This window comes from Lepidothrix coronata, unplaced genomic scaffold (assembly GCF_001604755.1).
Source record: "Lepidothrix coronata isolate B3197 unplaced genomic scaffold, Lepidothrix_coronata-1.0 Scaffold16, whole genome shotgun sequence".
Classification (NCBI taxonomy): domain Eukaryota; kingdom Metazoa; phylum Chordata; class Aves; order Passeriformes; family Pipridae; genus Lepidothrix; species Lepidothrix coronata.
This window is the reverse complement of record NW_016690196.1, coordinates 6181192-6252769: the sequence shown is the minus strand read 5'-3', so window position 1 is coordinate 6252769 and position 71578 is coordinate 6181192. Positions and strand designations below refer to the sequence as shown.

The 71578-nt window shown below is 47.7% G+C and overlaps 1 protein-coding gene across 13 annotated transcripts; it reads right to left on the bottom strand.

Moving 5' to 3' along the window:
• Positions 1-45661: 45661 nt before the first annotated feature.
• On the bottom strand, positions 45662-68579 carry VEGFA (vascular endothelial growth factor A). 13 transcript variants are annotated; one of them, XM_017806695.1, is made up of 9 exons: positions 67818-67932; positions 61931-61982; positions 56652-56848; positions 54839-54915; positions 54392-54424; positions 54101-54232; positions 51612-51683; positions 50359-50490; positions 45662-48296 (listed from the first exon to the last, which is right to left on the bottom strand). In XM_017806695.1, exons 1-9 carry the CDS (start codon positions 67881-67883, stop codon positions 48275-48277), a joined length of 783 nt encoding a protein of 260 aa, XP_017662184.1. In that variant the 5' UTR covers positions 67884-67932; the 3' UTR covers positions 45662-48274. The 13 variants fall into 13 exon arrangements, with proteins under 13 accessions (XP_017662184.1, XP_017662188.1, XP_017662189.1 ...); XM_017806699.1 differs by lacking the exon at positions 54101-54232 and having other exon boundaries at positions 67818-68579; XM_017806700.1 differs by lacking the exon at positions 50359-50490.
• Between the last annotated feature and the right edge of the window lie 2999 nt (positions 68580-71578).

The following is a 71578-nucleotide window of genomic DNA, read 5'->3' as shown; positions in this document are numbered from 1 at the left end:
AAGACTCTCTATAGCCACAAGTACACTGCAACATAAAGCATCTAGGGTCCTGTGCTGCAGCATCTTATATTCCTCCAGCACAGCAGGCTCACAACATTTACCCTTATACCAAACTCCACTCCCAGAGCCCAATCTCACCACATTTACCCTTATACCAACTCCACTCCCAGAGCCCAATCTCACCACATTCCTGCTTAGGCTACTGAATGCTGACAATGAAACAGGTATTTATCACAGTCACCATAGGACGATTCCCTTTCATGGGATAAATTCTGCACCAGTGCTACCTATGCCTTGCACTGTGAAGCAGAGATCTTGGTCTTGTAAGTTTTGCAGGCATTAACCACTGCCACATCAGGCACTGCCTCTACTATTTCCTGTGTTATCTATGTGATCTGTCAGGGAGCAGAAGCCATATGAGGACATACTTGAGCGTGAGCACCAGGTTCCCCTAGGACAAGAGATAAAATATTCACTATGGCATATTAAAATAAACCAACCTTCCTTCTTTGGAGACAGATTGTGAACATGTAGGGTGTGTGTAGTCAGATCAATGCCATTGCCAGATAACAACATCTCACACAACAATACGGTGTCGAGAGCCCAAGTGAATGCCAGTTACTGATCGCTGTCACGTCAGTATATTGCAAAATAGCAACTGCTCTCTTTTCTGTTGCCACACTGTGATTTTTCAGAACCTCAACAGTCATCCCTGAGCAGTCTCTGAGACTGTCCACAGGGAATGTCTCTCTGCTTTCCCTTTGTCCATGGCCATACCTTTATACCTGCTAACTGCAAATATAAACATCTGGAGTGAAACTAAAGCCATTCAATATGACAAGTCTGGCTTAGAAAATGCTATATGAGGCATACGAAGAGAAAGTCTGTGACTGAAACCTTTATAAAGTGTAACTAAACAGAACAAAGAGTGATACTATGGGGGTTTCTTCCCTGTGATAAAGTGGGCGCAGTGAGAACCTTCCGAGCTCTTCAGTTTTCCCAGCATTTTCCCTTTTGTACTCTGTACAACCTAACTCAGGTAGACTCAGATCAACACAGAAATGACCGCAAAGTTAAAACTGTCAAAGCAAACTGAATTATGTCTGACGTAAAGCTCTATTTCCCATCCTCCTTTGAACCCTCATTTTTAGGTAGGGGAAAATACTTTTCCTTTCATACAAGTGTAAATAAGTGTCCAGTGCCAGACACAGCCACTGTGACTGAGCAACAGGGGAGGAGATTCAGTCCTTTCAAATCATAGAAGCAGACATAGGAAAAGAGCCAGTTTGTCAACATATGGGAGGCTGTCAGGTGCCCTCTCATACTGGGAAAGATATAGCCTTTCAAGTGTAGATTTAAATCCAAGAGAAGTATTTATTTTAAAAGATAACAAAGGATTCACAGTTGCACTGTCAATAATAAGATGGTAAAAAGCAAGAGGAATGTCTCACCCATTACCCATGTCAGGTCAGGGAGTGTCTCATCCTGATCCAACATCTGCCCAGGTATTTAAGCAATGACTTCAACAGAGATCAGCACTTGGTAAACATCTCCTACCTGAGCTGGGGCACTACAGCCGGATCTAGGAATGGCATAGAAAGTATAGACTTCAGTTGCACTACAGTAATAGTGGAGGTCTGAGAGCAGCAGCCTGCAGCCAGCTTTAGCCCAGCCAGTGGTATGAAGACCAGAGCTAGCATGGCAGCAAGGACCCCCAGCAGAAATTGCCTTCCCCCATAGGAGCCTGGCCTTCAAAGAGCACTTGCTGCCTGAAAGTTATGGCTTTGTGTCTGCCACTGAGCAAACAAGCACTCTCAGACAGTCTGCTATGGCCATTTGTGCTGCAGACTAACAAGTGTCCTTAACATCTAAAATGAAGCAGGAACCTCATTTGGTATCACATAAAAGACTTTCTTAAGTGGTTTCTTTAGCAGTATTAAATTCTGCTAGGACTCTTTGCTTTTTCTTCTTCCACAGTTGAAGACACAGAATATTGGTGCATCAAGCAGTGAGGGAAGAAAGGCAGGAAAGCAGGAGAGATGTGTCATGGTCCAGGCAGGGGCTGGAGGAGTGTCTTCAGGAGAAGTCAGCAGACTGCTGCTGGGAAGATAGGTTCTTAATTCCCATTGCAGAGGCTCTATATGACACTGAGACACACATTTCCTCTGTGACACATAGGAAACACTTTCAGCTGCCTGTGCTCCAATTCCCTCTCTGGAAATGGGATCATCTGGTGCTNTCTACTCATCTCCCATAAGGACCAGTCCCACTGGCACTCAGGTGCTTTCCCAGGTCCTCTCAACATGAGGACCAGCTAATCAAACCCTCAGGAGAGGGACATCCCAGAATACTGTGGCAGCTGGTGCCTAATGAGAAAGCAGGCTGTGTTGAAGAAGCCTCAACTCTATGAAAAGAGAGCCTTCATTGTGCTCAGCACTGCTGGGGCTGGCCTGAGGAAAGCAATGGGTACAGCAGGGAAGCAATGGGTGGGCTGGTGCCTGCAACTTCTCTAGTGGCAACTGAGAGAGATCCTGTTACAGTTGTTACCCTGGCAGTCGGAGGTGTTATCTGATGAGGTGGAACTCTCTCATCCCCCTTGTCACTTCTGATGGTGAACGTGAGCAGCCTGCCAACTCTAGACTTCTCTTTCCTGCTAGGCTCAAAATGCTGGGTTGTGCCTCCCTGTGTGCCAGATCAAAAACACTTCAGAATGATTTTTTCCATGTACCTATAATATTGTTCACTATGAAGCTCCAATTTCTCAGAGATTCCTCAAAGAATGCCTCTCTCATCAAGAGCACCAAATGATGATGTCCCTGAGACATCCTAGTTTTCTGATGCCGATATGGTTAAACATCCATTCACCTGCCAATCCATTCAAACTGTCCATCATAAATCAGAAAATGAGTCCTCTGCCTTCAGCTGAGCACTGTCTGGCCCTGAGCACCTCCCTTCCAGCACTCAGAAAAAAACATGGGCACTCATGAGGGAGGGGGTGAGAGCTTTTGCTGGGTACAGGGTGAAGTGGGAACATGAAGGGAGGACCCTGGGGGAATTGTCAGAGAAGGTACTCTACTGGTGCAAATCAATTGACTGTCTTTCCATGGCTCAGTTACGCCTCCTGTACCTTGTTTCCTGAAATAGGGATGTGCATATCTGGCTCGATGAGTGCAGGCTGCCCTAGCAGTGCTTAGAAGGTATGTAATTGAAAACCATTTTTACACAGGCCAATTCGACATATTTCAGGAACTTACAATTTATTCCATTCACATTTCCAGCCAGAGACAGCATCTTTATTCTTATAGTTTGTTAAAAAAAAAAAAGGAAAAAAAGCCCAACAGGAAAAAAAATAAGAGTAAAAAAAAAAAAGAACGTTGAGCAAATAATAACATGTGTGGGTGGGTTGGTATGTAATACCCCAACCACAGGGCTACAGCAACATTTGGTCCCATTGACCTTTTCACTTAAATTAAGGTAATTACTCAACTACTGACAATAGTCCGCTGTATTACATCAGTGGATTAACACATAGAGGGGGACATGGCAAATAGTTTATAGTTTGACACATGCCAGTGACTTCAGACTTGATCCAAAATCTAAGGACAGACTGCTCTTATGAGCAAAATTATTAAACCTTGATTAAACTCCAAGATATACAAAGACAGAAAGATGGAAAGGTGGATAGATAGATAGATAGATAGATAGATAGATAGATAGATAGATAGATAGATAGATAGATAGATAGATAGATAGATAATAAATAAACTCTATGTACCTTAAAATAGATCTAGCCAGGTAATTTCTGCTGTAATCTATTTCTGAGGGCAATGGGCTTTCTGCAAATATCAGCAGGGTTTTTTTGCAAACTTTTTTTTCTTAAAGCTTTCTACTAGGAAAATCAAAACTGTATATTTGAAATCAGATCATTCACTGTGATTGACTATATCTTATGTTGTTGACCTGGCCCAAAATACTCCCAAGTGCATTTGCATACTGTGTTGCAATGTCTCCTAAGTGTTTGCATTTCTTTCCCATAATATAACAATCTTCTGGTTCACATGAGGAAATGGGGCTGCCATTCAACCTGGGTCGTGTGCCCCTGTACAAATATTCTTTGTAATACCGAATGGACTCAAAAGAAAGTATTTTCTGCTAAAATGAATGAACTGACTCAGAACAGCACCACCTTGAAAAGTCAAATAGTTAATTTCCCTCAAAAACATAAATAAAAGCAATTTACAGATGTAAATATTTTAGACTTTTTCATTCAAAACCCCCTCTGTATTTCAAATGTACATTCAATGTTTGCCATAAAACAAATACTGAAGTATCTATTTAATTAAATAGAATTTCTCATTTTTATTCTATTTTCCTGCTGCATAACAGCAAAGACACGCACACACAAAAAAGGTAATCTTTTCCTAGCTGAATTACCAAGTTATAGAGCAGATTTGCTATTATGTAAAATAAATTATGCCTCTGACCTCCAAGTCATAACTTACATACTTACACAGGGTCAGATGCCTTTAAATGAGGCTTAGGAACTTTTGCTGCTTTATGTTGAATATTGCATCTGTGCACTGCTACTGCAGAAGTGCTCACTAAATGCTGCCAAAGCAAATTTTCTCTTTACAATGAATGAAACACCTGGGATGAGACAGAGAAGATTTCAGGTCATAAGATTTGCAGCATGACAGAATGATATTAAACTTTGGAGTTTGGTACTGTTGAGAGCAAGCCCTGGGAGCTCACTTGCCAAGCAGCAAGGTTCATCCCTGAGGCCATGCTGACTGTGAACCCTTCTGGTGCTGAGCCATCTGGTCCCAAGGCTCAGTTCATGTTTTCAGTTTCCCACTGTAATTTGCAAGCCCACAATTTGACATCTCTTGGGAAAACAAGACTAGTATTTTTGTAAAGATTTGAGAGTTCATGTTTTCACAACTGACTCTTCTTCTTAAGGATTAAGAGCACCTTCAAATTCAAAACAAGTATTTGGAAATATTCACCAACTAGCTCTGGTGTAGTTTAGACTGCAGGATGGAGGATTAACTAAACCACTAATTTTGATCCATGTATGGAATAGGCCTGGTGTCATTTGTTGTCCTCCAGGGAACAACAAATAACACCAGGGAGCTGGAAAGAGACCTACAGATCTGAGGGTGAGAAAATGAAGAAAACATTGATGCCGAAGGAGACAGGTGAAATACTGGATGTAGATGAGGCAAGGAGCTAACATTTATGTCTTGTTCATGGTGTTTTCATATCAGTCTTGTCATCAGGATCCTCAGCAGCTCCATCTCCCAAGCCCTAATGTAGCAACAGAAGGGTCATAGTAACCAGAAAATGAGTCCTTCCCTGCAGATTGCTTCATTGTGAAGCAATGAGCCAGATTTTCTCTAACCTCTTTCTTAAGGTTCATTGCCTTTTTGTCAATCTAAGGCAAGATAGGAGACAAAATACATGGTCTAAATTGGTAAATCCATGAATTAGCACTGCAATAGCACCAGTTGATTGTGTGATCTTTGAAAACACATCCCAGAAATAACTATGGAGCTCTCATTTCCCTGGTGGTTTTGAAGGTCTCACCTAAAATCCCAAAAGGCAAAGAGTCCCTGATGCCACAAAACTGCCTCCAGCTTTCCCTCTCAGTACCACCAGACTGAGCACAGCAAGCAGAAGAATCCAACAAAACAAAGCCAAACAGCTTCCCACTGTTATTTTAAGCCAGGAGAGGGGAGAGAGGGAGGGAGTGGGGGGAATGAACCACTTGGCAAACTCTGGGAAAGCATTTAGTTTGGCTGATGGCCTCTTGTGGCTGTGGTTTCCACAACGTCTCTGTGTTCTATCTGTGTCAAGATGGAACCAGCCTCCCGAAATAGTCTGAACAAGCTAGACGGGAGCTATTTTAATACCTGGAGCTTGTTCCCTTTAGATTTTGTTGAGTGAGGGGATAGAGTGGAAGAGGAGAGACAACAAGCAAGGGTGATGTTATTTTAACACATGCAAAGGAGCTGTCAGAGCATAGCAGTTTGGCTGTCTCAGCACACACCCCCACTTGCCCCATCGTTACTACGTGCAAGGATGCACAGCCTTAGACAGCAACTGCGTAGACCAGAATTAGCCTGGTTTGTGTGTGCGCACGCACACATCTTATTGGAAAAGTGTCATGGTTTCCTTCGTGTCGCACTGAAAGGGAAAAGTGAGTTCATGTCTTCAGAGGGGTGTGCACAAAGCATGATATATGAGCTGACAAAAAGCGCGATGAACCTTTGTTAGCCAAGATACACACAAATCACTCCCCCATCATGCCACTATAATAGGTTGGTTACCACAGTTCTGCTCCTTCCCAGCACCAAATGTTGGAAAGCTGGGAAGGGTGATAGGATAGTGGGCAAAGCAAAGTCTGAAGAACACCAGGTGGTTTTTTGCATTTGCAGCTAGTTTTGATGCTATCTCTTGATGTGTGATAAGAGGGTAGGCTTTCAGAGACTTCAACAGAAGCAATAAAATCCACTCCTTTCCTCAGGCCTGCCTGGATCCTGGTTTCATGACAGCTCAGAACACAGTTTTCCCTCAGTTCTTCATTGATTTTGCAGCAATAAACTGTATGTCTTGAAAATGTTCTCAGAGGTTTCCAGGTTGTCCTTTCAAACCTCAGTGCAGGAGACTTTTACATCTGCATCTGGAGTGTTTTCCAACATTTCTGTACAGCAGGTTGACATTAAATTGACAACTGATACTGCAGCATAGCAGTTGTACCCCTGACACACGACAGCTCCACCTTCTTTAACAGAAAAGGGAAAAGCTATATAGCACCTCATATAACCTCTAGGTTGGTCAGAGAACAACTTGCTCCAAGGAGGACATTCCTCAGGAGCAGATCAGACCCCTTTGGCAGCTTCTTCCTATTGCTAAAGTCCTACGGGGAAAATCTTTTCCTTCCACAGTATCTGAATTGCTCTTTGTCTTTGCACACCCTCTGTATTGAACTAATGCCTGAATCCCTGGGACCCTGAATCCCTGATACCTTCACGTTACAGAAAAACAGCATAAAAACATATGTGAGGCATGCTGTTGCTTCTTTCAAGGTTAACTTCAATTTTTTTGCCCTTGCAACCAGACCTCCTCAACACAGTCAGCCAATGAGGTAATTCTCTATCAGATGGAAGGAGCTAAAAATGCAACACGGGAGATGTCAGCTCCATTGGCTGCTCATCTCAGTACCTGCAGCCAAAACAGACAGCTTACTCAGGCTGCCAAATAAAAATACCTCTTGTGGGCACATTCCTTGCAGAGTAAATGAGAGAGCAAGCTGAGAAGACAGCAAGGGAGGACAACAAGCAGCAGTCAGACAGAAACATAAGAAAGGATAGATAAGGAGATAGATAGATAGATAGATACAAGAGAGTAGGTGAAGGGGAAAACCACAGGTGAACTATAGAGACAGGAGCCAAGTGAGACAGGGGACATGCTAGTTTACTAGCAGTAAATGTCCTGGCAAACAACACAACTGTGTAACACAGTGCTTTCTTAGGCATGCGCAGTGAAATTCTAGCCCAGTTGAAGACTATGGCCAAAATCCCATTGACTTCAGTAACACCAAGACAAGTGGAGCTGCCCTGTGCCTCTCAGCAGGCAGCTCTGGCCATGGTCAAAATCCCTCCTGCAACTGGATCCTGCTTCTCCAGTTTCACCCATCACACTGCCAGAACCAGACTCAAAGGGTCAATCAGAGGATAGCGATGCACAAATGACCAATTTGTATTTTTCCCATTTTCCATATGTGGCAACAAGCAAAGCAGGCAGCTTAACGGCAGTATTTAGCCCATGGCCCATTGCCTTTCAGAGTGGTCTTCAGTCCCTGCAGGGTTTCCTTCTCAATGTCACTGTACCTTGTCTCTGCCTAGGGAAAAGGAGCAACTCCTAACTACTACAAAGGGTAGCTATAAGGTTTCACTTAGCTCAGATCTTTATCAAAAAATTACTGAAAATATTTCCACTATCTTTGGAGAGCAAAGTGTGCAGTGACACTGGGCTAGGCAGAGTTGCAAACACAGCTCAGCCAGCAGAACCAGCTCTTACAACAGGGTGTACTGCAAGACCTTGCACTGTCTTCTTTGTCACTGTGATTTGATTATGCAGTGATCAAACCTATGCGGTGTGGCAATGCATAACACCTTCAAAGCATTAAGAGTTCCTTGCAGTGTAGAGCCACCACAGCACAGGCTGTCCCCGGGACAGCTGAGACCTCTGCCTTTCTTTCCTGGACTCCCACACTATACCCAGATAAGTTAAAGGTCAGGGTCATTGACTTCCAGGTGTCCCACTGCAAATGCCAGGATAACTGAAGGACCAGCTACCACTTGAGATGAACATTATGGCTGACAGCTTGACTTCTCCATCATTTGGGAAATCTCAACTGCAAGATGAATTTTCCTCCAGCTGGCTGGAACAGATGTAGGCTTGTACGTCAAATGAGCTTCTCCAAGAAGATACCACACGTCTTTCAACTCCAAGTATGAGGAAATTTCTACAAAGGACCTCTTTAATCCTTCAAAGATACTAACTAAAAGTGAAAGGAAAAATAATCCACCTCAAAAGCATTCCACCTTTCCTCTGACAACAACTATACATGTCCTCATGCTGCTCAGGTGTTTAGAAACAGGGTGATGAAGGGGTTGTAAGGATCCCTCCAAAGAACTAGCTCAAATCTTCTCAGCATGGTAGGGAAATAAAAATTTTGTTTCCCTTCAACAAACTGCAGGGACAAATGGGTGAGAGGAACCCACCTTGCTGCTCTTTCTGCATCTGGAATGTTGGGAAAACATACTTCCCGGCTGTTCTCAATAGCTGTCCACTCCAGCATCCTGAATCTAGCCTCAGCAACAGTGAACATCAGCAACAGTTTTTTGTTCTGTGGCATGAACAAGGTATGCAATAGCTTATGGCAATTTTGCTGCCTCTGCAAACCAGTTGCTCCAAGTGTTTGTCTGCTTTGTCAATGTCTAGTGTGAGTCCTATCTTCTATTAGGAGGAAGGGAAGGGAAGGGAAGGGAAGAGGTTATATCACCAATGCAAGGTGAAGCACTGTTTTACTCCCCTGTGGCTCTGGCACTTTTGTTCCAGTGGATATACATGTGTTCACACCAAGTAATCTGTTGACTCAAATGCTGTCATAGACATAAATGGCGAAAACTTTGCCTAAGCACAAGCAGCTGTTACCTTGTGAGACTCATGTGCTCAGAACCAGGTGCGTGTCACTTCAGTAACGTTGGAGGATATGACTTTGACTTGGCCATAAAAGGGGGGGAGGGGGGGGGCACGGATCCAGGGAAGATATGGACACTGCAGCAAGTACTGGAAATTGTTCTTGGCTCCTAGCAGCATTGTTTGATCTGTTCAGTGGGTCATGTGCCAGCCAGCCGACTTGCTACGTGTGTTTAGACAGCTCTTGCATGTCTGAATTCTCCTGGCCAGCTGGCTGCTTTAACTCCTTCGGCTGCCCTGACTGCCAGGAGTCGGGCAGTACTGGCAGCAGCAGAATGAAACCAACCAGGGCTGGAAAGCAGACAGGGCTTGAGTTAGGTGAAGATGGGGTTTGGAGTTGCAAAGGAAATGGAGAATTTGCTGGGACCCTTGAATTAATGATTGCCGTTGATAAAAAATCATGATTATCATCCACCTGAGAGGTCTTTCCTAACATGTCTTTAATGGAAAATTAGCCAAGGCAGCCTCTGCTCTCTCAAGTTTGAAATCCTGCCATGGAAACCTGTAGCAGAGGATGAAGAAACAAAAGCAGCAGCAGCATATAGCACAACCTGGTATCAGGAATAACCATCAGAAACAGGTGCATATGCTTGTCATGCCATGCACTCCTCACAAAAGCAAATACTAAACCTAGAAAGCCTGGAAAAGTGACACTGTTCACTGAAGCTTATGGCAAACCTCTGGCTCTGAATCTCCCACCTAGGACCCTGTCCTCTCCTTACCCATCATCACCTGACAGCTGTTAGAGTAAAGTCTATGCATTAGTGCTCTAGGTCCCCCCTATAACAGGCTTACAGAAGGACCCAGGCAGAGCATTTCCTGAGGAAAAGTTTTCTAGACCTCCTGATTCTCTGAGTCCCTTTTTTAGAAATATTCACTAACAAATCTGAGGTTTTTATGTGACTTGTTGACCCTGTCACATATTTGAAGCCCTTATACTAGCAACTGCTCTCTCTGTGTGCCTCTCCCGCTGTGCTGATCCAAATTCTCAGGTCACTGGTAGAGATCCAGAGTCATTCCCTGGGGCTTCTTTCAGCCTGTCAACAGCACTGTTGAGAGCTGAGTGCACCCTCCTATTTCCCGCTCCCGCCCTCCAAGGATGACAGGCTGGTTGTGAGGCGGACTGTGACATCTCACACTTCAGGCATTGTATTGGTGTTTGTCATGTTCCAGCCTGAGGAGACCCAGCTGGCATCCTGGGAATTTCAAACAGCATCCATGAAGACTTTTTGTTCCTCTCCTGACTTATCCTGTGTGTGTGATCTGTTGTCCTTTTGTGCAGTTTGATAAAAGCAAGGGCAGAATCCCCATCATGGAAGATGAGCTGGGAAAATCCCACAGAGAATGGAAATAAAAGAGGGCCGGGCATACCCTTCCACTCAGCAAACAGGCCTGAGGCCACTGTGATCACACAGTGTCTGCAGACCATCCATAACATGAGGAAACCATTTCAAACTATTTTCTGGGTGCTGGTCAACAGCTGGCTGAACATGAGCCAGCAGTGTGCTCAGGTGGCCAAGAAGGCCAAGGGCATCCTGGCCTGTATCAGAAGTAGTGTGGCCAGGGCAGTGATCATCTCCCAGTACTTTGCGCTGGTGAGGTTGCGCCTCAAATCCTGGCTTAGTTTTGGGCCACTCACTACAAGAAGGATATTGAGGTGCTGGAGTATGTCCAGATGCACACAATGGAGCTGGTGAAGAGTCTGGAGTACAAGTCTTATAAGGAGCAACTGAGAGAGCTGGGGTTGATTAGTCTGGAGAAAAGGAGGATCAGGAGGGACTTTATTGCTCCCTACAGCTACCTGAAAGGAGGTTGTAGCCAGGTGGGGGTCAGCCTTTTCTCCCAGGTAACAAGTGACATGATGAGAGGAAACAGCCTCCAATTGTGCCAGAGGAGGTTTAGATTGGATATTAGGAAAAATTTCTTCACCAAAAGGGTTGTCAAGAATCACCCAGGGAAGTGGTTGAGTCACCATCTCTGGAAATCTGGATATCAGAGAACAGAGCAGAGCAGTGGAAAGACCCTTTTGCATCTAGTCCTCTGTTATGGCAAACAACCATGACACATGAATGTACTCAGAAGCACCTTTGTAAATCAGGCTGACAGGTTAAATCTGTCAAAATACCTTACTGGAGTGGGAACTCTGCAGGCCACCTAACCATCAGGATAGCAGCAGAGGAAATCAGACTGCAGTTAGCTTCAGCAACCAGGATGGACTTGTGACATCAGGACGTCAGAACTGTTGCCAATAAGTGTCTGGATAAAATATCTGAAACATCACATTGAGACTGATTTTACCATTGATAAATTGCTTTTATAAAATTTTAGCTTTAAAAAACAAGAGGAACTTCTATCCTCATTAACTTTTCATGCCCTGGACCCATGGGCTGCATTTAGAAGATACAAGAATCATTCCCTGCTCAAGCTTTCTACAGTCCACACATGCCACTTAAAAAAAAAAAAAAAAAAGGTGTTTTGTTTTGTTTTGTTTTTTTTGTTGAGGGAAACAGAGGGGCGAACATTTCAACACCAAGATCTGAGAATTTATCTACCATGTTGAAGTTGCTTTAGGCTTGACAAAATTCCCCTTCTTAACTGGGACCAGCCTGCAAGGAATTACAAGGCAAAATCAAATATTTGAAATGCTTATTCCTGTTGTTACACTGCTCTGTTAACTGCTCTGGCAAACCTGCTGTCAGTTATAAATTTCTTCCCAGGGCCAAGCCAACCCAGCAATAATGAAACGTGCGTGCTGCTGAGTTACCCAAGGTCCTTGGCCTCCTGGCAGCTACTATTCTTTCCTACCCATGCCAGTGGCTACATGGTGCTTTGAAACTGGTGCGTGTTCATGGAGGGCTGCAGCATGTGAAGAAGACGCCTGACTACATGCAGGCTCCTCATCCATACACCACCAGCACATGGCACCCTTGGGCTGAGCATCCCAAGTGTCCTTACACTTGGTGGCCAGAGCACATTTCCCCTGGCATCTCTGTCTCATCCTTTCTCACACCTCATCCCCCTCCACTACAACCTGCCCAACCTCATGGGTTCCCACACCTAGACCTAGGTGACTATTGAGGTGAACATTTGGTTACAAGCCAGTGAGGCCATCATTATGTTCTTATGTGCTGTGTACAATCTAATAAGTCTTTTTATTCTTTTATGTGAACATAAGTTCACCAGAAACTCAAATACATCTAACTTGTCAAGTGATGACAGATCTCCCAAGACAGAATGCCTTATGCACTGAATGCTTGCACAGCCTGGCCCTGGGTTGTATGTTTGTGATTGTATGTTTGTCGAGATCACACGTGGCCCTGTGACTTCATCATTAGGAATATTCCCAAGCATTAGGGCAACCTATTGCATTCAGGGAATATGATGTCCACAGCACTCCTCAGATATCAACACCACTGGGGAACCCTGTCCCCTGCTGGCATGCCATCAGCTGCCAAGCAGACCAGCGTGCCCTCATCACGTGCCCCAGCATGCCTGCAACATTATCGAAGACGTGTGAGGAGCCTCGCGTGTGTTCACCTGTGCCCTATGGACTCTGTCTGGAAACGCTGCACAGCCCCGTGATCTGCCTGCCTTGGAGGAGGTGGTGTTCAGAGAGCCACACCTGGGGAGTAAATATCTGTCACTGTAAGCCATCCCCCTGTCATATCAGCTGCCAGAAGGAATCATACCAGGTTGGAAAGATACACCATCCTCCTTGCTTATCAGTTACAGCAAGCCCGAGTCAGTGATTGAGGAGATGTGGGTGCCCTATACTGGCAAGAAGCAGCTGGCTTCCTTATGTGTATGGCAGCAGCCAGAAAAGCAGTATGCAGGTCCCCTGAGAAATGTACCCAAACCTCCTTCATCTCTACTGTGAAGATCATTTTCTGCTTGCAGGCAGTGTCCAGTAGAGGACAGGGACCTCTGTGTCCTGTGTCTGCACTCTGCATGAAGGTGACTCAGCATGGTTTCACCCTGAGATCCTGAAATAAGATCACATAAGTGCCAAATACTTCTCTGTGAAAACCAAATGCCTGTGTTGAATTTGGGATGTGCACAGTTTTTGAATATTCCCTCTATCTATCATTGTGGGTTTGGTAGATGAATCCATACACATGGAGAATGGTCCCATTTGCAGTGCGACTCTTGTCCTGCAGCCTTCAGACAGTGACAAGTTGCCCAATATCCTATTGGAAAGTTCTCAAAAGTGATGTTATTATGGGTGAGATAAAAATCTCACGAGATGAGTCCTGAGCTCATCTCATTCCTGACTATGTACATCTTTCAGAACACAACTAACTCTAAGTTTTCTTTAGGCAGGACCAGTAGTCATTTCCATAAAATTCTGGAATAGATTTTTTTTTTTGTGTCGGTGGAGAGGAAAGCAAAGTCTGGCCTTAGCGCTATGTCATACCTACGTGGCTGCATGTCACCAATGCTACAGACTGGCAGGTCTGTTGGTATGCTCAGTGCTGTACTCACACCCTGGATTCTGGTTCTCAGCTGTGTCCCTTCACCTCGCACCCAAAGCAGCACACGCTGTTGTCAGGATGTACATTTTAATAACAGAGCATGCCCATAGCATGCCCATTAGCAACCCCTTGAGAATAAGTGACGATGCAACATCGAGTATCTGCAGAAAGGGAGTGTGTAAAAGCCCTGTAGATGCCCTAAGCATTGCACATGTTTTTGGTCATGCTCACCTCAGGGCATAGTGCAGCATAGTTGCCATCTCCAGTGTGTGCTGTTAGGTCCACCTACTCTGCCTGGGTTTTGTGTGCTTGAGTGACTTTGAGTTTCTTTTATGGCTCAGGATGTTTCCTGTGTGTTCCCTCTTCTAGTACGTTGTTAGAAGGGTGAGGCATTAATTTTTGAAGTTTTATAATTGATGTGCCTACACCTGGAGGTCAAAACAGCAATTTGCACCAGGAAGAATGGAGCACTCAGAGGAAAGCCTTGCTCATTTTCTGCACGACAAGGGAAGTCTCTGGACCCTGCACATGACTCAGATATGGTCCACAGGAACTGCAGGGTTCTGGCATCAGCCTGGTGATTTTGCAGGGCTGCCTGTTGTGCTCTAATCACCTTGCTTTCATGGGCAGCTGCACCAGCATGACAGGTTTTCCTGCCTCTTCAAAACACAACACTGGCCAATGTGTATGGGCAGAGCTTACTGTTTACATTTTTCTGCATGACAAACATGTCCTGTTTGTCTGTGGGAAACTGCTGCCTGGAAGGAAGTGATGACTTCCTTGTACGTCCTATGTGTTATGTTTTCATTCCATCTTCACTCTAAATCTCAGGACTGAGATTTTCCAGTTGGCCAAAATCCCCAGCAACTTCATGCAAGAAGCTCAAGCTAAAATGCTCCTCAGTGCTTCAAACATACTCAGTTGCCTCAAAGCATCATTCAGAGTGGGAATTACATCCAACAGCAGTGACCAGAAAAGCCAGTGTTGGTAGCAGGAAAGACCCAAAGAATTGTTCCCTTCACCCAACTTTGACTAAGTCAGGTCCCAAGAAGAAGAAATCGTAGCACATATGTGCAGCCCTCCAAGACCCAGAGGGTCCAGCAAACCTCAGTGTCAAGTGCTCACTGGACACAGTCCTTCCATTGTCAATCACTGAACTTGGGAGTGAGGCCCCAAGGAAGGCAGATAGGTTTCATCGCAACTTTAGCCTCTGCTCAACAGTGTCAGCAGATGAACATGCTGCAGGAGCAGTACCACAAACAAAGCAAGGAGCCCATTAGTCTGCTGTCAAATACATGGCGGTAAATGGAATGACTCCAGTCCAAAAGCCAGCCTTGTTCGCTTGAAGACTGCCATCAGGGTTGAAAGTTGATGCCAGAAAGCATGGTGCAAGAGATGATAAGCCCTCAGTTATGCCCTATCTTTCTAGACTGCATCCTGAGCTTCTCTGGTCCTGGATACAAGTGCATAGCGTGTCCACCCAAGTAAAAAAGTTGTAGAGCATGGTTCTTTTATAACAGTAAGGATACACAAAGCATACAAGGTTTATGGATGTCTTTCTAATGCTCTGGTGTTTTCCTGCACTAGGTGGAATGTGGAGAGGGGATCAGCAGCCCTCTGGGGACTGCAGACAGGGAGGCTGTTCCGCTCACTTGCCGTCTGCAAGGACACAAAATTAGTGTGATAATATCAACAGAAGCTCTAATTAATATCTTGTCTGTGGGACAATACCCCTCTGGAACTGAAAAGAGAGACATGGAAACTTCAAATGAGGAGGGTGGTACAGGGTGACAGCCAGAGAGAGGTAGAGAAGAATCCAGTAGACTTCAGTTCCTGATTTGTACAAGAATTGTACACAACCGCTACCTGTTTCCAGCCAAGGAATGTGAGACTGTATGGGCTGCCTGGCTCACTCAGTCTGGTCCTCAGTTTTCACAGGCACTGTATTTCAGAAATATATTGAATTCCATCTTAAAAGGGGGTGGGTATTTGCCTGAAGTAGAAGGCTGTTTCAGAGCCCAGTTGCTGAACATAACCCCTCCAGGGTCATGACATGTTTGACAGAGGTTATGAGCTCATTGGAAAAGTGATTGCAGAAGTGGAGCTTTGGCTAAAGGTTGGGTAACATCAGAAGCAGTATTGAGACTCTTTCGAATTTCCCTCCTAATTCACTGTCCTTGCCCTCACGTGCCTTGCCTTCATGCCTTTTAAGATGGAAGAGGCAGCAGGCATGCTTCAGTAGCTACCCATTGTTTGTTTATTTTTTATGACCCATTTGCCTTAAAATTATCTTGTTCTATTCCAGCTTCCTTCACAGATCAGCCTTAAAATTACCATGTAAATCACAGCCCTCCTTATTCTATATACAGAGACAGGGAGCAATAAAGAAGCTATAAAAAGAAATTTGGCACTTTTTCAGCTTATCATCTAAGTGTAATTGGTTGTTCTTTACACAAGAAGGAAGCTGACCTCTTCCCTATATTATTTGTATGGAAGAGGAGTAGCTAGATGGGGTTTTAAGGTGGAAAATTCCTGCAAAAGCCAGAAGTGAATGGCACAGAGAGGTCTATTGGCCCAGTTGTCAGGTCTAGGTTTCACCCTGGCTCACCCCTGCATGGAGAGGAAAAACATGTCCCTTCTCTCTATGTGGTGCTTGGTGGATGAAAGAGTTCAGAGCAGCGGGGACCTTGATTTACAGTCCAGCTCTCCTCAGTCAGAGGACATGATCAAAGCATCCCGCAATCCCCCACTGGAGAGATGGGAAGAAACGGCTGATTGGCTATCTGCTTGGCATATTCAGCTTTAGCATGAGGCCAAGGCAAGTGCTTTGTTTTCATGGACCAGAGCTTCTCACAGTGGCTGCTGAGAGGAAGTGACAGAAAACTAATTCTCAATTAAGTTGTGGAACCAGTAGGTGGGAAGTTCCACTCAGGCCAAAAGCCCATAATCTCATCTAGAGATGACTTTTGTCAAGAAAGAAAAGGGTTTGTGTTGTCCTGTCCACAGATTTCCTGCTGTACCCTAGAGGAGGTCATGACCCCCTCTTGTACTCCTCTCCCATTGAGCGTTGATGCATCCATTTGGAGACCCAGCTACCAGGACATGAGCAGATCTCCAGCTGGAGATGTAAAACAGAGAACATGGGATGCAGCCCTCTATGTTGAGCATAGGACCAGATCAAGGTCCTGTGAGGTTATGAGACCAAGGCTGAGCTCAGAGCAGAGATGACTGTAGTCTCCTAGGTCCTTCACTGCAGCATGGAGAACAAGGACAGGTCCAGAGACATGGCTTGACAGGGACAGTCATCTTATTATCCTGGAGAAAAGGTGTAAGGTGTAGGGGATATCTGGTGCTATGCTATTTCCAGAACATGGGGCCAAAGGGGTTTCTTGGTATTTGAGAGCAGGGCTTGCACATGCATATACTGCCAACCTGAGTTACATGGCACAATGGTACAGACACCTCATATATGTTGATGATGGCTGGCTCACCAGACCTAGCTCACCTCTTGATACGTGCTTGGAAAAGGAAGGGTACCCATAGTAAGCAGAGAAGAAAACTGGCTGAAGGAACCCTTCTGAGAGTAATTTCTCTCCCTCCCTGCAATCCCAGCAGCACCTACTCCACCACAACATGGTGTGTGTTGTATTGTTTGATCTTTGGGACTGTCCTGAGGGGAAAAGCAAAGGGCCTTAGTGGAAATGTCATGCAGCTTGCCACCAAAGGGGCAGCTCTGGGGCAGCCTCAGGAGGTGCCACTCTGTGGCTGACATGGCTACAGAGCACATGGACTGTGTAAGGATACTGGGTCCCCCCAACTGGGGAAGCCTGTAAAGAAAGCTGATTAATGCCTGGAGGGGTGACTGACCTTCCCTTGTGAGCCTGGGGAGGATGTGGTAGTGGAAAGGGACTGTGATTTGGGGACGTATTTATATGGGCAATGGGAAATAAGGGAATCTTTGAGTCACCAAATGACAGACCCAGCCAGAAGGGACATGCAGAGAACAGTCACTGCGGTAAATAGTCCTTGGGCATATGTGGGATGGAGGTGCTCACTCTGGACAGGGATAGCTTTCACTTAGGATCAGTCCTGCAACCCCATATGTGATTCCTCAGACTCCCAAGCTGGAAAATACAGCAAAATATGTAAGTCCACCTTGAGGATGTTTATTCCTTCAGTTCCTCCAGCTACCTCCTCACCTTAGCCTCTTAGCTCTAATCCTTCTCATTTACATCATCGTGCCTACCAAGGGGACTAGCTCTTAACCTGTACAGAAGCTTGCTTCTTTAGACTTGTTCTTGCCACCAGAGTCACTATCCCAGGCCCAAGCCACCTGCACAGTCACACTTCTCTGACATCACTGTCAGCCTGAAGGAAGTGGTTGAAACATGACGCCCATGCCTGGTCTTGACCTCTGGTGTTGTTGCCATTTCCAGTTTTATTCAGTGTGGTTTCCTGGATAAATAGATGGATTTTCCTCTCCTAACCCTTCATAAATATTATTTCAAGAGTGCCTTTGAAATTGTACAAACAATCACCTGTTTTCCACCTTCACACAATATTTTTGCTGTCCTTCAATATGCAGATGGGTCTTTTTAGTCTCTGCCTAAGTTAGCGTTCTTCTCCAGTGCCTCACACTTCTGTTTACCTCTTAAGCAAGAGGTTATTGCCTTTCAGTCGCAGCCTTGAATTTCTTGCCTCCCAAATAATTTCATTGTATTTCAGTCACAGCAATGACTGAGGGATTCTTACAGCATTGGAGGCCTGTGCCTTCCTCACAGAGGTATCAAGGATCCTGTTAAAAAGGCCCAACCTGACAAGGTTTTCTTCTTTGAAGAACTAAAATGCTAAATTTGGATGTCTTATATTACTGTAGGATATGAGCAAGTGAGGGGGAACCTGCCCCTGCATGCCTAAAAGCTTGTCTTTTTCCTAATGGTGTGATTTGGTCCAAGCAAAAGCCATATTTTCTCCCCATGACACTTAATTTGTTTATATTATCTACCACAGATATAACACAAATATGGAAGTCTGTAAATGTAAAGGACTGGGGTGAGGCAGCAGGAGCAGTCACCCCATTTGTATTTCAGAATTTAGTGCAACCATAAAAAACATTACTGATAAAATACTAGAAGGAAAATCAACAATGATTGCATCATCATCATCATCATCATCATCATCATCATCATCATCATCATCATCATAAAGGCACTGAGAAGTCAGTCAAAAACAACCACAAAGGGAAGTTTTGGAGGCCTCCAAATTTTGCCAACATACTGCTACTGCTCTTTTTTTTGTACCTATTAGCTGCCACCCCATCTTGAGTAACTTCTCTGAAGCAAGCCCTAGAGAAGCGTGGCAGCCAGAGGCTGTTTTTCCTCTGTTCTCATCTTTTGCTTGAAGACCTTTACTCCCTCAGCAAATCCTAACAAACTTATATGGCACTTGAATGAACAGCTTAACTGTAAACACAGAGCAGGACCAAAGGTGAGATAAACAGGAGCCCAGCAGCTCTCAATGATCCGGGAACAAGGGGCAGAGTTGACGTTCAAGAATTGGACTGAGACTAATGTTTGCTTGTCCCTGAGATCACAGGATGTTGTTTTGAGGACCCTTTCCATGGGGTTCCTATAGGAAATTCACTGCCTGTTAAAGGCAAAGTGGAAGGAAAAGCAGAACTAACTCCACAGCTCAGACCATTGATTGACCCTCTGAAATGCTTGCCCAGCACCTGGTCATCCATCACACTGGCCTCATTAGCAGGAAAGGGGTCCTCCTGCAGTTTATGCTCCCTTTGCTAGTGCAGCTCCCTGGGATGGGAGTTTCCCTTCACCAGGTTTGCACAACACACAGAACCAGGGAGAATCAGTGGAAATACTTACTGATAGATAACTATTGTTTTTCTAAGAGCAGACTTGCATTGCTTTTGGCAAAACTTGACACAGCCAGCTTCAAAACACTTGCCCTGGACCAGGAACATGAAAAAGCTCAGCAGGACTGCATCGAGAGGATGCTTCGTTCCTTGCAGAGAGGACTGGGATCAGTTGCCACTTCTTAACAGCCAGCGCTGTCCGGAAGACCTAAGCTCATCTGCCTTCCCCCCAACACCTCCATTAATGCACGTGGCTTCGTGGTGCAGTGAAGAAGGGTCTAGCTCTAAGTCCAGAAGAACTTGACCAGGTGATATGTGCTTGGAGCACTGCATCTGCATCATACCCACCGCAGATGTGCCAGCAGCACATTGGTGAAGCTGCTTCTGCATTATGTTATTTACCTTCACACCCCACCCAGCATGGCTACAGCTGAAACCAGTGTCTGCAGACAGAGCAGGCTGGAATGTTTTTAAGCACAGCTTTTTGTCCTAAAAGATGTTTTGATTAAATACTTTGTTTTTAATAACCAAATATGAATATCAATGGAAATTTCCCTGGCAAAATATGTCAGTATGGGCACCTTCTTTGTTCTGGGCTGAGAAATACATATTCATAAATTAATAAAATTCAAAATTTTATCCCAATTTTCATTGTAATGCTTTTTAACTTAATGAGAGTGCCTCAGCGTGCACATCACCATATGAAAGACTTGAAATATTGGTGTTTTATTTCCTTTCTTAAATCATGATAGACAGCTGTTATTTAGTACTAATTGAAACACCTTATCTTTTTTCACAGATCAAAGTGTCTCCTGTTTGTTTTGTAATGAAGTAGTTTGACACTTTCTGTGTTTGACTTTTTGTCAGACTATTTCATTACAAAACAAACAAAAGTCTCTTTGATCTGTAGAGAAAGATAAGATTTTTTTAATTAGTACTATATAACAGCTGCCCTTAGTTGTGCTTAAAAATAGAAGAATGGAAGGCCTCAAATCTCTTGCTATATTATGCATGAAAACTTTATCCTAAAATAGTCAGAGATCACTGCAAAACATGAAATGGACATGAATTAGGATTTCTAACTGATGCTTTAAAATTCCAGGATGTGAACAAAATATGAAGTGTAAAACCCAAAATCCCAGCTGGAAACACAATAAAAATCCATTTTGTAAGAAAATTCCAAAAATAATTGATCTGATTTGCAAATACCTTTCAGAATTACTCTTATGGAAAAGCTGAGAGTCTTGCCCTGAAAAATCATCAAGCAAGGGCTAAGAAGAGCTTACATCATTGGAAAAACTTTTTGGCATGTTAGGACAACATGCGGCCTTGGTGTTCCCCTGGTTCCTCTTCACTTCTAGACATTGAAGTAGCCACATCTGTTAGATTCGTATCTGCTGCTCTGTATGAACATTGCCTCAAGCAGCACAGTCTCATTCTTGACTGGCATCTCATCATACTGCAGATGAATAGTAATAGAGCATCTTTTGGCAAGGGAGACAGCACCTCTTTCCCGTTGCATTCACATTTTGATGGAGCCTTTCCAGAGACAACTGTCCCTGAATTTATTCCTCCTAACTCCATGTTGGGCACCAACTTCAAACATCAGAACCTTTGGTTCTCTGCACTAGCTCTGTACCAAATTTTGGGCCAAAGCCAGACTTACAGCCCTTCTCTCCAGACAAATTCACAGTCTGGGTGCTAGCTGCCTAAGGGAACTGTTTCATGCTTTCTGATGGTGGCCGCTCACAGTAGCAGTGATTCACCCTAAAATCTTTGTCTCAAGGGAACACCAATGTCTGCAACAGATGGGTATCTCCCTTGCAGCTGGCTTCTACCCCTATAGCTTGCCCCTGCAGGGCACCAAATGAATGACTGCCAGCTTTCCCTGCTCCCAATGTGAGAAGCACGTCTCATTTCAGCCAGCTCACCAGAAAAACACCATGCACACCAAATAGAACCCTGGCTACTGTGAGCACTGAGGAAGGTGGTCTGTCCCACACATGCAGAGGTCCCCAGCACAGCTAAAGAACCTGCTCCAGGGGAAAAGGTGTGTGGAGAGGGGAGGGATGGCAAGGGAAAACAGCAGCATTTCTCTCAGCAGCACATCTCTGCCAACGGCCAGCACCACATGCTTCATGGGTGGTAGTAAAACCCTCATAGTGGACAGTTATGCAATAGGCTTCCACGTCTGGCTCACAGCAATTATTGTCATGCAAGATGAAGATTTATATCCCTTGTAGGTTTTTAGCCCAGCTGGTGTAGGGGTGGATGATATTTTTATTGCTCCTGTATGGAAAATGTGACAGTAATGTCTTCCCAAGCTCTTGGCCCCAGTCGTATTTTCAAACAGTGAATCGCACAGGTTACATACTGTATAATGCAGTATGTTCCCTTATTAGTATTTCAGGTGCAGTATTTTAAGTCATGATCTTTTTCTTTCTCATTCAGGTCTTTTAATAAAGAATAAATGGCAGGATCTTCTGTGCCTTCTCCCTGCCATTGTTCTTTTCATTCCCATGTCACATCCCTCTCACTAAATTAATGGTCCTAATCTTTTCTTTATGAAATCCTTCTAGGTCTTCTAATAATTTGTATAATCTATCTTTAGACATCTTCAATTTCTGATATGTCTTTCAGAAAAGTGAAAAAATATGAGTACGTTGTTTCAAACGTAGACATAATTCAGATTCATAGGAAGGTATCATAATACAGCCTTTTCAGTGCTAGCTATTGTGATCAGTATCGCTCAAGGAGCCTGAAAAGGACCTTGATGCTTTCCTGAGTAAGAAATAAATAATTTAGGGCCTGTCGTGTTACATAAGTAGCTTAAATTGATCTTTCATGTTGCATTACCTTGTACCTCCCCATGCTAAAATTAAACTGCCAGCTGCCGCTTCTGGAGAACCTCACGCTCTTCCTTCTTTGAGTCCTCTCAGCAACATGCATTGCCCTGGGGCCCACGTTAAGTCTTGCAAAACCAATGCCCAGGGCCCAGAGAGGTGCAGCAGGTGCCGCACAGCCCTCTGGCAGTGTTGCAATAAAGACTGGTGGGTAACATACCAGCCATCCTCCACCCACTGCTGGGAAACAGCTGCTGAGTGTTGCTGCTACACCACAAGCAGGTCTGTGGGGAAGGTGATGTAAGCCCATAAAGAATGGCTGCTGTCTGAGTGGCTAAATCCTTACCTGTGCATGCACCCAGGGATCCACAGGCACTTTTAGTCCACCTTTCTTCTAATATCTGCTCAGTACCAGCCATAACTTTTGTTCCAGTCCTCTCTTCCGCAAGCCTTGGCGACTGCTGAATAAGGTAATGCCTATCTCTTGGAAAGTCAGCCAATTCCAAGTTTAGAGTGCAAGGCTCAGTGACCTCACTCCATTGCTGCGTATTTCTCCGTGGGTCAAACCAGAATTTGGCACATGAACCTAGCTCCATACACTGTCTCTCACCTGATGCAGTCGCTTGTGGGAATGGCCATCTCTTTATGTTTTCTGTTTCCTTTTAATTATGATCAGTGACTCAACACAGGCTTGAGGAGTTGCATCAGCAAAGCTGAGAGTAATGGAAAGTGAGTTGGCTGAATCTGGATCAGGAAAGCTCCATACATTCTTTACACTGACAAAAAAGAGCAGAATTTAGAAGACAATTGTCAGGGATCTATAGCTTATCAAGATTTATCTCTTTGGACTAATTCTTGCTGCCTTGAAAGCAGCTTCATTAGAGTTGTTTATGTAGAATTGTCTAAACCCTCAGTAGTTATAAATCAGCATAGCTCCAATGAATTCAATGAAACTGTCAATTGACACCAAATAAGCACATGTAGTACATTCTTGAATCCAACCAGATCACCTCCTTTTCGTAAATACCTGCCTGGCAGTTTTCCCTCCAGGATCCCTACAGACCTTTCCTTCTGGAATCCAGCAGACTCCATGTTCTTGCTGTCTCTTTGGGCACAAAGTAACATCTGAATGCTAGCTCCATTAAAAAAAAAAAAATGCACACATGAGTTTTTTTACAACAGAAACCTATTAGCAAGTCAAAGCAACAGCTTGGAATGGTGGAGGCACAAACGTAAGGAATCTGTGGTATTTGTAAGAAATGCAGATAGCAGACAATTGACTTATTTCCAAATACTATGGCAAATGTTCCTTTCAATGCACAGGGCTCAGCTCAGCCTATTGCATTGCCTGAAACAGCAGTGTATTTATGGATGGCTGGAGGCAAATACACAAACCTTCCTGTAAGAAGTTCCTGCCCCATATAGTAGAGGAATAATATTCCTCCAAATCACCTTTCAGCAGCAGATTTCTGGGCACTTTGCAAACAGCAAATTCAGTATCAAGGAAACCATCTGTGAGGCAATTAATTGGTGTTGCTATACTAAGAAAGTGATTCAGTACGTTTCTGTAGGACAGTGGAAAAGGCAGTTAGTGGAAAAGGCAGTTAGAGTTAGAGGAAAACTCCACTAACCCACTTTTCACTTTCAGGCTACAGTCAATCCCTTCTCAAGTCTGGAACTAGAAGCCAAAAGCCTGAGTCCTTTTACCAGCTGCAATCTTCTTTTTTCATTGGCAGAATAATACCTACATCTCTCACACCCATAGTCCACACTGTAAACCTTACACTCTTGGTAAAAAGTCACCCAGAGAGACTCCTCCATTTGCTTTAAAACTGTATAAACCCAAGGTTCCCCATGTTGTGTGGCAGGGTACACCCTTTCTGCTCTTCAGTTTCCTTTGGAAGTCTCAAGTGGAGACTCCTGAGGAAGGGAAGAAATCCAAGCTCTCAGTGACAGACTTCTCTATTCTGTTAGGACAAAAGTTGGATAAGTTATTGCAGTTCAGTCTGAATCTCTGCAGTGTTTCTGGTGATGATGTTTCAACTCATTTCCATATTTTAAAATACTGATTCTTATTCCAGATGATCTCTCCTTTGCCTGTCTTCCTCTTTCCTATTCTCTACATCCCACAGATATTTTTGCTGTTTTTCTACTGTCCTCTGCATTCTAGCACCCAGATGTTATCCACCCTTAGCCCATCTTTTCCTGTTTTCTTTCTAATTCTTTAAGTTCAGTCTGAATTCAGTGTAAACTCTCTTGCCTGACTCCAGGGTATCTGGATTTGTCTTTCCCCCGATGCTGTTTGCTGCATCTTTCCTTTCCTCACCACTCCTGTGCAAATCTCCAGGTGACATTATATGTGTCTGTTCTCTGAGATGTAGGAGCATTTTCCACTTTACCCATCTAAGTCCATAGCCTGGCCACATTCTGATTTCCTGGTGGGACAAATCTCAGATATACTTGATTCTGAACCTCTCTCCACTCTACCCCATGCCTTCATGTCCACAGATATAAGACCTGATATGTCCCCCTTGCCTGGGCAGGAAGACACATCTCAGCCACATCTCTGTCTGGACACTCACAGGGAACAAGACCACAGTCTACACCATAGAGTACCTCTACCCATAGTGTAAACCAGCTTTTCCTGACTGTACTTCAACAATGCCACAAAAACTACACCTATTCAAATATCTTACCGTATCTTCTTATAATAACTTCAACCAGACATTGAATGTGAGAAGTGCTTAGCATCTCTGAGTTTATGATCAAAGAGTTACTGAGCCAAGCAATGAGATAAGAGATAAGAGAAGGCCTCCACAACCAAAAATAGGTACAAAGATGGAGCCTATAATCACACAGCAAGTTGGTGTTAGGTTAGGTACTGCACTAGGTCTCCTGATTGTCACCACTGGTGCCCTCACCACAGACTATGTGACATTTCTCTCTCCTCACTCCCTTTTCATCAATCCCTTCTGCATCCCTCCAAGCCACTCCTCTCCTTTTATTTTAAGAGCTGACTCTGCCATTTCCCATCTATAAGGTGACATATGAAAACTTTCTTAGAAAACAGTCATAAAAAGAAGAAGAAAATGAAAAAGAAAGACCCAATGGAGAGCAGAAAATTACAGTGTCTGAGCCGTATTTACAATAATTATAATTATTATAAAGCACAATAGGGTGTAGAAACCCATAATTCTCCTGGTGCTTTCTGATTTTTAGATCTATGTTTAGAAAGCACATGTCAGAGAAACAGTCAGAAAAGGAATGCCATGAAGTCACTTTCCTCTCTGTGTTGTAAAAGCATTGGGGGGAATATTTGTGTTTGCAGAAACACAGGGACAAGCAACTTCAGAAATTAATCCATCATTGCCTGTCCCAGGATGACGTACTACCTGCTAAAGTGAAAAATTAGCCCTCTCCTGACATCACTTCACAAAAAGAGGCCCTCCTTTCTCTACCCCTTCCACTTGTCATTTTTATAGGACCAGACATTTCTCCCATTTCTGATGCTTTAATGACTCTTACCCAAATGTCAGACTCCACACCAACAGCCATGGTCCCCAGCCCACAGTAATGGAAACTTGGAGTTGCTCCCTCTCTTACACAAACATTTTGTGGCGGTATCTGAAAACCTCCTAGTAGCACCTGAGGCAGTCTGACTAACATATGCCCTATGGGACTCCTTTCCTCATTCCTCTCCCACATGCAGAAGCATGCAGGTAATACAAGTGTTCCATTTTGCTCACCAGGTATCATAAAAGCAGCTTTGAAGTGCCCTCATATGTGAGACAGAAGGTGGGAATTGTGATTGTCCTTTGCTCCTGCAGACAGTTATCTAGCCCACCAGAAAGCTCTCCTGTCAGCTCAGAGGTCTCCCCATTTGGCAGCAAATTCTGTTGCTCATTGCTGCAGCTTTGCTATTAGATCTCATGCAATCTCTTCAAGGAACGGGATGAGACCTTCAATTCTAATCAGAGGTATTTCATGAGGATAAGAGCTTATATTCCTACCTAATCCTCCACAGCTGCTCACCTTGAAGCCCAACCAGTTCATTCTGGTCTTCTCCCAGTGTGAAAGTGTGAGATTCATATCTCTTAGAAGAAAGAGAAAGGTGTCACCATGTGGTTTAATTATGTCCACAGTAGTCTGTGTTGTTGGAGGTTATGTGCTTCAGCATCCAGTGGGTTATTTTACCTCCACAGATCTCCCTGCTCTTTCCTGCCTGGGTTCAGACTCTGCCATCCATGCCCTGACTCTCAAGCTCTGCTGTCCTTTTCTCCAAAGCATCATATGCTGCAGCTGCTATGATATATGCCAACATCTCCTGCAGAAACATTTCACAACCAGTAGCAAAAATTATGTTTGAAGTGCTATGGAAATGCCCACATCCGTTTCAGAGAGCATGGGACACCTTCTTAGGCTATTTAGCTGGAAGCAACCACCAGACCATAACTCTTGTTTTGCCGAATGGACATTGAGGACTTTCTAACTAGCAAGATGGATTAGAGGCATCTTCACTTGAAAGATATTTTTTTCTGAAAACAGGCCATTAGCTCTCTTTATTAATACATGAATGGGTGATAATAGCACCTGAATGTGAAAACCCACAATGAGTTATTACTGGGAAACCTGTCTGAATAACAGGTACATGCTTACTGGGTAAATAGGAAATCAACCAGGGACCATCTGTGAAGGAAGAGATGGTTTGTGGTTTTGAACAGGAGTGAACACACCCTGCCCTCAAGCATCAGTTGTGTTTGGGTATAGGTATAGGGATTGGTTCTGTGCGTTGCATGGGTGCATATGTGTGTACATACATGAATGCTTCTATGTATCTGTTTTTCTTTGAATGTTACACATTTTTTTGCCCAAATAAGGGGGAGTGGGACAGCAGTATGAGTGTTTGTAAGCAGAAGACAATAGTCCTTGCAATATTTATGCCAATCTGCAAAACTCCTCCCAACCCTGCAGTACACATCAAGACCAGGCTCAGATAAAAAGTCACAGGATTATCCCAAAACTGGAGTGTTTTACATGCCTTCCACAGGCATCCCCTCTGCTCTGCTGCACACCTAGTGGAGACAAAGGATGAAGAAGCACAAAGAACTCAGAGAAGGACTTCTTAACCCCTGCTGTTTCCTAAGGGGCAAGTGGAGAGTTTTGCATGTTGCCTTCAGCAGCCAAGATGAGTTCTTTCCCTGAGAGGTAGGAAGGTTGCCAAACGAAGAGGTTTTCCACAAGGAGGGCTGAGAGTCACACCTGGCCAGGTGTTCTTGCTCTCTCATGAAACCAACTCCAACCCCACCTCAAATGAGACAACCTGAAGTGGGAAGAGAAGATGATCAGATAGATGCACATAGAGGTATCTCAGATATGCACCTGCCACTCAGCCAGCGCCAGGGAGACGCCAGGGAGAGAAGGAAAATTTTTTTTTCTCTGACATTTTTAACATGGATAACAGAGTTCAAGCAGAGCAGAGGAGCCCAGCGATAATGGCTTCTGTTGCCTTGAGCTAAGCTGCTTAATTGCATTGAACTGGTTCATCTAATCAGGGAGAAAGGTGAAATCCCTTGTTTCTTGCCCCAGCTGACTTACCTCAATGAACAAAGCCCGTAAGCCAAATGCCAGGTGATCCCACATATCAGAAATAGCTGAACACGGCAAAAGGAGTCACACTAATGTAAAATCCTGTGGGCAATAACATGTGAGTGTGTATGTGCTAAAATGGCTTGCAGATCAGGCTGAATCCAAAGCCCAGTAGCCATGGTCCTCCCAGCTCACTGGAAACACATCATTCCTAAGTTACCTACTGTCCCATTCATGCTTCAGGGATCTGAGGAGCAGCAAGCAACTCCCGAGTGGTTGCTGGTATCTAGAATAAATTCTGCTAAAACAGTTGAAATAAGGATCTTTCTTCCACTCAGTGTCTCACAGTTCAGGGTAATTTTCTTTCACCCCTGCCCTTCCGCTTCTTTGCAAGCCCTTGGCTTGCTGTTTAAAGAACTTGCAATCACCACAAGATATAACATGTTCTTCTAGGATGTAAAACTAAAGATCTTGATGCACCCCGAATAATCATGGGTAGAAGAATAAAATAGCTCAGCAAGAAGGGGAAAGAGACCCTGACTGGTTTCTTTCTGTGTCCCATCACTCAAACCCCTCAACTCTTCAGCAAAACTGGATGATATGGGAGAGAGTCTTCACCAATGTGGGATCAGGGCAGGGCTGAGGGGTCTCACTGACCTATGAAATGTGTTCCACGGCATACAGAGAAGCATAGGTGGTAGTCTGTTTATTTTAACTTAGGAGCTATTCAAGGCAAGATAGGTAGTTTTGGTGCCATTCCTTGGCCTCTTTGGCCCATGACAAATTCCACATTAGTCAGGAACAGAGCACAATGGGACCAGTGCCCTGAATGGAGCTTGGCCCTGGTCTCTCTCTGGTGACTGATGCAGCATCAGACACCACAGCCTCAGAGAGGTGACCTCAGGCTTAGTGATCAATATTGCAATCTCTTTGGACAAGGGGACCCGCCACCAGTACATGGGAATGGCTCACCACACCACTCATGGGCCTGTGAGTTTATCACCAGCATCAGCCACGCCACCTTCTAGCCCTGGACCACATACTCCTCATTTTCCCAGATGTCACCACCCACTGCAAACAGTGCCCCAGTCCTCCATCTGCTCTCGGGGGCTGCTGTCTGGCCAGAACTCACCTCCTTGTCTTCCCATGCACACCCATAGCCAGGCCTGGCTTTCTCTGCCAAGCTGGGGTTTGTGCCAAGATAGGAAAGTACCCTCATGCAGCCTGTGAGTTCAGGGGAAGGCCGTACTCTAATCCACTAGAAGGTGGACTCTGGGGTGGCTCTGGTATCATGCTGTGCTGGAGCCCTGTTGCAGAGGTAATGTGTACCCATAGTGCAAGCAATCACGAGACCTGGCTTCATGTCCTACGACTCACCCAACACGTGGCCCTGGGCAAGGCTTTTGTCACTTCCTTCTTTCTGTTTTCCTCCCTATCTGTCTTGTTTAATTAGGTAAAAGCTTTCCAGGGTAGAGATCGTCTCTCCCTGAGCAGTAACACAGAGCAGCTGGGAGCACTCCAAGACACAATTAACACCCGAGCAGAGCAGACTCTCTGAATACGACAGTACCAGCAGGAGCAGGCATCCCTGACACAAACTTTTATCTTCTCTCAATTAGTGGGCAGGAAAATCTCAGACCTTCTGTAGTTTGGTTGGAAAGCTAAGGGTCTCCCCAACAGAACCAGCCAGAGTGCCTCCCTGGTCTCAGCATGCCAGGAAAAGCGTGGCTTTTGCAGGAAGTGCGAGAGGCCTCTCCTGTCCAAAAAGCCTTGAAGGCTTGACTCAAGCACAGAGCAGAAAGGCTTTCTCAAGCTTCAGTGCTGCTAAAGGAAGGATTTGCCCGCCAGCTGAAGATAGCTGGAAGAGTTCTGGAGCTCAGCCTATCTCACAGGTAGAGGCACACAGGCAGCAGGGAGACAGTGACCCTGGCATAGTTATTGCAAGGGCTTAGGGCTGCTTGCCTGCGTCATGGTGGAGATAACATCAGCCTACTGAAGACGGTCTTGGAGCAGCCTAATTGCTCCTGCAGAAGGAAAATGTGGGCCACAGGAGCCGCTTTGGCTCTCAGCTGATTGTCAGGCAGTCATGCTGCAGGGATCATGTATCCCAGAGGAAAGGCTGCTGAAGATGAGTGATGTGACAGCTAGCATGGAGATGAGCGCTGTTTAAACACCATGAAAGATGGGGGAGAGAGGAGTACTCAGAGGAGCAGGCTCAGTTCTCTGTCTCTTGGTCCTCCCTGGGGACCTGGTTCCAGGTTGGGTGCTATGCTAAGGACAGTGGTTACCATTCAGAAAAAAAAGGTGAGGGCTCTGTTAAGGGCCAAAAGAGAGTAGAGAGGAGGGGTGTGATGGCTGCCAGGAGCTTAAACGGGGACACTGCAAGGGATACAAAAGCATACAAGGTCTCCCTTGATTCTTTGCTACCCGCCTTATTATTTCATTGCTGTTTGCCAGTAGATTGAACACAATAAGAAGAGAATGTCATGAGACTAGCGCCACTACAGACATTGCTAACCTCAAATGCAATCACCAGAGACAGCACTGCAGAATGGCAAACCTGAGGTGTGCTGGCATACCAAACCCAGACTCTCCTCACCAAAAATCCACATGCTCAGGATGTTTCTGACATGGCTTATAAATAACGCATTGGCCTTAAATATTCGGAAACCCACAGTTATGTCCTCTAGGATTGAGGCCAAACAAAATAAGCAAACATTTTGAGACGATATAGGTCTATGCGTTTGAGAGCTTCATACTAAAAGTGGTAGTGCCAATAAATGCAGTGTTCTTTGTTTGCCTGGTGAACATTGGAGGAGTAAAGCATGTGTCAGGTAGCGTTCCAGCTAGGATGGAAACTGGAGCTGGCCTTAAGCATGTGGTTCTGGGCATCTTCCTCTCCTCTTACCTTCTAATCCTTGTTCTGAACGGCAGTCCGGCAATTTGGCTCATCACTCTGGCTAGAAGCACAACAGAACTCAGCTGCACTGATGAGGATCCATCTACACTGACCAGGCCAACTGCAGGACAGGGAGCTGAGCTTTGTGGAGCTTGCAAAGCAGCAAGACCTCAAGCAGTCTTCCCAGCAAACTCTTGAGCTCCTTCACAAAACGGGAGCTCGGAGCACCGTGATACCACACGCTCACCAAAAGGAGCCTGGAAATGATCTGAGGGAGAGCACAGATGGAAATAATTGTCATCAGGGAGGCCAAGATCTTTGCAGGAAGCACAAAAGTATTAGATGTTTCAATGCATAAAAAAGAACATCCAGAGCTACACGAGACAGAATAAAAACGTAAGAGATCTAAGCCCTCTTTCTACAGAATACAAGCCAGCCCTGACTGACAGATTAAGGCAAAAAGCCTAATCTGAGTAAGTTGCTTTGTAATTGCCTGCAACCATATTTTCTGTCCCTTTTCCCTGCAGTGTCTCGTACTGGCCCCATCCCACACGCAGCTCTGAATTAAACAACTGGGAAACTGGCAGGAGTGGAAGGAGACTCTGTGGAGGGGAGACAAGGAGACAAACTGAGAAACCTCAACTGTGGTAGAGTGCGCTTATCCCCCTCTTGCTCTTCCCCTTCTCCCTCACCACTTCTGCCAAGGAAAGATCTTGCCTAAGCAAAGCTCTGATGACAGAACAGCCCGCCTTGAATATTTAGTTAGGCAAGGGAAAAAATTAATTTTCAGACCATCTGTCCTGTCTGAAGAAGGGCAGTCTTTCCCAAACTGAGCTAACTCTATGCAATGGCAGGAGTAAGCAATGTGATATTAAACAATAATAAATCAAAACTGACATCATTTGGAGCACATCCCTGTGGGGGTATCACTCTTCTGTGTGTCAACAGCGAGAAGAGAAAAGCAGAAAGAAACTTAATCTGAATCAGATAAAAGACAGTGGGCCTAGGATGGTGCTTCTGAGAGAGAAGACCCCTCCAAAAGACTTACTGTGGGCACTGCGAGGGTGGGAAAGGGGCACAGGGGAGGAAGCAGATAACAGTCTAGAACAGCAAAGCCACATTTGGCACAGAGGGCTGAGACCATCTTTCCCCCCTGCAGCAGGCAGCACACCTTCTGGAGCCCCTGCTTTTGCAGTGCGGCCTCTTTTACCAAATTGTAAGAGGGCTGCCTGCATTAGTCCAAACCAACAAGCTCAAAAGCTCAGACGCTTATTAGGAGCAGCAGGGCAGGAGGGAAGCTCTCGTGGTGGCTCTGGACTGGAGGATGTGGTGGGAGTTTGACAGTGAGTTTGAAAGTGCCAAAAGAGCAGCCCAAAATCATGAGGATGGTTTGGGAAGACATCGCTGACCAGTTTTAAACTAGATGGGGACTCATCAGAGAGTATGGGCAGCAGACAGACAAGCTTGGCCTAAGCTGCAATCCAGATACCTCGGTGTGTAAAACCACTATATAGTGTAAACCCATGCTGAGAGACAGAAAACAAGGTTAAAACTCAGATTAAAACCCAAGCTCATCAGGATCTGTTTACCAAGCTTCAGTCCCACCTCTGGAATGCAATGCAGACATACCCAACGGATGACTGGATTTAGCTATCTCCCTATAAAATACTAATGGAGAAGTGACTTAAGGGAGTTTTATTCCACGGCCAGTACTAAAGCTGTGCACTAAGCACTTCAGGGTAAACCTACGTTTTGGTGTCTTCAATGGTAGCAGAAAAAAAGGAGCCATTTTCCCAGTGATGTACCAGCAAGGGACAGCAGTGTCAGTGAAACATACTGCAGACATGCTTTCTGCTTGTGTCTCCCCTCTGCACACATCTCCGGGTCAGGGTATTTGTATCTTCACATACAGAAGTCACCTCCCTCTCTAGTTTGATACTTTCTTCAAGGGCACATCCAAGAAACTAGCCAGCAGGCAAGGGCAAGTTGGCATGTGGATGGTGTTCAGAGAGTGCAGCTTGAACCTAAAAGCTGAGGGCATCTCCCAGGCTCAGACCTACAACTGTGCTACAGACACTGTCAGCCCAATGCAGGGCTGTACAGAGAGCAAGGGCAGTGCTGTCCTTCGGCTACTTCAACCTTTAAAAGAGGTTGCAGACATTAGGGTGGATGGCTCCGAAGAAATAGGAGTCCAAGGCAGCGGTTGAGAAATGTGTTTTGGATCACACCACTGACAAGCGCATCAGGCTGGGGGGAATTGGGCTGACAAGGGCCATGAGGCAGGAGAGAGGGGCACAGAAAGAGCAGGGGCAAGGGGGTGAGGAGGGGGCTGGAGACAGGTTTGGGGAGAATTTAAAGGGTCTTTAAGTGACTGGGTAAAGAATTATCTTTGTTACTCCCATCTCCCTCTCCCCTGGCCATGTATGCTCCATTATAACAACTTGCTTCCAGTGATGCTGAAAGCTCTTCTGGCCAAGGACTAATTCTCCGGAAATGCTGCGCAGCTCCAAGAACCAGGGATTACAATACCCAGCGTTTCTGTCTCTGCTGCCCTCTCTGCAGACACTGAGATGTGCACGTGATAAAAGAGATGATTTACAACAAAAAGAAGAAATAAGGTACTTGAGCTTCTTCCTTTGATTTAATGAGCTTCTCGTAGGTGTGCCACTGCTAATGAGTGTTGAGTCACGCTGGCCAGAGCTTTCTCTTGCACAACTTCTCTCTGCCTCCCCAGATTGCTCTGTATCTGCCCTCTGAGAGTGCTACACCTGATGACTAGGGCAAGCACCACTGCCAGCAGCAGGTTTTACGCAGTATTTGCTGAGCTTTACCAGAACGGGACCCGATTGTTTCACTTTGGCAGCTGTTTGCTCGGCCAGCTCACTGTTTGCTTGGCCGTTCCTCCCCTACGACCTCTCCAAAATCCTCGGCAGCTGCCCTTGCCGTGGCGAAGGGTGAAGCACTCCTGAGGTGCAGCCCCAGCCTGACAGCCCGCCGTGCCCCCAGCAGCAGCCAGCGTCGGGGCCGCGCTGCTCCCCTCTGACATCACTCGCACCCCACCCTGGCTCGCCAGCGCCCACAGCCCCGCTCCCTGCCCCTGAGCACAGGAGGAGCCACCCACCCGCCACCCCAGCTGCGCTTCCAGGGCCAAACACTGAGGCTGAAGGTGAAACCAGCTCTTTCCTGTGGCATCAGACCTTCTCATATGCAGACCTCCTCGCACCTTCATACCAATCCCCTTCAACCCCCCCGGGCATAGACTAATCCCAGCAGAGAACACACCAGCTCGATGCAGGGATGGCTCACACTGCAGCCAGCTGGAAGTAGCCAGGAGCTACAGTACATGATCAGCCCCCATAGATGTTTCATTTTCCTTTTCCTTCCTATTTTTCTTCCAGGCTGCCAGAGAAGTCTTATGGTAGGCAGTATCCATGTGCATCATTCAGAGGCATCAATACCATCAGGACTTTCTTGACAACCTCTGTGCATAGGGAGCACTTCTAAAGCTGGTGCGTGAAACCTCCTATAGCAGGACTGTGAGTCCAAAGACACAGTGTAAGTAGGCAGCATTCCCTTGCTGATTCAGCTGAATGTACTGGCGCATCACGGGGAAAAAGCTGAAGTCTTTCACTGACTCACATGGGTCCAAAGATCCTGTTAGATCTATCCCAGTCTATAAGAGTGGGTAGAGCCTGTCTGTGTCAGTGCTCTGGGACTGCAAAGGGCGGGAGAGGAAATCCCTTGAGGGGAGGAACTTGGATCCTGTTTAACACACCAAGGAGAAGAGAGACCTTCCACCTTGCAACAGGCACACGCCACAGGGCTACACAATGCAGGACCTTACAGCAGTTTAGACTTCTCTCCGAATCCAGCCTTCAGTCTCTGAGTGACTCCGCAGGCCAGGGCACAGTGTCCTGGCATTAAAAATACCAAGGCTGACAGATAGTGTTTATTAATAGCACGAGTGGTGTTTATTGCTGAGCAACAGTCAGCAGCTCGGAGGTTACTGCTGTTACAAGCCAAGGTCTGAGAGCATTGCCACATTGCTTCATTCTCAGGGGAGAGAGGCCCCATCTTTGGCAGAAGCCATGGGCATACGGGATGCTCAGCTGCCTCAAGGACCTGCTGTGTGAAGAGGAGCGGATTACATTACAGGAGCATCCTGACCTGAGGCACAGGACAGCCCCCATGGACAGCAGTACCCCAGCTCCCTGAGGTGACCAGCATAACACACAGTGCAGCCTGTGCAAATGGGTGCAGAGCAGACATGGCAGTGCTGAGCACACATTTTCTCCTCAGTGCCTTCATTCAGCTGTGCTGGAGGCTCAGGTACACTGTCTATGAAGAGTCCTGGTCTTCTGGGACCTCAGACCTACATGTGGGCCCCCAGCTCTGTCCCTGACCATTGCTCCTGCCCCATGGTCCCTGCCAGGCTCCAGGCACCAAGCTGCTGTTCAGGATGATGTTGATTTTAACATCCCTGTTTCACAGGGAAGGAAGTCGAGGTGTAGAGAGGTGAAATGATCCATGAAGGATGATCTTTTGCCTGTGTTCCAGAGATCTCCACAGATCTGGTGACTACATCTTAGTGAACCAGAAGAAGTAATGAAGTAGGACACTTTGCTGGGTGTTCCGCAGAGATCTACACACCCAGCTTCTCTGAAGAGCTCTGAAACACCCCTGAAGGACAGACAGGGGCTCAGAGACTGAAAAAACTTGAAACAGAATAAGCAGTTGTCATTCTCTAGGCTCACAGTTCATACTATGGAGTTGGAGGCCATATCCACCTTTCAGCAGACATTTCTTTCCAGTCCTTGATCTTACCCTCCCAGCAGATTTTATGTGATGGTTCACACTCTCCGTGTCTCTCCTGAGAGCTGTGTTCCCTAGTTTTTATCTAGTTTATGGTTAGAATACTACAGAACACTACAACACTAGTGTGCTACAAGCAACATCCCACTTTGCTCTGTTTCTCCTATTTTTTTCCCTCCTCTTTGTCATCACATGCAACACACAAGGGTCTCCTAGAGAATGTTATCCTGGATAATCTCTTTATATATTGCTTCAGTGGAAGATAGTTGCAGCTGGGAGGCTGCTTCATCCTGCCCACACAGACTGCTGCACACCTGAAAATAATATTACACGAGCGATGAGCGCTTGTCCTAATCAAAGTGTGACTTTCCTTTGGAGTCACAGAGAGAGGAGTAAAGATGCAGGGACAGACTGCTATGTAAGCAAAAGCCATGCATTGCACAGCACGCACAACTTCGGCTCGCCACTCGCTGCCCACTATCATGGAATCTCTGAGCACTCAACAGAGGTTACCAATTAATTCTTCTTTAACTCCTCACCATTAATTCACTTACAGATCATGCCCCAGGGCAACTCAATACTGTTATCATCACTGTACTGTTATCACCACTAACAGATGTGGAAACTGAGGCACAGGCCAGAGTAGTGATTGACACTGCTCTAATTAGCAAGCAAGGGACAGAGTTGGGAAGAGAACCCAGGACTCCCAGCCCTGGCACAGTATCAAGGTACAGAATCACCTGTACTGCACAACACTGTAAATTTTACTGAGTTTCTTTTGCATCAAGACAAAACAGAGGATTTGGTAAAATGATCTTCCATAGAGGCTGCAGCTTTGGTTTGTCTTGGCTAAAAGATCCTATCCAAAACTCCCTTTGTTCTTGGTAGTAGCCCCCAGGCAGGTTTCCCATCATTACTCTGCCTTCCATCTTTACCCTCACTCCCTCATCCTCAATGAGGTAGAGACCAGTCATCCAGTGTTAGCCAGCATCCTGGACTCAAAGGTTCCACTGTTTTCTTGTACAGGGCTCACTCTACCTGGCCACCTGGGCTGGGACAGCCAAGGACCTAGTTCAGAGGTACCCATAGACATGATTCTTGTCACTAGCATGTTTTACACACTTATTATCTGAACAAGAAAATGAGAAGTCTCTGGATGCATCAGAGTCTGTGCACACAGGCAGGTCTGCAAAGAGATGCTGACTGAGTGCACGGACTTCTTGTGCTCTCAGCACAGTGAAAGTGAGGTGCCTCCTCTACTCTCTCAAGGACCCCAATCCAGGTCAGGGAGCCAGGCCATGGATGTTTAGTCTGGAACAGTCTGCGGGACATGATTTGGTGGTGTTCCCGTGATATTTCTCACAATAAGCTTACAGAGGACAATGCAGTTGCTTTGTGAGACATGGTGATGCTGTGTCTTGTGACACAGCCTATTAGCAGATTGGCTAATGCTGGGTGTGCAGCTGCTTTCTGTCACGGGAAAGGCTGAAAGCAGCCAGAATATACCTGTGAGTCCTGTCTCTAATTACTTAGAGCAAAACACACTGTGCTCCCAGTTTTGCCACATCCAAGTACCTTACACACACATGAAAAATAACAGCCAATAACCAGCACAGAAATCCCCTTTTATGCCTTACTAAAACCCTTCTCAGTAGACAGGACTATACTTGAAATAGGCTGTGGTAGAGATACGAGGAAAGACACACAGATGCCCACATTTCTTTTCATGAAGAAACTTTCTAAACAGCTAAATGGATTTTGCAAATTCTGCTTAACCTCAGACACCTCTATGGCCCCTATTTAAAACATTTTGCTTCTTTATAGGATCTGTCTGGCAGCCCTCCATCACCGCCTAATTGTGCTGGGGTGGGATGCGAAACAGCCTGATGAGGGAACATAACATTTTTCCCTTAATTTCACCAAGGCCAAGATTTCCCCTTCTTGCTGAGGGTGGTTTGATGGTAACAAGGATCCCAGCAGTGAACTTCCTGTGAACTGATGGGAATGGCCCTTCTCCTGGAGTGAGGAGACAATATCTGAGGGCTGTGGACAGAAAAACGAGGTAGTCAGCTAATAAAGAAAATTAACCCGGTGGACATGATTTGCCCACATTCTCCAAAGCTGGAGTTCTTTTATAAGGCTTGGCGCAGAAAGCTCTTAAGGATAACAACTAATCCCTGGATAAGGGTCAAAGTTCTTGCTGGGCATTAAAACTTGGTGATGTGATTAAAGAAAAAGTGAAAATTCACTGCTCAGAGCAGAGCCTCCAATGAGGAAGCCGCAGGGTGCCAGTGCTCTGGTCACCTTTGAGTGATTCAAGGACACCAGAGATGAGGAGCTAATGGGTTTGGCTCATGGTGCTGGGATGTCTGAGGTGCTTAAAGGAAATATGAAGATACTTTGGTGTGAAGCTGTGCAACAACCCTCTGAAATGGCTCCGAGATACACACAAGTTGATGTATCCTGGCACAGAACAGCCAAAACTTCACCTTTTCACCAATAGTTGTGGAAGGTCCCCTCTGGAAAAAATATTCAGCAGCTGCTGTGGATACCCCTGATGGGATTCCTGAGTTTTGTGTGTACCTACTACCAAAGAGGTAAACAGGACTCAAGTGACATAAAACTGGGTGAGAAATTCTAAAATATCCGCAGCAAGAGAAGGATGTATATACAACCCTCTTCCAGGCTTAGGAAAGGTCTGAGATTGACAACACCAGAAGATGGGGAGTGGATTAAAAATAGAGTGGAACCAGGATGTAAAGGGATATGGCGAGAACCTGATGAGCAGAGTCTGAAGCATGCCCAAGGGGAATCACTGGCAGGATTTAAGGCTAGGAAGGAAAGTCTTTGCTGGCAAATCACCTGCCCAGCTGAACCTTGCAGTGGTTTGAAAACTAACGCAATCTGGGCACACTTGTCTTCCGAGCTTTTGTAGTATATTTGGGTCTTGTTGAATTTTATTTTTTCAGGAGCACAAAGGGCCAGAATCTTTTTGGTTTGACTAAAAGCAGGTAGTCTTGAACACCACATGGCTCTTGCACTGGTGTAATTAGCACAAGATTCTCAATGTTTGCTATGATGAGCTCTAGCAGCTGCCTCTTCACCTCCATAGCCATGGAGGAAGCCATGCAGCATCTCACAACTGCCCTTTCTGGAGCAGGGCTCTCCGTGGCATGGTGAGGCCAAGGAGCTGCCCAGGGAAGGTTCCCCAGGTGCTGGAGAGGCTGGCAGCTCAGGCAGTCCTGCAAACCCTAACCATTAGTTTTTGAGCACTCAAAGCAACTCACACCAGTGAGAAATGTGTCCATGGGAGTGCAGAAGGTTTCATAACTGGGAGGGTTCACTGTGCCTGGGGCTGCCAGATAATCTCATATCTGCCACACCTCACTCCTGAGACACAGCCAGCCTATTCCTCCTCATCCTTGCACCTCACAGGGCATCCCTTACCTTCCATCCTCCTCACCCTTGCACTGTACCCTACCTCTTCCAGATAGCAAAGCCCCTCCTGAGCTGTCTTGCTGTTTCCCCTTCCCTCCACCCCCCTACCCTATTTGCTCCTATCCCCTTCCTATAGAGCACATGGAATGAGGTGCTATCAGTACCAAAATACCTGTTGAGGTTCTCTCTCAAATGATGGAGAGGAGCGGGGAGATATGACTGCAGCTGGGACTGGGTGGTGAGGGGATGGTGACTTAGCTGCTTTTGGGGAAGGTATATAGAGAACCCTAACAATTTCAGCAAGATGGGAAGCCTTCTACCAATAGGCAATAAAATAAGAAGCAGTAAGTGGCACTTGACATCTGTCAAAGGTCCCAAAAAGGAAGGTGGAATTTGTCTTATGCATGGAAAAATCAAGGCAAGGGAGGGAAAGCAAAGCCTCAGCGACCCAGCTGGGAACTGAACACAGCTTCCTCTCCTCCCACACCTCTGCTTGGCTCTACAGACCAGGACCAACTGACTCCCACTGTTCCTTCAGCTGTGCTAGGCAATTCCTATCTGATGGTGAGGGAAAAATACAACTCACCAGGTGATTGAACACAGCTATGTGAAGGACCGCACATGTGCCCACACCGTGGACATCACCACCACTACCCCAGCACTGGGAGCCACAGCACACTCCTGACTCAGCAGCACCAAGGAGAAGGTTCTCCCATGAACTCCCCAAGCTGGCACCTCCAGCAGAAGTGATTGCAAATTCCAGTGCAAACTGAGAAATCCTCCAAAAGGATTTAGAGAGATTAGAAATGAGCAGGAAACAAAATGAGATTTAACTTGGGAAAAGATAAGCTAATGTTGCTGGGGCAAAGCGGCTTTGTGGGGGGAGGGGACACCTTGGAAAGCAGAACTGCCAGAAGAGGTTGGCAAAGAGCAACCATGGAGAAATGCATCCAGAGAGAGACACAAGGGGATATGTTTAGAGCCAGTAGCCTGTTTGCTTTTCTATAGTTCTGGAGTGATCCAACTTTGAGAGTGTTCAGCAGTAGACAACTTTTGAGGCAAAAGGAATATTGTTGTTATATATGAAAGATGTCGGGATATAAAACACAAGAATGATTGAGGGCAGAGCTCAATGAGCTGATGCCATGGGCTTTGAAGAACCATTTTATGTCACTGGCCAAGAAATGTCTGCAGAGGAGATGTAATGAGATTCCACAAGCATCTGAGGGGTCTATATCAGAGAGGAAGGGAACACACCTATTGATACATTTGCAAACCTAACTTAAGGGTGAAATTAAATCAGAGAAAACAGAAGGTAAAGACAAGGACAGAGTCCAGACAGTGCAACAGGTTAGGCTGAGGGGTACGACCCGCACAAAGACAAACATATTCAGAACAGCAGCACATTTGCAGCTGGTTGACAAGACAACCTAACTGCACGAATTGTTCCTTTTGGGATGTCTCTGACTCTGTGACTCGTCCCAGCAATTCCGCAGGGGTGTGGATCACACTCAGTCCCACAAAGTGACTCATAAAAGTCACAGCACTGTACATCCAGCCACCAGTGGGGTACTGGTGCAGAGGGCAGTGCCACTCCCTGACTCATCAGCACCTCCTCTGGCAGCTCAGCCAGTTCTCCTAGCTGCTGTGTATTGACTAGGTCTACGCTGCACGTCCACAACAGAGAGCTCTGGGAAGCCAATACTGCAACAAGAAATTGGCCCTCAGCCTCAAGACCAGCCTCATATTAGTCACCAAATAACTCAGGATGATCCTATGACTCATAATTTATTATGCCTGTGAAGACTGTAAACAATCAGATTCAGTGCTGTTGACCCCCATTTGCCACACTTCCAGTAGTGACATGAATCAAAGTAAGTAGGAGTTGGCTCCTTATCTCCAGGAGCAATAACACCTTAGAAGAAACTCAGAAGATCTGCTCAGGAGTGTCCAGCTTCTCCCAGATGTGAGGTCCTTGCAGTGCAAAAAAAGAAGGCTTGAACCTTCTAGCAAGCTGCCCAACATAAGGAAGGGGACTTGGAGGAGAAATGAGTCAATTCAAGCTGTAAAGACAAAAAGTGGAGGTGATTGACAGGAAGTTGAATTTCCAGAAGTTAGTTCCTGCACAGTTTTCTCAGTAGTCAGATGAGGTGTTTCTTTGAAAGGATTGAGTCCAACATAAAGCTCTATGGGGGCTTTCGCTTCTGCATTCATGGTGTCAGAGCTGAGGATAGGCAGGAGGGGCAGGGAGGGGTGCTGGTGGGAGCCACGCTTCTGGAGAAGAGGCCAATGACACAAACGTATACTCCCTGGGTATCCATATGTTCATGGCACAGGCTGCCTCCAGTGCCAGCAGGTTCTCTGTTATGTGAGGACAGGAAGACCAGGAAATGAGACAGCAGCTTGGATGTCTTTCCAAAGTGTACACCACAGCTCAAGTACGAGTTATCGGCAAATGAAGGCAAAGGTCTCAGGCAGGTCATGCTTCTGGCCTTAAAATCTCTGAAGAGGCGATGAAACTGAATTATTTGCTTAAGTTGATCCTTTTGCTCATCTTGTGCTGCCTCTCCCAAACTGAGCATAGGGCTTGCAGCTAAGGGGTTAGGTCTCTCTCCTTTTTGATTAGATAATGCTCCCAGTGAACGGGGTTGTATGCCACACTCTTCCACAGTTGTACATGAAAGGCCCAAGGGCTTGCGTGAATCACACCCTTCCTGCACACTTCAGACCCATTTGACCAAGATTCAGAGGTAATGGCATCCAGTGCCAAAGCTTCTCACCTCCAAGTTACCACACAGCCTGGGAGCAAGACATCCTGACCAGCATCCCAGATTGTTATGGCATTACACGAGTCTCCCTGGGGAATGTTCAGCAGGAATTGCCACTCATCAGCAGTCCTGGCAGGGGGCTGAGCAGAACCAGATGCCTTTCCCAGCCCGGGTCCCACCACGCAACACACTACAAGCATGGAGTGCACCAACAGCTCTCAGAATAGCTGGCAAAGGAGGTGTCAAAGTAACCCCCAAAGTAAACCCCTGCCGTGCTGGCATCAGGCTTGTAGCATGCCTTCCCCCTGCTGCATGCACCAGGCTTGGCCAGGAGACAGGCAGCACAGTGGGGGTGGGCAGCAGAGCTACCTGGTACTAAACACATAGAAAAGCCTATGGCAGCAGGTTGCAGTGGGCAGCCCTGATGCCTAAAGAGATGCTTGGGCACTCTCAGGTTAGTGAGGGATTGTGCTTTTTTTTTCATCCCCAAACAAGTGTCTGGGTCATCTGAAATGGCAAAGTAAAAATAAAGAGCATGAACCAGCAAGATTAGCCCTGTATCACAATGTACTATAGCCCAGAACTGTAGATGTTTCCTAAGAGTTGTCACTGTGCAGCATTGCCTGCCTGAAGGTATGGAAGTGGCTCAGGCAGGAAGTTTAAAGAAATCCTTATGGAAAGGCTTTTTTGGCCTTGGGAGGCCAGCCTTGGGCAGGTAAATAGGTGGCACTTGCCCAGCAAGCCCATTTCCCTGAATAAGTCTGTAATCACCTCACACGCACAGCGAGCTGCACCTCTGGGAGATACTACCCTGGTGTAGGCAGCCAGCAAACCATTGACGTTTGAAGGAGAACCTGAACTTTGTCCCCTCCTGAATGCAAAACCCCCAAGGCCCTCCCAGCTCCCCACACCGAAGGGCAAGCCTCCCCCAAAGCTGCAGTCAGGCGCTCTTTGCATTCCTTTCACACCCTCCTTCACTGCTGGTGCAGGGTATTTCACCTCCCTGCTCTTATCCACAACTCGCCACCTCTTATGAGATATGGAGTACTTGGCTGGAGGTCCAGGCACGAGCGCCTGGTTCCTCCGGGATGGCCAGCAGCTCAGCCACCCCATCATGCACGGCATGGGGTGCTGTGGGGCACAGCGGGGGGATCAGCAGCTGCCTGTGGGGTGGCACAGTGCCACTGAGGCCACATTGCCCTGGCCCCGAATGGGGACCTGGGAGCAAGCATGGTGTTTGCACAGACTGGGACTGCAGACCTTGTGCTGGATGATTGGGATTAGCCTTGAATTTCAGGCATCCCAAGCACAGAGAGACTGCCTGTACACTCACCACGTGGTCTACGATAAAAATACCCATCTCTCACTACCAAAGCTCCCACGGGCAGACAGTGGAGGACACGGCCTGTGGAATGAATTTCCTTTGGGTTTTCAAAGTCCTTTGAGGGACCACGCTGAAGGACAGGAGCTTTATAGGCATTTCTAACAGACACTGCAGCTGGCGGTGGAGCCCAAGCAAAGCCTGGCTAACTTACAAACCCAGAGCAGAGGACATCAGCAACAAGGGGTTAAACCAGCTAGCAGGTGCCAAGAGTGAGAGAAGGACCAGGTTTCCAACCCATTATTCCACTGCCAGTGGGGTTTTCTGTTGTGTCTGTCGGTCCAGGACACCCTTTTCTGCCTTTCATGGTGCCTCCGCTTTTTGAATCCCACAGAATAAATGTGGGAGGCACGAGGAAAGCACCAGCCAGCTGCCTGAAGATAGCATTTTAATTAGCCAGCAACCAAAACATGGACGTGACCAGAAGCCTTTCTCGCGCGCAGGGTGAAAGGCTGTATGCCGAGATCAGAGTGCCAGCCTGAAAACCTGGCCTCCCTCCCTGTGTCCTCACCTCACCTCGGGACAGGGTACAGGCAAGCCAGGTGAGAACTCCGGGCAGGGTGAGGGGCAATGCACTCCTGCATCCCAGCTCTTCCAGAAGCAGGGGCCTCAATCGCATACAGCCTCTCCAGCCAGCCTGAGCTCACTTCCAACACCAAGCTATAATTACTCTCCTCATGAGACGTGACATCCCAGTTATATCAACCCTGAAGGATAAAGGAGAAGAGCTGGACTGCTTCTAGGGCCCCAGGTCCCTCATTAAGAGCTGGCTCGGGCAGGTTCTTGCTTCAGTTGTTTGAGGCAGCTACCTTGGTTCTGCTGCAGCCACACAAACAAATTCTTTGAGTTGTCCCAGCTGAAACGTGCCATCCAGCCAGGCATAGCCTGTCTCATGGAGGAGGTGGCTACCAGGTCACCTGGCTCTGCAGATATGCTATTTCTCCTGAGTCCTTAGAGGTAGAAAAAGAGCTCCTGTCCTCCAGGCACCAGGAGCAGCCAGCCCAGCTTGTCATTGGTGGGCAGGGTTTGATGTGTTGTGACTGACAGTAGGAACCCACTGACTCATCCATCTGGGAGACCTGGGTCACATTTTGCTGAGATTTCACATCCAGCTCAGCCCAGGGGAGCAACACTGACCTGCCAGTTTCAATCTTTCCAATTTGATGACTTGTAAACATTTCCCAGGTCATATAGAGACAGTGTAGGTCTCCTGAGGATAGGCACACTGTCTTCATCATCTTGCACAGCCATCTGCAAAACAGTCCATAGATCCACACAAACCAAAATCCACAGTGGTGAATACGCAAAGGAAGCAACTCCTTGGGTTCCTCACGCAGCAACATCCAGGTGGCCCTTGTTCACCTTCTCACCTCACTGCTGTACTCCATAAGATGTTACTGAACAGAGTGAACCAGAGCATCCTCAAGTATTCATCCTCTTTGCTCTGCTCTGCTCTCTGCAGAGGAAGTGACTGCAGATCCACCTCTTGAGCTACCTGAGTTCATCCAAAATAAAAGCCAGATCCTTTACCTTTGCAAGAGCAGGACAATGCAGCCATGAACTCGGTGGTCTGTATTAACCTGAGTGAGTCACCTCCCAGACATCCAGGAACATCCTGCGTGCTCCTTTCCAGCGTGGCCAGATGACTGACACATGACATACTCATCTCCATGGCTGACGAGGAAATGACACTGCTGTCGAAGAGCTTTTTCTCCAAAGACCCCAAAGCACATCATAAAACATGCAACAGTATCAAAATCCCTCATGAAGTGATGAGCATGGTCAGAGCTGGTTTTTGTTCAGTGCTGTCCAGGATGAGGAGGTCATGCCAAACCATTACTGACAGCAGGTTACATACACACTGCTCCAACTGCAAACACCAAGTCCATTACCAGGAAGAGCAGGCTCAGAGCCTTACTTTCATCTTGGATTGTAAGCTCCACCAGGATCGCCTGTATAGTGCCCAGTTCACAGGGCTTGGCTCCTGGACAAGACAGAAGCAAGGTTAGGACCATCACCACACTCCTTGGCATCAGGTTGGGAAGGAACCCAGGAGTTCTGCCCCCTCGGTCCTGCCCATCAGACCACCCTCTTCTCACCAAGCAGGGAACTGGGGCTGAGCTCCACACAGGGATTCTGGTGCCTACCTCCCAGTCATTTCTACGGGCTTTGGTACCTAGATGCTTTTGGAGGCTCTGTGCCAAATCCAAGAGTCCAACTAGCAGGTTGCTGATGCCCTGTAGCCTCCAGAGGCAATACTGGAGGAACTGTTACACAACGGAAGAAAACCAGGATGCAAGGTAGAAGGAGAAGGCAAAGGAAATCAAGATCAGAATTAAATTCTTTAATACAAAAAAAAGTTTGTTTGTCGTCGTCGTCGTCGTTTTTTAAGATATATCTGTAATTTTTTTTTGTTTAAAAATAAATATGCACTAAGGAATATCTTGAAAAAATTCACTAGACACAATATGTAGTGTTAATATCTTTTTTCCCCGCAATTATTACAGATAAACAGTAGCACCAATAAATAAAATGATAACAAATATTAAAATTAAAAAGGAGAGAGATTCAAGATGTAGAATTTTCTATTTTTCCTGCTTCTTCTTTTTACATATATAAAAAAATCGTAGCGTCTATTTAATCCGAATCACACATATACATAAACATATATATATATACAAACACATAGCCAAATATATATATAGTATGTAGATGTATATCTAACCCTTGTCTCAATAGGAATGTGTAGGGGTAGGTGTTAGAGAAATTAATTAAATAACTGCCCATAACATGCTACTGACTCTGCCAACAATTGGGGAGATAAGGGATGGGACAACAGGAAGGTTAAATTTATACACAACAAGTACAAATAAAAAAAAAAAAGGTACGGCTTATAAATAGTTGAAATTAAATATTAACAAAGAATACTGAAAAATCCCTACTCTTTAATTAAATTATCTGTTTAATTTCTAATTTAAAAAGGGATATTAAATAAGTATATAAAACACTTTCTCTTCCCTCCCCCCGATCGGAAGCCTCTGTCTTGCGCACGATGCAGCATGAGTATTATACATTGCAGATGCAAGCACCCACCCATGTGTTTTCTCTCCTTCTGAAAGCCATCGGTTGGATGGGGAGATCCTAGTGGTTAGTAGTCGCTTGTTGTGAGTCTGTTTTTAGACTGTCTTGTCTTTTTGGAAGCTTTCCGTGTTGTACATTATCAGGCGTTGAAAATACAATTGCAGATGATGTTTGGCAGCATTCTGACACAGACCGAGTACCTTTTTGATTATTATTATTAATAATAATAATTTTAATCACAGAACTAGATTATATATATCCACATAGATGTACAAACACACTTTCAGGGGGGTGTGTGTGTGCGCGCATGTGTAAGGTGGGTTTCACATACACCACAGTGTATATTGCCGATACACACATAGCCAAGATTCTCATGACATGGCTAAGGGACTCTGCCTGCCTTCACATTTGATTCCCCAGCTCAAGACGTGGAAAAGGGGCCTGATATTTACAGTATGTCATAAAAAAAAAGTCTTGACGTTCTTAAGGGTCATTCACACTGGGCACGCAAACTGAAGGCAGCACAAGTTCCTTTCTTTTTTCCCCCTTCAATCTTGGCATACAAATATATTATTTTTTTATATATATATATGTATAAAAATAAATATATATATATAAAAAAGAGAGAAAAACACATACATACATACATACATACATACACACAGACACAAATGCGTACTTTCACATACATACGCACACACACCCCCTACTGTGTATATACTTTTGATTAATATCCCTTTCCAGAAATGTTCCGTAAGCATCTTGGATGCTCTTGAGTGGCAGCTCTGTGCATGAAGAAAGCAGACAGTGCTGAACAACTGTGTGGCTATGCACCGGTCCCCATTCTTGCTTCAGCACACTGTAGACCTTGTGTCCTTTTGCAGCCACCAAGGGTGGGAAATCTAGACTCCTGTGATACTTCCGTGAATGGAAAGTTAGTGCGCATCAGCTGCCCACCATCCTTAAGAGAAGCCAGCACGTCTCTCTGGCAAAGTTTCTATAGCAAATAAAGTCAACGCAAAATGTACACTGACATCCCATGTCCCATCAAGGCAGGCAGATTATGAGACGAGTAAGGGCGAAGGTTGGGGGAAGAGAGGGGAGGAGGAATCCTTGATCACGGAGACGGCCATTTCCTTGGCCTTTGACCCATCACACCACCCTAGGATGCCGCTCTTTGGAACTCCCTGCCCATCCTCTCCATCACCTCTCCTCCCTGTCCCAGGCAAGGAGAAGGTGGTTTGTGGTACAGCACACTCTACAGAGAAACAGCGGAGGCCGCACAAGTCAGTTAGAGTTAAGAAGTTTACACCCAGCGCTTCTACTCAGTCCAGTCTTAGCTTGTTTCTTATGCCCCAAGTAGCCCGCTTGTGTCCACAGCAGTCGAGTATTATCCAGTGAAGACACCAATAACATTAGCAATGTTAAAAAAAATAATCAGTATATATATATATTATATATATATGTGTGTGTGTGTGGTTAAGATATACATATATGTATATATAGATGTGGTTAAAATATATATACATATATATATATGTATATGCATGTATACACACATATATATGTATGCATGGGAAAACCCATCAAATACACCCCTATAAGTCTTCCTGGCTCTGTTATTTAGCAGCATGAAAAGAAAAATAAAATAAAACAGTTCAAAACCCAAAGGTGAATTCTGTGCGGCGGGTGCCTTGGGGAATGTTCCTTCCGGAGTCCATCGTCCGTACTGAAAGTGCTGTGCTCTACCGATCCTTCATTTTTAGGGTTCATTTGGATTAGTGTTTTGTTTTTTTCTGTCCAGGCGAGAAATCAGGCTCCAGAAACAGGGCTGTTCCCCCTTCTTTTCCGCTGCTCACCGTCTCGGTTTTTCACATCTGTCAAAGAGGAGAGGGAAGGAAAAAAAGATAATGGGGTTAATTTTTGTGATGAGGGTGCAAGTAGGACAGAGAAGGGGTGGCTACTGTGTTTAAGAGCACATGGTGTTAAGACATGGCATGATGTCACTGGTGGGGTGAAATGCTGTGCAGATGGGGCAAATCAGCTGAGAATCTCAGTCCCACGAATCAGTCGATGAATTCTACTCCCCCAGGCTCACCTATACGGAGTGAGGGGAGATACTCATACAGGGGTAAATTTAGGAGCAGAATCAGTGGCTTCCTCACAGATGAGCTGAGTGTTTTGTTTGCACCCTTTCACACCATGCGCACACAAATACACACAAACACACAGAAAAACAAGGCTAAGCAATGCATGCAGAAGGACACAACCCCTCAGCTCTCCACCTAGCCTCTTGTTTGGGTCAGAAGCAATGCAGCCAACAAGGCCTCATGCAGGCAAGAAGGTGAAAAGTAAGTGTCTTTCATTCCACTAGCTGCCATGAGCAGGGGTTAGCACCAGAGAACAGCAGCAGCCTGAAGAAGCAGCAGGAGAAATGAGAATTTGCCCTCCCCCATTGGGCCCAATTCTAAATCTAAGAAAGAGCATGAGGAACTTCAGCTTAATCAGCTTTTTATCCGGAAACTGATAATCTAACCACTCCTATGACTCCTTCCTATTTTTCTGGCCAACACACCAACCTCCCTTAGTGCCAGTTATCCCATCACAGTGAAATTAGTAAACCCCTTCTGTCATCATGACTTCTTGGGCTATTGTTTGGCTTTTCTTTGTATTTGTTACTATTTCTCACCCTTCAGACTTTGTGGGGTAATTTTCAGCTATTCTGGGCTTTGGGACAGCAGCAGGGGGAAAAAGGCCAAAGGTCTCAGGCTTCAGGGGTTTTGCTCACTAGAAGTTTAACTCCAGATGTTGCTCTATTCTGGCCCCTCCATCAATTACTCTCCCACTGAAATTAAAGCATCTCAGAAAAATTCTCTGTATACAGAGCAGTTTCTACCACCCTGGCAGTGCCAAGGCCTCTCTGGTTTGGGCACAAAGCATTTTCATCTCCTAGATCTCTGTGGAAAGGATCTGAGTTCAGAGTCAGAGCCAAGGGCTCATTAGCAACCCCATTTCTATGTCTCTCTCTAGACAGGTTGGATGATCCTACACCAGAGATGCACACATACCTTGTGCGAGTCAAGATACCCCACTGAGTTCACCAAAGTGCTCAGATGGGAAACAAGAATCAGTTTCTGCACGTGTCTATGCCACAGATGGTGTGTGACAGTCCTCAGATGACACATGCACAGCCTGGGTCTTTAAAAAAACACCAACCCCACAGTGCTTTTGCATCTCCCACCTCACACCTGAATACGCATCTCTGCCTTCACCCAGAGACAGACTTAATCCTGCTGTATCCCATGTCGAAGACCTAAATGCTGCCCCTCAAACCACAGCTCTGGACAGGACATGGACAGGGAACTGTGAGCACAGTGCAAGAGGACAGGCTGGTCTCCCTGGATTTTAGAAGAACAAAGAGGCAAAGGAAAATGTAGGCACGGCCTTGAGGGAGGCTCCTAGTGGCTTTCCTCATTCTGCACACAGCAGAGCATCTCATCTACAAGCCGCAGAAAAAGGGCTTGGAAGACAGGGGTGATTAAATCCTAGTCAGTCAAGGATTTGTCTTTGTCCAACAGTATGCTCAGAGTCGCGTACAGATAATGTACAGAGGGCTACAGATCCTCCCCTGGCTACCTCAGCAACATGAACTCCATTATCTTGTTCTACAATACAGGATACCTGAGAAAGAAATGCCTTGTCTCAGGGAGCCGTCCCCGTCCAAGTCCTGACAGCACCATCTGAAACGCACAGCTGCCCTCTGAACCAGGGAAAATCTGTCCTCATCCCAGTTAGCCCCTCTGCCCTCTGGCCCATGTAGGACAGAGAAAAGAAGTAACCATATAGCACTGGTGCCAGAAGTCAGCAGGAAGCAAGCTCCCCCCCTCTTTCTCTTTCTCTCTCTTTCTCTTTGTGTGTTTCATCCTTCAGGACACAAACCTGCAAGTGCGCTCGTTTAACTCAAGCTGCCTCGACTTGCAACGTGAGTCTGTGAATTTGCAGGAACATTTACAGGTCTGGGGATCTTGTACAAACAAGTGCTTTCTCCTCTCTGAGCAAGGCTCACAGTGACTGCAAAAAGGCAAAAGGAAAGATGTCTAAGCTACAGCGCTTCAGCAGAAAGAAAATACACATGCAACACCCTAAACATCAAAGCAATCCCCTTGCCCCCTCCCGCAGCCCCCATGCTGCCCACTGGAGTGTCCAAGGCTGGTGGATTTTCCAGCAGCACTCTGACAGCCCCAGGACAGCACCCCCTTGCATTAGCGTAAAGAGAAAGAAAACAGGCCTTCTGCACAGTATTCACAAATGCTGCATTGGATCCATCGGCTCAGGCCAGAGGGAGGAAGAAGGGGAAAGCAAGGATGGGAAGGTGAGAGGTCCCAGCCAGCTACTGACATATCAATGAAAGAAGTTCTCTGAAGTGGGCTATTTGAGTAGAAAGAGGCCAGTGACTAAATGAGTTTTAGATACACAGGGTCTCTGCTCCCCTGGAAAGCAGCTTACCCCTGCAGCTGGCACTGCCCTCCTTTTTGTAAGCCCCATCTCAACCTTGCCACCTAGGAGTCTCCTACGGAGGAGCCGTGAATTAACAATGCAGAATTTTGTGAATCACCATAAGAGGCAGAACAAAAGAGACAGTGAGAGAGACAGTGAGAGAGAAGCCACCAAATCCAGCAGAAAGAGAGAAACAAAAAAAAAACAACAGAGAGCACGCCCGCCCCAGTTCCCCAGCACCCCCTCTCCAGCTTCCCGCTGTCCCACCTCTCCTCTCCACCTGTGACTCCACCAGACACACACTCACACGTGCGCACACACGTACACACACACATGCATGGCAGATGCCAGCCTGCCTGTCACCAGTCGCCATAGCAGTGAGGGCACAAGACGAATGGGGGAAAGCAGGTGAGTTGGAAGGCATGAAGAGGTGCAAGGCACTCGCCCATCTACCCGCACTCTTGTGCCTTGGGAAAATAGTCGCCACTGATGATTAGAGAGCCAAGCAAGCTAGAGCCGCCTTCCCTGAGACAGCCTTAGTGCCAGAGCGGTGCCGCCACCAGTGCCGCCCCTGCAGGATCCGCGGCCCACCAGTGACTGGGAGGGGAGGGTGAGATTCGAGTGAGCAGCAAGCAGGCAGATTGGTTTGGGGAGAGGGAGGGAAGAGACTCTACAAGCAGAGGACACAAACGTACAAGCTGAGTGGTTTGTACCGGCCTTTCTTGCGCTTTCTCTTTTGACCCTTCCCCTTTCCTCGCTTTGATTTTCTGGAAGAAAAACAAAAAAAAAAAAGAGAAAGAGAGAGAGGGGGGGAAAGAAAGGGAGAGAGAGAGAAAATGGAAGAAAACGCAAGGAAGAAGAGAAAAAAAATACAGCCATGTGCCTTGCTGGGAGGGGAGCAGCACATGAGGCAGGACTGGAGGGTAAATCCCAGGGCCGAAGCACAGATCTCCACCTTGCACACACATTCACTGGCCCTCCGGCGCTCCGGTCAGCACCACAGCCAAGCCAAAACCAGGGTACTCAGCAGAGACCACCTCCAGCAGAGCTGCTGCGAGCAGAGGTGGATCTGCTGAAGACTCAGATGGGCACCTGCCCCCTCTGAGAGGGGCAGTGGGAAAGGGACAGGGGGTGAGGGAGAAGGAACAGGAAGCTTGGTGAAAGCATCACGCAACCGCAGTGAGCGCAGACAACCATTCCAGGCAACAAGCACGGGCGCACACCAATCGGCAAGAGGCAACCTGAGTGAAAGGGTTCTCTCCAGGGAAAAGGAAACTACTCTGACCTGATGCACTGCCTGGCACTGGGTCTAGGCAGCAGCTGAGCTCCAACAGCTCTGCTGCAGGGCTGGTGGCAATGCTGCCTTGGGATAGGAGCCTGGCCTCAGCAACCCACAGACAAGGGGAGAGATCTGGTCTTCACAGCACTGCTGTGTGGGAGAGGGCTATCTAACCTGAAGGCTTTGCTCATCCACCCCACTTCCTGCCTGTGGTTCAGAGGACTCCAGGACACCCTACTTGAATGTCTGAAACATCCCCTCTGGCAGTCTCCATCCTGAGTACTGAAGGGGAAAGAGGGAGAAAACTGACTTAGTTATTCTACTCAGCAGATAACCAGCAAGCAGCTTTCAGTTCTTCCCTCCTTTCCTTCCTGTCACCTTCCACAAGGATCTGCCAGACAGACAAGCAGATGGAGCCAAGGTATTGACTCCATTCTGAGAAATTCACCAGTTGCCTCTGACTCTTGGGCAGGAGCTGGGACAGGCAAGGGCTAGGACATGCAGTCCTGGACACTAACCATGGATCCCTATGGGCCATTGAGAGCACAGGGAGCAAGGGAGGCTGGAGCCTGTGCTGCTCCTTGAGCCACACTAGCACAGGACCAAGGGAGAGACATCCAAGGAGAACGCCCCAGGCAGAGCACTAGGGCTTCTCAGGCAAATGAGTCCCAGCTCTGACGCACTTCTGCAAAGGCTCCCTCGTTCCCTGTTGCAGCCTACCTCGGGAGAGAGCTGTCAAAGGGAATTGAGAGACAGAAGAGAAAGCACCATAGGTGTTTCCTAGGCCCTGTTCAAGTCATCTCACTGGAACAAGTGTCAGACCATCAGCTCAATCCTGTTCTGCCCTACGTGTCAGGCAGGAGTCACAGGGAGATGGTGAGGGGAGGAAAATCAACCTGAAGGGAGGAGAGGGGTACCAATATAACAACTTTCAATCCAGCACAAATCAAAGTACACCAGCCTCTCCCATCCCTTCCCTTCCTTCCCTGGGGAGTGCAGAACCAGCAAAGAGCAGGCAAGGTGCTGTTAGAAGAGGAAAGTGAATGCAACACAGTTGGAGCTGGCTGCTACACCCACACCCCATCCTCACCAGAGTTCACACAGACCAAACTCTTGCACACCTTCAAACCACAGTGCCACACAGACCAACCGTCCCCAACACGGCCCTGCGCACAGAGGAGTGTTGGCTGCACACAGCCCGATGCAGCCAGGAGCAGATTTCCAGGGGGAGGAGGAGAGGCTGGAAGGCAGCTAGAAATATACAACCACCAGGAGAGGGGTGAAAGAAGTTCTCTCACTCTCCTGTTTGCTCCCTCTGTCTCTGTTTCAGCCTCATCTCCAAATATTCACCCCTTTCTTTCCAACTCCGCACCTCTAAATGGCAGAGTTGCTTTCCCAGTCATGCACAGTCCAGCTGACCCTCTCACCCAGAGAGGTCATTCCTTCTTTTTGACAGTGTTTCACATTTTGTGCTCATTCCTCAGACTACTGCAGGATGAGAGCTTATATTTCTACTTCCACAACCTCTCTACTTTGGGGAAGAAGTAAAGGGAAGGTTGTGCCTTAGCCTCCTTCACATCACCAGAGCAAATCCATCAGATTGCAAAAAACCCTTATGAAAGCCTCCGCCAAGACCCAGCAAGGACATCCACCTCCCTTCATACCCTCCCAGGTCCCCACCCAACCAAAACCAGTGTCACATCCTGCATGGCATCAGTCCTGCCTCACCAGGCCTTTATTGCCACCTCTCCCTGTAGCCAGCAAAGTTCCTACCCCAAGCTGCTGTGAAAGAAGCCAGCAAGTACTCACTCAAGCAGCAAGAAAAAAATTAATAATAAAGAAAGGCAGCGATTTGCAGTAACCAGAAACACCCCAGAAAGAGGGAAGGGAGAATGGGGGCTGCACCTTGAATCCATACTGGTAGGACAGACACGACGGCATTTCCCTGACTTGGGATAATGCATTAGGAATGACTGCCATGGCCATGGGTCATGGGGTATGAAGGAAGGACCATCAGATCTGGTTTTCTGTGCCCACCTGGAATGGATTCAGAGTGTTGCTCCATGCACTACCATACGCCATTTCCAAAAACACCTTCTCAAAGTATCTCCAACCAAAGAAAAGGGCAAGGGGCAGTGGGGCAAGGAAACACCAACCAACCACCAAAAGAGGAAGGAGGAAAGGCTTGTCACTTACTTTTCTTGTTTGTTTTTGACATCTTTCTTTGGTCTGTGGGGGAAGAGAGAACAAAGGCCTCATTAGAAAAGAGCTTACCATATATACTTCCAGTATTATCCCTAGTTCCCACCAAGTCCAGGGAAAAACATGTACAGTCAGCATTGTAGGATGCCCATGGCACAGGTTAAGTCATCCGTCTCAAAGTGTTTGCTCTCCTGTTGCACCTCACTGGCAACCAGTGCCAAAAGACCCCAGGCTGCAGACTAGCACTGTCCACCTGTGATAGCTAGAGATGGAGGAGCCCTGCCAGCAAAGGATTTCTTTTCCCAGGCTTGGCCATCCCACTGCAAACCAAGTGAGGAGACTTCAGAAGCCTCTGAACAACAGTCCCAACCCAAAGGCAGAAAAAAGCAAAGGCTCAGAATAAGTTTATTGCAAGAGGAACCAGTGCTGCTCCATTCTCACCTGCAGTCACATTTACTGTGCTGTAAGAAGCTCATGTGTGATATGTGCTGACTCTGATGGGGTTTAATTCTCATGATCTGGAATGAAAGAAACAGAGAGGGTCACTGCCCATTCAGTCTTCATATTCACAACTCCAAAGCAGCCTGCTGCACAGCAAAGCATTTGCACCCCAGGTGCTCATGGGAAAAGCATGGCAGAGTTTGAGCTAGCTTTGAGGCCCTGTTCTCCCAGTCAGGGAAGGCCTTTGATCACAAGCAAGCAGCAGCAACACCAGACTTGTGCCAAAGCTCTGTTTGCTCATGCTTGCCAGGTGCCAGCACTAGTGGACTGCCTTGGAGACAGGCATGGGAGAGGGCATAACACCATAGCAAGGTTCTCACTGAGCCATCCCTGGTTGATGCTAGAGCAGCACTAAGAGAACATCCAGCCTGCTCACACAGAAGCAGTACTTCAGTCTAACACACAGGTCCAAAGCATATCTGACTCCTTTTCCCTAGGCCATACCTTCCCAGCTGACATCTCACTTTCTCAGTGACTCAACACACAAAATAAATCTGAAGATCTGTGCTTAAAAGAGCCCTGCAGAGCCAGACATTACCCAGCCCCCAATCCCAGGTGCCTCCAGGGAAGTTATATTAGAAGATATGTAATATTGTCACAGTCTCTCAACCCAGAACATGTCCGGACCACTAGCATTTTCACCAGAGATCTACTTAAGAGCCTCTGACCCTTTACAGGCATGCAGGCATACCAGCCAAGAACTGCAGTTCAGCAAGGAATGGTAGGAAGAAAACCATCCCTAGCTACATCATGCTAGTATGCTCTGGTCCAGGCTGGAGCCCGCAAGGGGAAAAGCAGTATGGGGAACCATGGAAAGGGACAGACTGGTTCTCCAACAGAGTTTAAATACAGCTCAAATAACAAGTAAAAAGAGCCTGCTGGGTAATCACTCAGCACTGCGAATCTCTCATCGATATCAAAAAGTGATGGTAATATTTACCGTGGCTGTTCAAGAGACTGAAGGACAAAAGTAGATGAGGGAGCTGTGGGTTATGGATAATGGGCACCAGCACCATTTTTGACACAAGCTGGGATCCAGGCTGACAGAAAAGGGTAGTAATAAAGCTCTCTAAAGCAGTTTGCGTCTTCCCCACTTGCCCAGCCTTTGCAATCATGGCCATCTCTGTCTCTTCCAAGGAATGAATTCAACAGCCTCCAAAGGAGGAAGATGCCCAGAGGCAGAAAGGCTTTTACACTTGACACTGAAGCAGTGTGTTTCTTAGAGCCCCTTTCATCCCTGCTGTGCCAGCATAGCTAATGACACAAATCCCCTGCACCCCTGGTACAGGCTGACCTCAAATGCCCTGCAGGAGAGAGTACTGACAGGTTCTCCCCTTTTGCACTACTCAGCTGCCTTCAGAACAACAGCTGTATGTTCCAAATGCAGAGTTAAAGTGGAGCAAAGGCCCAAGCAGTATCTTCTTTGGGAACTCAGAGGTAATACCACTGGAAATGCTCCTTTGCATTCTCTAAGCACAAAGTGCTCCTTCGCAGAAATGCTGCTTTGCATCCTCCTAGCTACTGTATTTGGACAAGAGCCAAAACCAGATTCTCCCCTTAGCCTTAGACAGACACAGGCAACTCATCTTTTAGCCCTGCATGGTGTAACACTGGGCACCAGGGTCAGGAGAGGGTTTCCCTGGGGTAGGCTGCCCTTCCTCTGAATTAGTTGGGAGGTGGGACTTAGAGTGGTTGTGATGGCTGACTTGCTTCCTTCCAATCAAGCATGGCAGATTGCAAGCTGGGCCCTCACCTCCATTGTGACGTTGTACACATCCACAGGGACACATTCTAGGCCCTCATCGCCGCAGCAACCCGCACATCTCATCAGAGGCACACAGGATGGCTTGAATATGTACTCCACCTCATCAGGGTACTCCTGGAAAATGTCCACCAGGGTCTCAATTGTCCTGCAGAAGCTGCGCTCGTAGACTTCCAGGAATTTGATAACTAAAAGGAGGAATGGAGGGAATAAGTTAATGAAAACTTAGCTCAAGAATGTCTAGTGCTTTGCCCCTTAAAATGAGCCAGACAGTTGCAACACAACTACCCTGTGCTTTTCACTAACAGTCTTGCAGGCCTAAGTCCTTTGTCTGTGCCCTACATACACACACACATAAGTGGGGAAGAGAAACAGACAATCTCTTCCTAAAGCTGCTTCAGGTAGCGGCAAGATAGACAAGAGACCCTCAATATTTGTCTCCCTGATGCGTGCCACAGGTGACTCTTCCCAAACCCCTTCTCTGCTATTCCCCATGCTCCTGGGATGCTGCCACTAAGCATATCAGCCAAAAAGCACCTGAAGCTGCAGCAGATGATCTGCACTCTGGATTAAGGCCCTTCACCCCTTTGCCCTTTACCCCCTTTCAAAACAGCCAGTGGATGCCTCAGTGGGTTTTAGAAGGCAAGGGAATATGCCAGAAGGATCTCTAGTACAGACCTTGGCACAGAGATGCTTTCAAGAACAAACAGAGGTTCTGAACCATGCAGCTATGTATTTTCACTCTTGCTGTCAGCTACCTCTTTTGCCCACACAGAACATGCACCTCAGCAGGCCACCTCTGAACCACAACAGCACCCTACAAGTCACAGCCTCCGTGTCTCCACGCTGACCACTTTCCCAGACCGAGGAATCAAGTCACTCACTGAAAGATTCAAAGCAAGCCCACAGGACCCCCAGGATTAACTAGACTATATATTTGGCTACTGAACCACAATGAGACAGTGTGGGAGAGGGAACAGGGTGGATCTGCCATTATCCCGTGCCTTCCCTACGAATGGAGCAAACATTAACTGCTTGCGATCTGCACTGATTTCACAAGCATTTCTCAATGTTTCCCAGTCTCTTGCCAAAGCTTCATTTTGCTGCTTGGTCAAGGGTTGGAGAGATTTAAAGAGATGAGAGATAGGATAGATAAGTACACATGCACAAAACCCAGGTGCTAGCACACTACTGCAAACAGCGAGTACCTGGAGCCCTCCAGGCCTCCTAGCTCTACCAGCATGCTGGCAACGGAGGATGTCTCAAATGGAGCACAGGATAAGAGTACACACAAAGAGATAGTACCTGCCCCATGCTGTTATGCACTGTAATGATCCACCTGTACAGTATGCAGAGTCCTACAGCACCAAGGTTGATAACTCAGAGTGATAAGAGCAAACTGCTTGCATCATGGAAAATAATGGTCTCCAGTAAGCGTTTCTAAAGTGCCCTGAACTTGTGACAAACTGGCATAAAGGTTACTTTGCCACAAAAATGCAAAACCTTCAGGGCTTGGAGCTCACAGCCCGCAGTTAATTGTTGAAAGTTAATTCTAGGTCATGCAGGGCTGACAGTGCCCCAGTGCTGAAGTGATGAGAGCAGGTACAAGAGGGGAGGAGCTTCCATCCAAGGAGTTTGAAGTGTCAGAGAGCGTGAGCGGCTATTAAAAGAGAAAGTGGTCTGTGAAAGGGAAATGTAGCCTGGCAGGCATGGACTGCTTGTTGGTATTCCTTGTCTAGAAGACAGCATGTTTCTGTTCCCCGTTCCTTCCCTTCCTCTTCCCTCCTCCCCTAAGTGCAGTATATCTCCTATCTATTCTCCTATCTTGTCTGTGGCTACCTCATTCTTCCTGTTCCCCTTCAGAGTGACCTTAGTTACTGCCTATGTTCCAACAAGTTGAACAATTTAATATGTGGGAAATTCTGCAGGCACAATGACAGTTGCTGAATTGCACTGTTGATTATTCACATTGTGCCAGCAGAAGGGATCTGGGAACTCTGGCAGAAAAGGCACAGTTCTGGATAAAAATGCTTACAGATCTACATCAAGGGGAGGGATGGAAGGTAAGAGAGAGGGAAAGCATCAGTTACCTGTACAGATCAAATGCTCCCCACCACACCAGTCTGGGGCATAAAGAAGGCAGAAACCAAAACAGAGTAGAAAGCTGAAGTGAAACTTATCAATGCCTTACACACTTTTTTAAATGTTTGCACTACCCAAGCAGCTGGATTACACCAGAGAATCCAGACTACAGATTGGCCACGGAACAGCACATTCAACTTCTTTTGCAGAGCCTTTACTTTCACCGCTGCACCCCAACAACTATACTTGAGATCTGGAATATATGACAAGACCAAATCCTTCCCATAAAGAATCCAGGAGTTTTCACCTTTACTTTAACACATGATGATTTTACAAAGTCTGAATCAGCCTCTGAAAAGGAAACAGGGAATCTTTCCCTAGCTGCCAGTCAGAAAATCCTGCCAAGAAAGGTATGTTGCCTTGATTTAGCTGGACACAGAGCAAGACATTGCACATGGAGACTGTGCAACACTCCATAGTTCATTTGCACAGTTAGCACCCAAACCAAACTGGAGCACATGACTGAGGTACAGCCATCCCCACAGCAAAGCCCTGCCCCTGCTACCATACCTACACTTCTACCCCTATGTACTGGGAGTCATATTCCACACTTTGCCAGGCTGATTCAGTCTGTGCTTCCTTTCCATTAGCCTTGTCAGGGACGGAAGAAGGTCTGTCTTTCATGGGGAAGCACAGGAAGGTCACCAAAGGACTTATACCACTTGGCCTGCTCCCTTCCTGCAATTTGGGCTTCAGCCCACGTTAGAAGTTAATCCTGCAATTAACCCACACCCCTACCCTGCAAAACACCTCCAGATTTGAGTCAGAGGTTCTTCATTGTGAATGGAGAGGGAAGCAAGGTTAAAACTCAGAGCCCACATTAACTCTTCGAGACATAGACACAGCAGGCAGGATTCAGTCCAAATTTGGAGCAGTCGAGTGGGAACATGCTGGACTAGAAAAGGAGAAAGTCTATGATCATTCTGCCTCCCTCCCCATCAATGGCTTAGGAGCAACACAGACACGCTGTTCTTTTAAAAATAAAAGTGCAGCCACAAGTGCTGGTGGTTTCCTTTATTTATACCAGAAAATCTTTTCTCATGGAACAAAGAGTGTTTGTCTGACTCCTCTACAACTTCCCGTGCCACAAAACATGTGGAAGGCTCTCCTGAGCACAAAAGGGTAGGGGCTGAAGCTAAAATTACAGTCTCCAACCAGAGTAAGTTCATCCCAAATAAAGACCTGTCACCACTTGAAATCTCAGAGCAAGCACAAAATGGCCAAAGACACAAAACCACCTTTCGCACCAAACCCAAAGCCCCCAAGAGCTTCAGCAGAAGGAACTACATGACTGTCCTTGTGTAACAGAGGCTCATCACTGTCTCCTCTTAACAAAGGAGAAACTGAGGTATAGAGACAGGACCTCTAAGGTCAAACAGCAGGACAGAAGGTAATGCCAGGAGTCCTGATTTCTAGCTCACCGATCCATTGCAGAACCAGAAATAGCACCAAGACAATACACCTAAGTCTCGCCACTTATACTGCCAGACCAACTTCTCCTGCAATTCCATCAGCCTTCTTGTGACAGAAGTTAATTCTGTTTGATTCTTCCTCACCCCAGGAGGGATTTGTCGGACACAACGAATGGTAGAGATGAGGACACTAGCTCTTTTCTATCAACAGTAGAGGACTGGTTACCAAAATAAGCCTCACAGCAGGCTCCATCTTGATCCCTCTGGAGGCACTGAACCTTCTTCTGTTGACTTCAGCAGGAGCAAGGGTCAAGCGCAACAGGCAGCAGCCTGCCAGTAAATCAGAAACTTCACCCATGCAAAATGGACACCTATCGCAAACACAGCCTGCCACAAACCTCTGGCAACACACATGCAGTCTGTCACACCAATAAAGTTACAGAAATTGAAACTGACTGCTACCTAAGGGAAAAAAAAAAAGAAAAAAAAAAAGCCAATCTGGAGCCACACTGCTGGAGCCCTCTGCTGACCTCCGGCTGGAATAACGCTGAAGGTCACAGCCTGTGGGGACCCTGCAAGACACTAGCCAGACCCTGCCATGCAAAGAGTGACCTGCTCTGCTACGAAAGTAAGGGGAAAACACAGTCAGGATGGTCCTAAAGCACCTGATGATCACCTCAGCCTGAAGGCTCCAAAGTCCACAGCCCTTTTACCCCACTGCTGAACTGAGGACTGTGGACAGAAAGCCAACCTCCTGACACACGCAGGGCTCCACTAGACAAGTTGTTTGCAGAAGGCATCTCTGACCAACCCCAGAGGGCTGACTACCCTTCTGATCTACATTTACTTTCACAAACCAACAAGGCAGAGAACACTTCCACAGCCTGGCCTTTGGGCAGCTGGAGAAGCACAAAATCACAAGGGCTGCAGAGGCACCACCTCATTTCCTATCAGGCAGTGGTCCCATCTGTACTGGACCACCAGGAATGAATTAAATAGAACCCATCAAATCACACTGCTGTCCCCTGCACCCGCAAAGCCTGCTAGCTCCAATCGGAGTAAAAAGGTGTATTTTTCGAGCCTGGCTTTGTACAGCACCCAGCAATATCCTGACTGGGGTGTACCTGGGACTGTCGGGAAGTGTGATACCAAAAAATCATCCTGGACGGCCCTTTTCTCCTTCTCTCCCCCCGGGGACCTGCTGCCTGGGGGCCGTTGGCTTCTGCTCTGGCCTTTGTTTGGGGATCAGCCCTGGCCACCCAGACTGGCATTGCCAGCGCCCCCGGGAAAGAGGCGGGCAGCGCAAGATGACAAATCCCTTCCTACAGCACTGTGGCGAATCCCCAGCAAACTGCTCGCTGCTACCCAGCTCTTTGTGTGCGCCCGTGTGTGTGTATATATATATATAAATGAGCGTGCGTATGTGCACTAGCGCACGCACGCACGCAGTTTCCCTCTGAGTTGTGGTAAGCCAGCAGCGGGCTGGGCCAGCCCTGCTGCCCGCCCAGGCTCCGCGGCCGCCCCGGCGGCCTCGATCCGGCCCGAGCCCGCGGCGTGGGGCGGTGCAGCCGCCACGAAGGGGCCGATGGCGGCGGCGGCTCCCGCCGTCTGCCCCCTGCGCCCGCTCCCCGTGAGGTGCCGGTGTTGGCCGCCAGCGGCTCTGGGGGCTCCTGCCCCCGCCCGCCCCCGCCCGCCGGGAAGCCGCCCAGCGCTTACCTTCATTGGGTTTCCGCTCCCCGTCCCCCAGGGCAGGCGCAGCTTTCGACAACTGCAAAGACAACACAGAATCAGTCACAACACGGAACCATGACGCGGTCCCGGGGCGCTGGGGGATCCCCGGGAGGGGCCGAGGGCCCCGGTCCCGCCGCCGGCGGAGGGAGCCCCGGCGCTAGAGTGCGCCCCCGAGGCGGAGCCGCTCCCCGCTGGCCGCCCCGGCGGGCACAGAGGGACCTTTTGTTCCCCCCGTCCCCCGGGGAGCCGAGAGGGGCACGGGCGGCAGGGCCGCGGGCTGGGGACGGGGCTGGCAAGGCGGTGCGGCGGGCCCGAGAGAGGCCCCCAGACGGAGACACGCGTCCCCGGGGAGCCGCTGTCAGTAACTGCGGGCAAACACCGGGAGCAAATCTGAGCCCGGAGGAGAAAAGTAACAGGGGTGACCTGCTGCCGCCGACACGACCGGTGGGCCTGGGCACCGCTTCCTCCCGTAAAGGTGAACCCAGCAGAGGGGGGGAGAAGGGCGGCCAGGCGTGAAAGGGCATCTCTCCCCTCTCAATGTCACACATGTCTATCGCCCAGCAGTGGTGGCCACCGAGGTGTCGGCATCTGGCCGGGTGTCAGGGCGATTAACTGTGACAGCACCACTTTGCCGACAGACGCAGCCAAACCGCCCAGGTTTCCTTCCTCTCTGCTGGAAGGGAGGGTGAGGCGCGCTCTCGCCTAACGGTCCCGGTCTCCAGCCCCCGCGTCGATCTCATGCCTGCGCTCCCCGCGGCTTCCCCTGGACGGGAATCAGAAAGGCCGCAAGCTCCGCATTCACTCCTGCTGCTTCTTGGGACAAGGGGCATTTCCAAACCACTGACGCAGGCAGCTGTGGTGACAGGTAACCCACCCCCAGATCTGTATGGAAAAGCATTACACCACTTTACTAAGGAAGTCTTTTTAATTCCAGGTGAAACAAGAACTCCACTCCTCCTGCTATTCGTGAGGGCTTTACCTCTGACGTAACTTTCCAGCCGTCAGGTTTCCCCCTGCTGTTCTGTTCTGAACCAAAACGAAAAATGCCCAGCATTCTTCACTTCTCCCGAGGTACACTGCCACCTGTGTGATGCCATCCACCCCCGAACTTGCTGCCTTTCACCAGAGGCCCAAAAGGAGCGTGGTGATACACACAAAGCTTTTAGGCTTAGAAAAATGCCCTCTGATCTCACAGCCAAAGACAGAGCTGAATTAAGAAGGCCAAGTCCACCCCAAGCTCATAATGTGAATCAGCCACCTATGGTCTTCTAGGTAGCTCCGTGCACAGGGCGGCACCAGCATCTGAGCTGCCCAAAGTGTCAGCTTTTAAAAGAAGGGGGCAAGAGAGCAAGCTAGAAGCCCCTCTCCCAGACATTCCTTTGTGTCTGTGCACGGTTCCCTTTACCTAAGGTTCCCCTGACCAAACTTGCTTCTCATTTCAACCAAAGTCTTTCTGTACATGGGCATAACTCACCAGCCCAGACCTGAACCTCCCCATGCGTGGATCTGTTTCTTCTCTGGGGAGGAGAGGGCTGTGTGCCGAACCTCAGTGCTGTGACAAAACTTTAAAAAGCAGGTTCCTAGAAACAGTTTCATTCCTGAAGTGTAAAGGTCACTGCAACAGCACAAACAAAATGGAGGCAGCGGAGGTTGCAGCGGCCTTCCAAAGCCACTCAGCGCCTGACAATCTATGGGTAAAAGGAAAACCGCATCAAGGGCAGAAAAGCCTCAATCTGCTACGGCACAGGAAGAGGATCACGAGCCAAGTCAGTTTATCCAAGTCACAATGCCCCCAAGACTTTTCGCAGAGGGATTTTTGGTTCACACACAAAATGACCATGACAGACTGAGCAAAAGGAGCTCGGAGTCACCTTGAGGGACATTTTCACCCATTCCCTATGCAAGGCTGCCCAGCGGGCTGCCAAGCCCACCACCTCCTCAGATGCAAACACACATGGTGTACAAGTAATGAGAAGCAGAAGCAAGCCACACGCTTTTACTGCTCACCTGTGCCTAGCCAGCACCTTGCCCTGCTGCAATGTAGTGGAGCAAGAGCCAGAACAGTCTTCCAGTGCTCACCTAGACCTGGGATGTGATCCCACATTGAGGATGGGCAATAAGATCAGTGCAAAGTGTGCAGAGAGCTTCTAAGCATTCCCAGCAGCACTCTCAGCAGAAACTAGAAAGGTTTCCCAGAACTATCAGTAACACACTCTCTGCTCGCTATTCCAAGAAACTTTTCTGCCCTTTCAGCAGTGCCTTTCACCTGTGGCTAGTGCCTTCAAAGCACGTCCACTAGAACAGCAGGTGAAGGGAGTTTTGTGCCTCACTTTAAACCAGTCTGCTACATATCAGACAGGGCAATGGGGAACCAAAAACATTCCATGGGACAAGCAGGCCCAATGTGCCCTTCGGTGGTAGCCTGAAGGTCACATTCTCCTCTGCTGGCTTTTAGCATTACCCAACAGTTCTGTAACTCAATTTTTTTCCAACAGATTTTCAACATTTCACAGAAGTGTGGAAGTAACCCCTGGCCTGGCCTTGAGAGTGGGATAAATGACCCCAGGAACTAGGCTGACAAAGAGGAAGCTTCTTTCTGTGCCCTTTGCAGGTCGCAGCTAATGTACATTCCTGCTGTGGAGTAAAACCCTCCCTAAGAAATAAACCTACTTCACACCATCCGTGTGTCTGTACCTTCCCTGTCTTCCTTCTCCCCTAAGGGAGCAAGCTTTTCTCTGAAGGGAGAGAAAAGGTTAATCAAGTCATTCCTCTCTAACCATCCCCTCACCACCACCACCAGCACTCTTTCTCTCCCTTCCCCTCCCCCTAATCTGTGCAGCCTCATTAAAAGAGCTTTGTAACTGTTTAGGACTGGAACAAACAATCCATCCACTTTGAGAGGGACTCTGGGACAGGAGTTAAGGCACTTTTCGTCTTAGGCACTAGAAATTCTCAGAGGTTTCTACTTAGAGGAGGGGGGGACGGGACTCACTACACTCCTTCTCCATTGTACATGCAGACAGAGGTCAGTAATCCCAGAAACTGCCAGCACAGCTGAGGCACCTCTGACAGAACAGAACAGACAGGAAAATGGGTTTGAGGTTGCTCAGGAATCAGTGAACCCCTCACGTGGCAGCACGGGCTTCCCTCTCCCCTGCTCCCACAGGAGCGCTCCTGTTCCCAGCCTGTCCTCAGACCATGGGCCTGGAACGGCTCTGGGGAAGGTGACCCGCTGCGTCCCGGCTGCCTACAGGCTGGGGAAGCAGGTTCTGGTGGCTCCCCATTGTGGCCTGGTGCAGAGGCACACCAAAGGCAGGGAGCCTGGTGGGTGTGCGATCATTAGCAGTCTAGTCACAGGCTTGCTCTCCCTCCCTCAGTGTCTAATCGCTGCCTGTTGCCTGTGGCAATACACTTGGTATATCCAGGTCTCTCCACTGTTCACTGCAGGAGAGTAAGACTCCCAGACCCTCGTCAGGGGTTACTTGTCACCAGGCTGCCAGCAAAACCCGCAGAGAAAGGAAGATGGGGAATGACCAACTGTCCCCCATTCTTTAGGAAATGGGTGACTGGAAGGAGACAACAATGTAACCTCTCTGATCCCATGGGGCATGAGGACTGTTCAGTACAGCTCAGCAGAGTCAATCAGCTGGGAGGGCAGCACTGCAAAAGCACCTTTCCCTCCCTCTCCTGCACAGAAAGGCTATCACCACCAGTGGAGGCAGACACCTGTGGCATCAGCACTACCCAGACCCAACTATGAAATAATTTCCCACCATCCCAGTCTTGCTGCAGGAGTGACCGTAACAACTCCCTCAGTAAGGAGTCATCCCCCTGCCACCTTCACCAGAGGAACACCTTGATTCCAGCATCCCTCTTCCTTCACTTCCAGGAAAGCTGCCCAGCACATGCTGGACCCTACTTTCCCAACTCAGACTCTGCCAGAGCTTTTATTTAATGCTCTCTAACGCGCCTGGCTAGCTAGATAGGTTTTATTCAGTATGACAGCCAGATTAACAGTACAGATAAATATTATCATCAAAGCACAAAACCCTAGTCCCGGCGTGAAGAGTCATGCCTTCTGCCATGCCCAGAGTCATCGTCAAGCTGCCTACGTGAGATCTGCTGGTATTTCTAACGTTCCCATCACCGTGGTGCCCGGACGATCAACGGACAAATAAGGACAGAACCGAAGGGCAGACCTCACCGTCAATCTGCCTGAGCACTTACATGGCCCACATCACCCAGGTACCCGAACCTCTACCAATCTCTCATGCATGTGTTCCTGCAACATTTACCCCCAAACTCCTGTAATTTTTCCCTACCTTTTTTCCCACCATTATACTCCCTATTTTCTCATCTGCACCGTCCTCTAGCCTGGGAGAAAAGGTAGCATGAGGCTTTTATGCAGCTCCTGAGGACAGACAGATCTAGACTCTACCTGATCCGCCGTTTCCTCTTCTGGGGAAGAGGAAGGGGAGGGGAGAAGGAACAAGGGGAGGGTTAAAGGGTATTATCACTAGACACTGATACAGTTGTCTAACCTATAGCTGGGGAACAGATGCTACTGTACAAGTTTGCTGAGGAGCTGGGAGGCAAAAAAAACTCTGTCCTGGGTGACTGTGGAAAAACTCTTGGAGAACGGAAAAAATTGTCCCACGAGCCAAATCTGGCAGGCGGGCAGCACGGAGCTGCTCTGTGCCACACTGAAGTGAGAGCTGCGCCTCAGTTCCCATCCAGCACAACCTAATGTGCGGCTGTCACTGGATAAAGTAGAGATATAACAGGCTAGAAACAAAGCGTGCAGTGCTTGCATGACTTCAGTTACAGCTGAAATGGCTCCTAATTGGGGAGTTGCCTTCCAGCATCGGTGCTGAACAAACAATGTGAATAACTGATTAGTTTGCAAGCGACGTTTATTTTCATGATTATGGGAGATGATCTGGCCCACGCTCTCTCCAAGTGCCGAGGAGAAATGGTAGGAGAGAACTAACCTGTTATAACCTTTAAAACGTAATCCATGCCTGCCTCACGAACAGCCACTTTCACGTGGGCACTCTGTCTAAACCCCTTAATATCTCTTGGCAACACAGCCCTCTTGACTCTTTAGAAAACAGATTTATAGGACAGGTTTGCACAGGAAGCTGCCTTTCTTTTTTCTTTAAAAAGAGAAAGAAAAGGAGAAAGAGTTGGTTTCTAATCCGTCAGGAATGACAATGAGGTAAAAGTGACTGAAGAGGAAGAGAAGAGAAAAATCCATGGTTTTGTAATCTCGGTGCAGGAGATATGTATTTTGATTAATTTTTTTTTTCCCAATCTGGAAGAAAATCAGGATCCATTTTGTCCTCTTTGATCTCTATTTGTTTTTCCATCTAGGCATTTTGAACTCCACTCGGCGGTACGAACCCGAGCTGGGACCCAAGGCAAATACCGCCGAAACACCCTTTTGCAATGTCAGGAGACCCGAGGACGGGAGGCGAGGCTGATGCAAGAAGCCAGCGCGCTGCCTCCGTGCCCCGCGCCCCGCCAGCCGCAGCGCCCCGGCTCCGGCGGGACCCCCCGGCCGCGCCGCCCCGGGAGCCCCGCGCCGCGCACATGTGCGCGGACGCTCCGTATGGCGCTGCCGGCTGCCCCGGAGGCCCGCGGAGATCCGGGCAGCGCTGTCCCCCCAGTTGCAGCACCGCACGCACACGTGCCTGCTCTGCGGGCACCCACCCGCACCCGGCGCCGACAGGGTGGCGGCACCGCACCGAGCAGGTGGGAGGCAGAGGGGGGGCAAGAAAACAAAAAGAGGAGGTAAAAAAGTATTTTCGGCCGTCTGCCCTCCCACCCCCTCCGGTACGCGTGGCACAAAAGCCCCCGTCCCGCCGCTTACCTCCGCGCTCTGGAGATAGAGCAGCGCCGCCAGCCCCCAGTGGATCCAAGTGAGCAGAAAGTTCATGGTTGCCGGCGCACGCCGCGGAGCGGGGCCTGCCGCGCTCCGCCTCGCCGCCGCCCCGCCGCCGCCGCCGCCCCGCCGCGCTCTCGCCCGCGCCTCCTCCGTGCCCGCCGCCGCCGCCTCCTGGGGTGCCGCCGGCCGGGCGCTGCGAAAGGTTCCGGGGGAAGGGGGGTTCCTCTTCGGGGTCTCCGGTTTCACCCCTCCATAAGCCCGGCTCTCCGCCGGCCCCCGCTGCTGCTTTCCGTGGGCGCTCCGCCGGGCCGAGCGCAGGCTCCGCGGCCGCCCCGCCGACGCCCGGCCCCCGCCGCCGGGCAGTCCGAGCTCCACAGCGGCGCCCGTCCGCGGCCGCTCTCCCCGCGTCGGGGCAGGCAGGCACCCGCGCCGCGCTCGCTCGGTTTCGCGCACTGACGCCAAAGTTTGCGCGGAAACTTTCAATGCATCTCTTTTCCTGAGCCCCCTCTTCGCGGCGGGTATCTCCGGCGGCTCCCCGAGCCGGGGTCGCCTCCCCAGGGGAAAGGGGCTGATCCCACAGCCGCTCGGCCCGACCCCTCTCCACAAGTCGGGGTGGCGGTGGCGGAGGGGACGAACAGAGCGTTTTCCTCCTGTCCTCTCTGTTTCTGTCTCTCTCTCCCTCACTTTTTCCACCGCTTAAAAAAAAATAAATCAGAATAGTAATATATGGGGGGAAAAAAAGGAAGAAAAAAATCCAAACTGGCTAGAGAGGGAGGGAACTGGGGCGTGAGGAGGCTCTGTAGGAAAGGGAGGAAAAAAAATCCCAGCGGATCAAAGTATAAGTGGGGGAAAATAAATTAAACGAGAGGGTAAAGCAAGGCGGCAAGCCAACAGCAGGTCCCGGTGCCCGGGGAGGGCTGCTCCCGCGGCGCGCTGTCCCTCGCCGGCGCGCGGTGCACTCCTCGCCCCCGGCGCGGCGGCAGCCCCGCTCCGCGCACTCCAGCGGCGGCTCCGCGCAGCGCCCTCCCCACCGCCCGGTCGCCGGCGCTCTGCAACTGCTCGGCGCTGCCGCGGGGAGAGACGCTCCGGCGAAGTCCCACCCCTCCCTGCTTATTCCCCTCCCTCTCCCCTCCCATCTCTGAGCTGGGAGAAAAGGCCACGGAGGTAGAGGGGTGCGTTGCCCCCCTCCGCCGCCCTCCGCCGTCGCCCCACGGGGGACCGCAGCCTCCCTGCCCTGCCTTCCCACGGCGGCTGCCCCGCGGGCCTTGCTTCCTCCACCCTTTCTGCCCTGCCGATGGATGCATGTTCGGGTCAAAATTCACCTTGCCCGTGGGAATTACTCCAAAGTCCAGCACAGCCATTTGGGGAGAGGGAGCAGCAGGGGACAAATTGTAGTCACAGCCAATCATCTACACCCCCCCCCCCCCCGGGCTTTTCGGATACCGTGATGTCCTAGCACCTATGTGTTAAAGGGCTGAAGGGGGGATTATTCTCATTTGGGTTTTATTTCTCTTAACCTAGTGCCATCTCCCCTTATCTCAGAGGCCTGCCTGTGCTGGCTGTGTGGTGCCCTGGTGTACAGAAGGGTGTCATACTGAAAGGGGTGAAGGTTTTGCCACACGAACACCACTCTGCTTTCTGGGAAGGTATTTGGAGGGCAAAGAGGCAGCTTTGCTTGCTGGGTTTAGCGCAGGTATTCCCCAACCAAGCTTCTTTGCTCCTGTCACTCACAAAATTTCCTCATATGGCATACGTGGTAACAATTTGTGTGTGTCAACATATATAAATCTTTCTCCCGCTATCGTCCTCCAAGGACTTTAGGTGGCAGATAGAGTGGAAGTCCAGACTGGCAGACCCTGGGGCTTACTATGGACTGGAGGAAGGGGAAGGAGAAAAAGACACCGAAGAAAGAAAAGGCTGTATTATCATTCGAAAGCAGGTATTCCAGTGCTGTGCCACAGGCTCCTACTGATACAGGCAAAGCATTGGCTCTATAGAGGCACCTGCTGGCTGAGAGAAATACATGAAACAAAACCCCCCAAAATAAAAATCTTTGCTTTCAGTAGATCTTAGACCTGTTCTTCCCTTTGTTTAATTTTTAAAGATTTTTTCTCACCCCTTGGTGCAGTATGCGAGGATGTCACCCTAGTCACACTAATCCCGAGGAAGGCTGGGAGATGAGTGACAGGTCTGCCTGAGCAAGGAGCAGCTCCTATCCAGCCCCTCTGCTGCCCCAGATGTAGGGTCACACCCCACACCCCTTGTGCCCACAGCCTTCCATCTGGGCAAGGGGAGAAATCCAGCCCAGTCAAAAGCCTGGAGGAGGATATAATCCCTTTCCACTCAGGGATTACATTTCTACAGAGGAGTGGTGGGTGTTGTTCAAATATTGCAAAATAATCCCTTCTCCTTTACTTTCTCTATAGTTTTTTAACAAATTGTTGCAGAGGGTTTCTGAGGAAATAATTACCCATCCAAAATAATTGGAGTTTCCCATGTTCAGAATGCAATTGCTAAAAATGTCTTCCAAGAAACAGGGAGACTTCAACCTCCCCCTGGAAAAAGAGGAGATATTTCATTAACTGAAGGTAAAGCTAAATTAAAGTTCCTGGAGGCAGAAACCGCTTCCGACTCTGTCCCAGTTCACTGTGAACAGCTCCCTCTTTATGCCAGGCCTCTGCACTTCAGACCAGTAGCAAGCAGATAACTCACTCAGTACTTTTTATTTGGTGGAAGGTCTTAGGTGCCTTTTTCTCTCCTGCTAGGTGAGTGTGTTATGAATGATGGTAGCTCTACCATGAATAACTTGCAACTCTAACACTCCTCTGGATGCACAAAATCCTTCCAATTGCTGCACTGCTTTAAGTCCCCCACAGAAACCTCACAGAAAAGATTTAATCCACGAGTGGCAAGGGGCAGCCTTATAATCTTAAAGCCACAATGTACTGTAAATAATGTACAGAACCCAGCTTCTAAAATTACCACTACAGGATTGCTCATCTCGTTTTATGTTTCATCTGGATCCTGTGATCTTTCCACCTGCCAACATCTTGTTACCAGGAGAGCAATATAGTTAAGTTTGTGCAAATGATCATGTACTTGCTGAGTTCTGGCTCCAGCAAGGACGTTCATTTGCCTTCCATGTTACTGTTACACCATAATAAATACTGACATTGCTATAGAATGAATCTTCAGTGTTCATGCTAAGCACTGCTCACCAAAAAAGCAAATCAATCTCTGTCCTGGCTACACTTCTTTATTAGCCTTGTTGTCTTTCCCATGTCCATGGCCCCTGAGACAGAAAGAAAGACAGCATCAACAGGCAGAATTTTAAATATGGAATATCTAAAAGCGTAAGCTCCATGTTTAGGCACTTAAGGGAAGACGCGTGATTTGCAAAGAGGCTGGGTGATGACTTTTTGGAGCTGTGGGATGCTGAGAACTTTTAAGAACCTGACCATAATTTAGAACTTCATCTTGTAGATTGAATTCAGTGGAAGCTTTAGCATTGACTTCAAAGGGGATAAGATCAAGCCCTTATTGAGGGGTTCAAAATACAAAATTAGAAGTCTAAATTTAGGCATCCATTTTTTAATACCTTGTCCCATGTTAGTAATACCCTTTGTCTAATCCCTCTATTTAATCTGAAAAGAGACAAATGTCAGTAACTTTTTACCGACTCGTCCAGGAGAACCTGTGGCAAGAAACGCATTACCTGCACTTTGTTTATTTTTTATCCCCTCTCT

Excerpts from the sequence above, each read along its gene's own strand:
- VEGFA (XM_017806695.1), bottom strand. The coding sequence starts at position 67,883 with ATGAACTTTCTGCTCACTTGGATCCACTGGGGGCTGGCGGCGCTGCTC. Across the intron at positions 56,849-61,930 it reads GGAGCGGAAACCCAATGAAG|TTATCAAATTCCTGGAAGTC; the intron begins GTAAGCGCTGGG and ends TCCTCCTTTTAG. Across the intron at positions 48,297-50,358 it reads TTAAACGAGCGCACTTGCAG|ATGTGAAAAACCGAGACGGT; the intron begins GTTTGTGTCCTG and ends CCTCTTTGACAG.